The sequence below is a fragment of the Thalassophryne amazonica genome, chromosome 7 (assembly GCF_902500255.1).
Source record: "Thalassophryne amazonica chromosome 7, fThaAma1.1, whole genome shotgun sequence".
Classification (NCBI taxonomy): domain Eukaryota; kingdom Metazoa; phylum Chordata; class Actinopteri; order Batrachoidiformes; family Batrachoididae; genus Thalassophryne; species Thalassophryne amazonica.
Window position 1 is genome coordinate 55,483,312 of NC_047109.1, and position 63,851 is coordinate 55,547,162.

General features: G+C 40.5%; 2 protein-coding genes across 2 annotated transcripts; both read right to left on the bottom strand.

Annotated features, from left to right (window-relative positions):
- Positions 1–981: 981 nt before the first annotated feature.
- Positions 982–15,232, bottom strand: rpz4 (rapunzel 4). The gene is made up of 3 exons (XM_034174232.1): positions 15,095–15,232; positions 5,060–5,123; positions 982–4,915 (listed from the first exon to the last, which is right to left on the bottom strand). Exon 3 carries the CDS (start codon positions 4,885–4,887, stop codon positions 3,712–3,714), a length of 1,176 nt encoding a protein of 391 aa, XP_034030123.1. The 5' UTR covers positions 4,888–4,915; positions 5,060–5,123; positions 15,095–15,232; the 3' UTR covers positions 982–3,711.
- A 907-nt stretch (positions 15,233–16,139) lies between these two features.
- rpz5 (rapunzel 5) lies at positions 16,140–21,117 on the bottom strand. The gene is made up of 2 exons (XM_034174233.1): positions 20,805–21,117; positions 16,140–19,227 (listed from the first exon to the last, which is right to left on the bottom strand). Exon 2 carries the CDS (start codon positions 19,158–19,160, stop codon positions 17,976–17,978), a length of 1,185 nt encoding a protein of 394 aa, XP_034030124.1. The 5' UTR covers positions 19,161–19,227; positions 20,805–21,117; the 3' UTR covers positions 16,140–17,975.
- Between the last annotated feature and the right edge of the window lie 42,734 nt (positions 21,118–63,851).

Below are 63,851 nucleotides of genomic sequence, written 5' to 3' on the forward strand. Positions count from 1 at the left end.
GGCAAAGTCCTTAATCTCCAGTTTGCTCCTGGTGTGTAGTGAGCACCTTACACAGGAGCACCCTGACATCAGTGTGCAGGTGTGTATGGGTGAATTTGAGGCATCAGTCAAAAGTGCTTTGCTATGAAAGTGTTATATAAATGTAGTCCATTTACCATTAACCCACTTTACCAAACAGAATATTGATTATTGCAATTTATTATCCCCAAATGGTAAATAAATGGTAAATGGACTGCATTTATATGGCGCTTTTGCATCTGCATCAGACGTTCAAAGCGCTTTACATTTATGCCTCACATTCACCTCGATGTCAGGGTGCTGCCATACAAGGCCCTCGCTACACATCGGGAGCAATAGGGGATTAAAGGCCTTACCCAAGGGCCCTTAGTGATTTTCAAGTCAGGCAGGGATTTGAACCCATGATCTTCTGGACTCAAGCCCACCTTAACCACTAGACCATCACCTCCCCTTCTTAGGGGAGGTGATGGTCTAGTGGTTAAGGAGCAGCTTTTGTGTGTGTGTTTGGGGGGGGGGGGGAATCATTTTGGAATCATGATGTTCTTACAAATAATGTGTTATGGTTTCCAATATGATTGGAGCATTTTTAAATGTTGAGCCCTGTGTAATTCTTCAGTTGACCCCTACCTGGCAGCCTATTGAAAATTTAAGTGCGCAGTCCGTTTTGTCAAAAGAGTAATGTCTAAGGAGTATTTTGGCTGAATTTGGTGCTTGAATCAGCATGAGAATGGTTCCTCTGTAAATATTCTGTTATCTGCTGCACTCAGGATCATTTTTTCCATTTATCTTGCACTTAGGCTTCCCCAGTTTACTTTCACTCGTTATGTAACCCACTACAATCCAAAGCAAAAAGACTGAATTTTTCCATTACTATTAATATCAGTCAGATTGGAACAGTCAGCATGTACAAACTAAGATACAAATCATAGAATACGGGTATCACTTAAACAGAGGCATTACAACAATAAAAGTATATAGTAGTTTATTTGAAAGATTTATTACATTCATAACTTTGGTGTACCATCACACAAAAGGAAGCTGAAGAGGCAAATAAATCTACTGTATTTGTGTTCATGTCACTGTAATAAAGGCAAGCGGCTTGAAAAAAAAGAGCAAATGAAAGAAATACACAAATACACATAAAACACAATCATTAAATATCTGGAGGGGGGGGGGGGGGTGGCTCATTTTCATTGAACAATTAAATATGGTTGAACATTCATGTTAAAACATCATCAAAATCACACAATTCTGTCTGTGGCTGTGTATCAGTTCAGAGGCCGCATCTTTCAATAGTTGTATTCATTGATTGCATAGGTGATAGTAGCACAGTTAGGCTATCTCATTTTGAATGTGGACAATGAACACAGCCTTCTTCTTCTCCCTCCCCAAGTGGTTGGTAAATTTAAAATAAAGAGCAACTTTTGGCTTATGAATAGGTAATGTTTTTAAGTATAAATAAGATTTGAAAAATGATTACAAAACTATGGGGTTAGGCCCACTATGCTAGCTTGGTCACATGCGGTAGGACCGGGATAAGCTAATGATGTGATTGCAAAATACTCGATGGACTTGACTGTGTCAAGCCCACACTGATAAAGTGATAGATGATCCTCTCTCTGATAGGACAGGGATGAGGACCAGCAGCTCCTTTTCAGTTAAAGCAACAGACACAGAAACATGACATTTCTCAGAGATTCGTGAACTGCTTTCCTTTTTGTGATGTGTCACTTCAGCCTTGGTGGTGTAATTTTGTCTGCAACCTTAAAAAAAATCTTCCTTTTTTTGTCCAGACACCTGCTAACCAAGTCGAACCTTGACAATAACATAAAAATATAATTGCTAAAAAACAGAGTGCCAAAGGCCATGTGGATTACCGGCTCAATTAAACCCCAAGGTAAATGGCCATTTTTGGCATAAAAACAAATTTATCGAATGAATCTACACAAATAACACTATGTAACAAATTTTTATTTTTGTTTTGTTCTTGGGTACACAGTGAGTTTTCCTAACTTGTTATGCCTTAAATAAATAGAAAATAGCTGTTATTCCACAGAAACTTTGCTTCTGTCATTTTTCCATAGACTTTAGACATAAGCAGTTGAAATATAACACTTAGAAGCCAGGAACAAAAATTGTGTTACATAATGTAATTTTGGGATGGGAACAATGCCAATGACCATTATTGTGTCCTTGTGAAATTTAAAGAAACGTTAGACAGTTTTTGAGAAAATTGGGTCCAAATACCCAAATTGGTGATTTTTGGCATAAAAATGTACACCATTTCCAAACGAACAAATCTAAGCAAATAATTTTGGGACGGGAAGAATGTCAATTACCAATATTGTGCCCTTGCTGAATTGAAAGAAAGGTTAGACAGTTTTTGAGTAATTGGATCCAAATACCCAAATAGGCTGTTTTCAGCATAAAATGGCTGCCATTTCCAAACGAACAAATCCATGACTATAGTTTTTGAAGTGAAATATGCCAATGACCCATATTACTTACTCCCTTGACAAATTAGAAAAAAGTTACAGTTTTTACGAAAACTGTCTTTAAGTGCTCAAAATGGCTATTTTCAGCATAAAAATGGCCATTTCCAAACAAACGAATCTACAAATATGATTTTTAGACGAGAACGATGTCAAAGACCCATATTATGCCCTTGCCAAATTAGAAAAAAGTTCTCATACAGTTTTTGAGATATCACAATATAAGGCCGCCGCAATGACTACAAAGAACGCTGCGCCGCGACATGGCTGGTAACCTAAAAATTAGAAACAGAGTAAGAACAAGTCAGTGGTGTAAGGCAATACTGAATATTACTGCTGTGTTTAAGTAATGTATTTGCAATTTAAATGTAGTGTCGCACCCACAACCTGTAGCAAGTTAAAGTCAGGATATACTAATTTTGATCGCAGTCTCAAAAATAAGATTACAAACACTAAAACCAATATATGCAATGCTCAAAATACAAATTGAAAGGGCATATGCATTGTTTTTATATACCCTCATACAAACTAAATAAAGTTGTGGCTTTGAGCAAATATAAGATTGGCGCTTTAATGCAGCCAAGTATCTCACAAAACAACAACAAAAGATATTTGCATGGCAGCCGCAGGTAAACAAGTGAGCCTCGGCACACAAACTGTATGTCAGCAGATTTATACATTTCAGTTACATTTACATTTCATTTGTCTAATACCATTTTAAATTCTTTCCCCAAGATAACCTTGAGATTACAGGAATGTCTTTCACACAGATGCTGAAAATGTTTAGTAATTTTAAAAAGCCAGTTAAGCAAAACACTGATTTAGAGAAATAAATACAAGAATTTAAAGATAAACTAATGACTGGGACTTTCCTCACAGCCTCCACAAAGTCTATGCTGACGATGTTATTGTGTCAAACATGGTGATGTCATCACCACATTCTCACCTTGCTGGAACATATAGCTTCTACGCATCACTTTTTTTTCTTGAAGTACAATTTTCAAATTGGACAGTGTGGATAAACCTCATAAGAAAGTATCAGCAAGGATTCTTTGAGGAAAAAAGTGGACAGGATGTGTACAACTTTAAGGCACATATCGTGAGTAATTTCCAAAGAGGAATAGAGGTGAAGTCCGTGATTATCCTAAAGTAGCATATAAAGTTGGAATTCTGTAACTACTTTTATAGTGCAGCTAAAAGATCAAGCAGAGTGAACGCAGACGTAGAAGTTCTTGTGCTCTTCCCAGTAAAGAAGCTCTTCTGTGAAGGTCCTGGAGGAACCCAGGTCTTTGCTGATTTTGACGGTGTGGACCACGCAGTCACCAGGCAGCTGCTCAAAGAGCGCCTCTGCTACAGCCACCACAGTCAGTTTCTTCTGACTCTGGATCAACTGCTGAATGTGATCTTTGTCTACAGGCTCAGGCAAGCAGCTGTAGGACACCACAACATTCCGTTTCTCATCCGATGAAAGCAGATGGAAGCGACTCTTCCCGGTTGCACAGTGGACATCCTTTTTGCTTGCAAACAGGCCAGAAGGGGATCTGAATACGCGCACGGACCACCTCACCCAGTTGTACTTTGACTTTAGCTTCTCAATGATGGCATCAGCTAGTTCTTGGTTGCTTAAATCAGAGTGGTCTCTCAGCAGTCGGTGGCAGTCCACCTCAGCCTGTTTGGCGAAGCTTTGGATGCAGTCTTCGATAACAGCATCCATTTTACTCTGGACAACCTTCATCTTCTCACCCCAGTCCTTAAGAATTTCCTCCTCATCATCATATCCCTTCAGAGCCGCATGGCCCACCAGCGCGATGAGACCAATGCAGAAGAGGTTCTTCATTCTTGCACAGAAGTCCTCTACTGCTCGCCGACTTTTCTCTTCATAGTTCAGCGTGATCTCAAGCACAGATTCCCCTGCGAAGTTATCTCCCGTCACAGCATTGTAGAGAATGTGAAGGTTTTTGTCACCGCCGGTTTTGTCAAAATGATCCAGGAAAAGCTTCTTCTTGACCTCACGGAACTGGGGTTTGGCATTGAGGATGTCCATGTACTTCCTAAACTGGTTAGTGATGTTCTCTTCCACTGAGAAATATGCAGCATCCACTCCGCTTTTCTTGATCTCATCATTGATGCACTTAAGCTCCTCTGAGACAACTTCCAGACGTTCGCGGACCTTCTGGAATTGCTCCTTCATGAACACAGCTTCTTTGCTTTCCACATTGTCCAATGCTAGCTTCACGAGCGGAGCCGCGATGGAGAATATGGGGAAGAAATCACCGGTGATACTGGCCACCACTTCAGCCCCTTGTTCAAAAACCTCCATCACCGTCTCCACCATGTCCTCCTTTTCTGCCACGAGCTTCTGTAGCTGGGTTGCCATCTTTGCTGATGTAGCTTACTGAATATTTCTGGAGAATGTGGTAAAACAAAAATGTTGACATCGGGAAGACAACATCAAAGTAGGTTTTGCTGTGACTATTTTTCTTTGAAGGCCAACCAATGAATAATAAGGAATAATAATGAGAAAAAAAAGAACATACAAGGTCACTTACAGGTTTGGTGAAGCACTGTTGGACTGAGGTCTGCTCTGTTTCTCTTCTTAAAACTCAGCAGAAACTGATAAGGAAGAAAAGAAACAGCAACGTGAGCTTCAGTAGGTTTCGATTTGTTCACACCCCGTGAGCAATGAGTCAACAATGCAAGGAGAAGTCAGCAAGGACAGAAAGCTTTTTATGAGCTGACCTGTGAGTAGGCCTGAAAACACATTTTTATGAGTGAGCTAATGCTCAGTCAAGCAGCAGCTACAATCAAACCATAATTTAAAAAATAAATCTCCTCTCATGTCTGGTCTATCAACACTATGGAATCAACTAAATGATAGACTACAGAACCTACAAGTGCTGTCATTTCACTTAGAAGGTTGATAATTCATCTAAATGTTACTAACAGAGGAATGCAAAAACGTAAAAGCAAGACCTCTGTAAAAACTAACAAGGTATTTCGTGTTTTACACTTTTGCTGAAAAAACATTATGTTTATGACTGAGTTGAGTTGGTTATAAATCTCATTTCATATTTAAATATGATGAAATATGACATGCTTGTATGAATCTGTAGTTCTGAGGTGTTTGCAGTTATTATAGTGGATCACACGACTGCACAGGAAAGGTTTGTTCAGGATCCAAAGTTCAACTAAAGCTGAATGAAGCTGATTCATGCTGTTACAATGAACCAACAAGATCCCGTAGATACCGTGAGCAGATGCAAATTTAAATGGACCATACTGTACAAAACTGGGTTTTATGAACTTTTCACGATTAAATGTATTTGAGATTTCATGCTAAATATCCTCAATATACTAGAATTTTGTGTGTGCATGTGCTGTAAACAAACCTATAGACCTGAAATGTCCCATTTTAGACTTCTGTGACGTATGTAACAGAGGCCCATATCTGAATTCCTGTTTGTTGTAAAACATGCTCCTGTTGGACAGAGACAGATATCAACCCCTCTCAAAAGGGAGAAGGGGTGTGGCCATTAACAGTTCCTTTCAATTTAAAGCAACAGGCACAGCAGCCCAATCTCATGTTTTTTTTTCATGCTCCCGAAATGATTAAAATTTTCATGACAGGGTTTTTTTTTTTAAACTCACTATTACTAACCCTACCCCTACCCCCAACCCTAACCATAACCTAACCCTACTCCTTCCCCTAACTCCCCCCGCCCATCACTTATAATTTCATGCAGCCGTCACGGAATGAATTAGAATAAATTTGTGCTCCCATTATGAACATTTTGCAATTTTCGTGTCAATATTATGAACCAATAGATTAATGTGTCTTTCGCGCTGCTGAATCATGACATGCCGTGATACTGGGTTGAGCACAGCCTTGAAAGTCTCTGATTTTAGGATATCATGCCAGTGTTTCTGGCATACCTTTTGGATACAAACTTTAAGATAATTTTTTTAAGAAAGCCATTGATGTTAGTTTGCCAAAAAGGTGTGTAATATGACCCCCCCCAGTTTTGGTGGTGGGGGGGTGGGTGGCGGCCATATAGTGTGAAATAGAGATTTATTGCCACAGTGAATTGAATCTCAACAGAGTTACAGTGAAATCCAATTAAGTTGTAAGCACTTGCATTGATCCAGCACACCTGCTTGCAGAGAAAATGTAGTTGCGCATTCACATGAACAAAGCATGTTGAAAGCGGTGTCTGTTGCTTTGCACCTGACCCGAGGCAGCCTTGTTCAGCTTGAAGCACATCAGAATCCAATCACAGAAAGAATCACTACAAAATATGAAGAATAGAGGGTGGAGTGTGTGCCACACTTCCCCTTTTTTGATTGCAGGTGAGGTTGAAGTAGCTGAGAGTCCTCTAAGCTTTGGAAAAAATATGATTCTTTTCCAAGGGTTGTGCCACTTGGAAAGCAAAGTTATATTTGTCCCCTCTCCTCTTTGAGAACCACAATTAGTGGTGCGGCACATCAAAATAAATGTGCATTCTGTGAAAAAAGTATAAAATGTGGCACACTTATTCTAAAGTAACTAATGTTTATTTTCAGATGTCGAGCCATCCTGGAGCTGACCAGTAATGACCTACAAGGGCAATGAAGAACAAGAGCAATCTGAGATTTCTGACATCCGTCAATCCGGATCCAAATCACCTACAAAATTGAGTGGAGTCATGCCCTAATATCTATCTGTGGTGCAAATTTTGTGAGAAACCGTGAAGTAATTTTGACATAACCCTTGAAAGACTTTAAAATGAAATCCTGAGTCAGAATCCGGATCACCTCTAAAATTCAGTGCAGTCTTCCATGCCCTACTATCTATCTATCTGTGGTGCAAATTGTGACATAATCCTTAAAACCCTAGAGAAACTTGATCCTGAATGCAGACCTGTATCACCTGCAAAATTTAATGGTGGCTTTCATGGTCAAATATCTATCTGTGCTGCAAATTTGGTGAGAATCCGTGAATTAGTTTTGATGTAATCCTTCAAAGCCTATAAAAAGAAACTTGATTCAGAATCCAGATCCGGATCACCTCCATAATTCAGTGGAGTCTACCATGCCCTAATATCTATCTGTGGTGCAAATCTGGTGAGAATATGTGAAGTAGTTTTGACGCAATCCTTAAAAAAAACTATAAAGAGAAACTTGACCCAGAATCCAGATCACTTCCAAAATTCAGCGGAGTCTTCCATGGCTTAATATCCATCTGTGGTGAAAATTTGGTGAGAATCTGTGAAGTAGTTTTGATGTAATCCTTCAAGGCCTATATAAAGTGAAATGATCCAGAATCCAGATCCAGATCGCCTCTAAAATTTAATGGAGTCTTCCATGGCCTAATATGTATCTGTGATAATAATTTGTTGAAAATCTGTGCAGTAGTTTTGATGTAATCCTAAAGTGAAACTTGATCCAGAATCTGGATCACCTCCAAAACTTAATGGAATCTTCCTTTGTCTAATATCTGTGTGGTGAAAATTTCATCAAAATCTGTGCAGTAGTTTTGACGTAATCTTTCTAACAGACAGACAGACAGACAAATAAATAAATAAATAAACATAGATGATTTTATTACATCCTTGGCAAATGTAATTACACAGGGGTTAAAATTTAAAAATGTTTCAATCATATTGAAATGTATACCATATTATTTGTGTGATCATACAGATTTCAAAAAGGTATAGTTGAGACCATCTATGACTGAATGTCATGGAGTAAAAACAGCAAAAATGGTGACAATGGTCAATTTCAGTTTTTACAGGGATCAAAAGTTAAAGTTGCTCCAGTTTTAGTAAAAAGTGATGCAAATTATTGGTTGAGCCAATATGATTAATAAATGGAATATTTTTTATTGTGTTGAATGCTTGGTCTCCAAAGTAAAGATCAAACAAGGTCAACATCCATTGGATTCTATGGCACATGTTGCCCAGTAACGTGATAACTAAGCATGACAGATGGTGCCAACTATTTCTTTTTAAAACCCCATTAACCCAACCAATAATCTGCATCACTTTTTACCAAAATTGGAACAACTTCAACTTTTCTGGAATCTTTATGAGCAGACAAATAATGTGGTATATTTTTCCAATATGACAGGAACATTTTTCAATTTTCATTACAACAAATGGCTGCCATGGGTGAAATATTGAAAATTCATGATGGCTCAATATCCTATTTTATTTGGAATACCTTTGGCTACATGTGTACCAAATTCTATGCTTTGGAAATTTTAGCTAAGCTGCACCACTAAATGTAAATAAGTCTTTTTACTTTCTTATTTTATCCACAGCATTTGTCCCATGTGCTAGTATGTTATTGTTTTTTCAATAACTGATCTTATGAATTTCTATTTTAAATGCCAAATAAATAAATCAAACAACCAATCCCATTTTATGATCCAAAAAAAAAAAAAAAAAAAAAAGATCAAACTTGTGACAAAAATGGTGATCCAATCTGAACTGTAAGGTTTGTGATCCATTGCCCAACTAATATACACATATATCACTTGATGCTTTATCACTCAGTGGTCTCCAGCGTCATCTTCTAAGCTGTAGTGTGTTGGGGCAGCAGGCTGAAGGAAGGTGACACGAACAGACTCAACAAGCTCATCACGAAAGCTGACTCTGTCCTGGGGATTGAGCTGGAGTCGGTGGTGGAGGTGTCAGAGGAGGATGTTGAGGAAACTGCGCAGCATCCGGGACAACACCTCCTACCTCCTGCATGCCACACTGACTACATTTACATGCAGCCAATAACCCTTTCATAACCCTTTCATAACTGGAATATTAGCAATAACCCGGTTGCGCACGGCCATGTAAACATCCACAAAAACCTGAATATGCTCATATTCTGGTTTTTAAAAACCCGAATAAGACCCCTGGGTTACTCCTTTGCTAACCCGAATATCAGGTCATATAAACGCGCATCGGGATATCCCCATAGAAAGGAACATTATTTTGTGTTCTGCACATGTCCTATCCGCAAGGAATCTTGGTCTTTTGAGTACGGCAACTACTTGTATGCGGCACGCGCAACCCACCGGACACCACAGAAGCAGATGTAAACAGCGCCTTGTGTTCTGCGTCCTTATCAGGTGGGCCGGTCGCTGCACCGGTCGGCATATCACCGCGATTGCTCTCACTGCCTCCGATGCGCTTACCATGTCTGCGGGCTCGGTAAACGCTGCAGCCGCCCACTCACACCGCCCCCTCTCTGCTGTGCAGAGCTGCGCCAAATCTGGCAACAGGTCTAGAGACTGCGCTCGCTGTTTTGATGCGGAGGCAGCCCGCAGGTGAGAAAAGTAAGAAAAATGTTGATGTTGATGTTTGAGAAAAGTATGTAGTGAAGGGGTTTTACATGAATCAGGATTACACAAAGCAGGATTACACGAAGCAGGATTTGCATGAACGCCAGACCAAATCAAGCACCGGTGGAAGACGCGCGTCACTGTCTAGATGGGGATATTCCAAATGATACCAATGACCATGTATACAGGAATAACTCTGTCTGCTTAAGCATGTAAACGGGTTATTCCTAATGATTCAGAAACCGGAATATTGACCTTAACCCAAATATTAACGGCATGTAAACATAGTCACTGATGACATCTTGTTAAAATGTCTTCAGTCACATAAATCTGTTGTACATATTGTAAAAAAAAAAAAAAAAAGTTCAACGTTTACTGTTCGGCACTCTGGCAAAATAATTTTCTTTGGGATAAAAAAAGTTAATCTTATATACCAACCTAAGGGCCCCTTCACACATAGTGCGAATTTGGCCGATTTGTGCATAAACTGCGCATGAAGCAGGAATCGTGTGCAAACCGTAGCTGCCTCGTACACCTGTATAGTACACTATTTGAACACACCAGCGACTGGAAGACAGAGTGTGCGCTGTGTGAACCCATCGATCCCTCTCGCGGCAGGTGTCGGCCAAATTCCAGGTGACACATGAACATCTAACACCGCTCATTTGGCACTTAGAAAATGTGTGGCCATTTGTACTATTAACACAACAACAGCCAGCAGACAATCACTGTTGAGCTGGCAGTAAAATTTGTCTAAGTGCCCCATGACTGTGAAGTTGCACATGTGGCGTGCCAGAGTGTCGGCTCCCCCCACAACACGTGTGAGTGTGTTTCACGCGCTCTCCGTGCTACCCCCACCCCCAACACATGTGTACTTGTGGTTTGCACGCCCCCTGCTGCAGGCGAGGCATCTCTCATCTGATCATAAAGTGACATCTTGGTCTGTGTGGTGACAGGACAGGGGGCGTGGCTGCCCACAGCCGTTGAGACATCTCCGGTCGTGGACATCTCAGCTGCAGCACACGTTCTGTGTTTTGACAGACACGTGTGTGTGTGTGTGTGTGTGCACTTGTGTGGAAATACATAAAAACGGACTGTCAGTTCATTTGGACACGCAGCAGGCGAACACGATCTGAATGTCACGCCTGACAGGACACGGTGTCGGGCCATGAGGGCTGTGAGTGGTGCACCACAGGACCAGGACAACCCAACAGTATGACAAATACGCCACTTTCAGTCACGTATCAGCAGTAATACGCCATACCAAATGCAGATTGGTCAGTTAACACAGCATTTTTTTTAGAAAATACCTTTATCAGCTTGTTGATTTTAGCCATTTCAGGCTCCTGTTACAAGACAGTGATTGTAGCGCAGTGGTAAAGTTTCCATCTGGTAATCAGAGCGTGTGGGTTCATATCCCATGAGTGGCATTCTTTTGTTTTTATTTAACTGCGGGGTTCTGTATTGCGTCCCCTTTTATGTATTATTTATATCAACCTACTGACATTCACTAATTATACAGCTGTTTTTTTCCCTCCACATCAGCTGCGCAATATGGTGCACCGCTTCACATGTAACACAGTGTGAGCTGCTGCAGCAGCTCACACTGTGTTCCTACTCGAAGGACACCATCGCGTGCACGAACCTTCGCACCAGCAACGTGCACGCCTGCCCGTCGATGCGATGTTTCGTGGTGCGCTCATACGAGCTCTACACTGTGAGTCACCCTGAGTTGTACGTAGTTGCACTCATACTGACATTAATCATGTCAGTATGATGCCATGCATTTATTCTATCAAATCGTAGCTTTCTACACAACACAGTCATTCAGGTTTCAATTTCACAGTTGTTGTCTGTGAACAGCTCTGGGCAACAGACGTGTCATCACAGGTTTTGCAGGTTGTTTGTTTTTGTCCCAAACAGATTAACTGCATTGTGCGACGTTCTCCTTTAAACTCAGGAGCTGCTTCTCCCTCAGACAGCTAAGTCGATATGAGAACAGCAGGCATGGGAAGTGATTAACTGGAAGAGGTTAAACTTGCTTGGCAAGGGTGCCTTTCCCATTGAAACTCAGCAAGTAACCAAGGCAACAAGAGAATGGAAAATATTCTGTCACCTCGTCCGTCTTTATGCTAAGGTCTGTCCTAAGGGAGTTTTGTCTCCACTGAAGGTGATTCCAGTGAGATAGCACCATTCCTCTCCAGATGACACGTCCTAAAGTCCTACACACCAAATTATTCCGCAATTTAAATTAATCCCAAACATCATTTCAAAGTTAACCACAAAGACAAAACTGCTGCCAGTACCATATAAAAATAAAATTACTTGCAAAGTTTTACTTTGCAAGCAACTTTGCAAGACGATAAACCCCTAAAATGTTTAATCTTGTGGCATATTATCTTTTCAAAAAACAAACAAAAAAATCCTCAACCTGGAGCCACAGAAGGATTTTTTCTTGATAAATTACTTATTATCAAAACAGATGTAATTATCTTTATGTTAGTGAAGTGAAAAATTGTTTTCTACTACTGTGCAAAAGTAAAACTAAAACTTTTAAAATGAATGAAAAGCTGCTCAACATCTAATATTTACAAATATAAAAGATAAGCAAAATGCAGAAACTAGTCACGGGACACTTGATACAGCGACATCAAAGCATTTTTTTTTATTCTCAAAAAGCATATTAAACACACACACTCACACTCATCTTCAACCGCTTAGTCCAATGAAGGGTCGCGGGGGCTGGAGCCTATCCCAGCAGTCATAGAGCGTGAGGCGGGGTACACCCAGGACAGGACGCCAGTCTGTCACAGGGCCACAAACAGATGCACATTCACACCCACTTGCGGACAATTTAAAGATTCCAATCACCTAACCCGCATGTCTTTGAATGTGGGAGGAAACCCACGCAAACACAGGGAGAACATGCAAACTCCACACAGAAAGGCCACAGGCAGGAATTGAACCCATGACCTTCTCGCTGTGAGGCATCAGTGCTAACCACTAAGCCACTGTGCTGCCCCATGTGTTACACATGTCATTTCAAACCAGTATCATTTTTGCAAGTGAGACAGGCTTCAACACCACAGTATCAAATGCCCCAATTGCCAGTTTTTATTTTGTTCTGTAGAGTGTTTGAACCAGGACAATATCATGTATGCTTTTTTCACTCACAAACCAGACTGCCATTTCTCGAAAGGCTCTGCATGCTTCTCGTGTCAACTGCCTAGCAGCCTTGCTAATTACTTTACCTTAAAAGGTTTAGGGTTAAGAAAAGTGTTTTCTTTTTCTGAAATGTATAATAAGTTTGGAAATTTGAACAATACTTCTGCTTCCAAGCTATAGCTTTGCACACTTTTGGAAGTCTTGCACTGTAGCAGAATTCCAATAGACAGTTTCCTATGATGTCATGCTCTACCCACAATGCAGTAGTTGCCCATCTTGACAGGTTGGCCAAAGTGCGGACACCTCTGTCACATAGGCCGAAATGCTCATATCTACATGTTTCATTATGGCGAATATTTTTACAGTGTGGGTTTGTACAAACCGATGGAATGTCTGCGATGTGAGCCGATGGCACAAGGTTATACTGAAAGTCATCATTCATCTGGGAAAGAAGACTAAAAAATTGTCAAGCAAATGAAAAAGAGTGTGGCTAGCCAGAATAAACAGTCAGGATTTCGAGCCATGACCCGACCAGTGTCACTACAAAGTCTGTTGGGACCACTTTGTGACTGGTATGTGCATTTTAAAGTCATACTCAAGGATGGTTGTCAATTTATTATTCAATTTGTACATAGTGGTCTTTTATATCAACCTATATATTATATTGTGTAATCATAAGTAGTATGAGTGAGTCAAAGGAAGACGTGAGAAAAAAAACAAGTAGCAGCAATTGCTCCGCTAGATCTGCAGAAGGAAAGACGGGTAGTGCTGAACTGGATCTGACGACTGATAGTACTGATGCTAGCATTGATGACTTGTTGTCTACACCAGAAACCGCCAGCGACTGCACACAGTGACCCGGAGGTTGAAGAGAGAATGCAAGTAGAGCTTCAACAAATCACAGAACATATGGCGTTGAAAGAAAACTTGTCAAGAGAACAAGCTGTGGCAATCCCATCTAGAGATTCTTGATAATCTGTTTTGAGGTTTTTCCCACCACGTCGCTCTTCGAGTTCATGATGAATTTTCACTTTGTCTCTCGCATCGCTGTCTAATAACAATGAAGGCTTGACTATCAAGATGGCCGACCGCAGAGGTTTGTGGGTAATTCATGACCTGAGGGAAAGAGGACTATAAGGTCCAAGACCAATTCTGGAATAGTTCCAAAGTTCTAATTTCATGCAACAGTTTCATTATTGAGTGATCATGAGAAACTATCTTTATATTGTATTGTAATGTTTCAGACAAACCACCTTAAAAACACACATACACACAACAACAACAAGAAATTTACATTTGTAATTTTATAACTGATTAGTTTCCTTAACCAGTTAGGGCAGAAATTGGCTTCACTTAGAATAAATTTGATTGTTGACACACTGCTGAAGAAGAAAAAACAAGCAAAAAAAAAAAACAAAAAAAAAAACAAAACACAAAAGCTATATATATTTTTTAACCATAAAACACTGCTTCTGTACTGCTTCTACAGTGTACTGCTATAAAAAAAAGAACAAGCTGAAACGTCATGTGTACGGTATCCTGCACAAAAGATAAATGTCTAAACATCAGACGCCCAGATTCCTCTGACCAAAAACGATCTCTGACAGCCGCTGAGGTTCTGTTAATGCGTCTCTTAATGGAAAACATATTGATCAGTCTGTGTACTGGGGCTCTAATTGTATCATTTTACATCCTCAGGACAGAAAGCCAAACACCACAGTTTAACACCACAGATTAAGTCCGTGTTGGTGAAAAACAAGTGGATTACGCCTTTAAAAAATTGGACACTTCCTGGAAAAAAAATGGGGGAGCAGAACTGGCAACCGACGCCCATCACAGACGAGGCATTTTTTTAAATCTACTTTCTACTTTCCACTGAAGACAGCAAATAATTTTACGAAAGTTGGCTGCTTTGGCACCGTGTGACTCAGCGTTTGACATTTTGGAACTTATTGAACAGCCAACGAGGTGCTCGAGGTTACATAAGAAACCGGAATTAGAAGTCAAATCGATTATTTTCCGTCATCGTCAGACCCAATCATTCGCGCGGACTGACAGATATCTGGCAACTATAAATCGTTTATTGGATCAGAAGTGGACTCACCTTTAAGTTTGCGGAAGAAATCGAACTTTCGGGCCGTTTGTCTTCCTGTTGGTCATGTGACTTGTTTTATTGCAGACACACCCATCAGACAGAAAAAGAAAAAAAAAGGGTGGTGGATAAACGTTGGTGAACACAACAGAGTTGTTCTGATTAAAACCTCCGCCCGTGTGAGTATCAGTCACACAGCAACTGTGTTCAAATTCACTCTTTTAGTGAACAAACACTTCTTCACTAAAATAAGAGCAATAAAACATTTTTACCGTCAAATTGCGTCATAAGTAGTAGGTGTAGCCAACAGCACACACGCGAAAACATTGCATTGTGGGATATAAAGTTTTTTGACGTGGTTTTTGAAGGTATAGTACTCGTACAGCCAGTGGTAGGCAATTTGGGGCCCAGGGGCCACACATGGCCCGCCAGGAAAATGAACAAACTGTGCAAATTACTATTGTCCAACGGTATTTTGGTCCACATAGAATTTTTTTTTAGACTTTGAGAATAAAGTCGTAATATTATAAGAATAAAGTCATAATTTTAAGACTTCGAGAATAAAGTCGTAATATTACGAGAATAAAGTCATAATATTACGAGAATAAAGTCATAACATAATATTTTGACTTTTTTCTTGTAATATGACTTTTTTCTCGTAAAATGACGACTTTATTCTCGTAATATTATGACTTTATTCTCGAAGTCCAAAAAAAAAAAAAAAAAAAAGAAATTCAATGTGACCCTAAAACTCTGTCGTACTATTGAGCAGATTAGACAACAGCATTTTTATTGTTTTGAAACTTTATGAAAGATTTATAATTAATTTTCTATAATTTAAAATACATTTAATTGTAATGCTGTGTGTATGGAATTCACATAACATCAATGTCGGCCTTCATCTAGATTAATTTATGATCTTTTAAATGAAATAATTTGGGCAACTATGCATAAATATGAATTTGGACACTGAAATAAAATGTCAGACCACAATACAGAGGGATTTAGACATAGCAGTCTTTAGACATACTCTTTGAATAACAGTGATGACCAATAATGACAGAAGTGTTCATATTTTATTACAAATTAAAATACACATTAAAAAAATGTTGCAAAACATTGTGGATTTAAGATGATTGACATTTACCCAGCAGCAATCTGATAGATAGTTTTCACTTGACATCACAGTTTTTATGATTCCATTTTAGAGACCCAACTGGGTGACAGATGATCTGGAAAATGAGACTTTGAATGCTGATAAGTTGAAATAAGTCAACCACATGATATTTCACAACACAGATTGTAAATCTCATATCAAATCCATGTGTTTGGAATGGACCTGGTTTTGGTATTGAAATTGTCCGCTATACAAAAAAAAAAAAAGAGGCACAATAACTTTAGCTGTTTCCTGTCACTTGGAAAAAAGACTAAAACAGTCAAGCCCTGCCTTGGATCATTTCCATTACAAGGGACTTCACAAAACAAGGAGATGCCACTCCTTAACATCAAAAAGGAGGCACATCCAACCGAGAGGAGATACAGTAGTGGGGGAGACCCATAATACACTGGAAGGATTGTATCTCCCATCTGCCCTGGGAATGCCTTGGGGGTCCTCAAGGAGGAGATAGTTAGAGGTGATTTTACTGATGAACTGCCCTCAATTTAAAGTCCAGTTCACCTGCTGAAGTGATCAGTACCCAAGAATTTGTGCACCGTTTCTGCCCTGTGTGCCCACCATGGCTCTGGAGAGACTTGGTACTAAAGATATCCAGTTAGCATTTTAGGTGACTGGCTGGAGTCCAAGTCACACAACCACACAGCAAGAATAAGAACCGAGTAAGAATATTTACATAAGGCAGTTTAAACATTTCACTCTTGTTTTAATCCTCCACCAACTGTGGTTACATGATAGTGGCCTGTTACTCTCAAAACATTGTTAGGATCACAGTTTTAGCAATTCTAACCTCACCCTTAAACGGAGTGGAAAATTCAAAGTCACTTGGAAGGAATATATGTTTGTGTTAATCAGCTGTTTGTATAGACAATATGGAGAGGCTGCTTAAAGCTAATAAGCTAATATTAAAAACATGCTATAGTATGCTAGCATTGAACACTGTATCCACCTAAAATGGTTAGCTTTGATGGCAGGATCATGTTAACTCACTCACTCATCTTCAACTGCTGGACCCTATCCCAGCAGTGGCAGGAACATGTTGAACTATTTAATATTGTGTCACAGCTATTGAGCACTGCACAACAATAAAAAAAAAAGTTTTTCCTGTTTGACTAGGTGCTTTCTGGCTGAACTGTTGCTGCTTAGCATGCTAATATTAGCTTACTTGATGATTAACAACTGTGCTGTACCAAACACAATCGTGTTTGTTATCAAGCTAGCCATAAATGTGAGAGAAGCTACCACTCAAGACAAATAGACAATGGCGGTGTTATTATTATTGATCAAATCTGCCACATTACTCATATGGGCTTTCCACTATCTCACTGGACTGCTGTCACAGTGCTTTGGAGTGATGACAGTGAAAACTATCTATTCCACCAAAAGTAGCACATATATAATTGATTTTTTTATGCACTGTAATATCCACAGTGGACAGAAACATTATATTTTTCATAACTTTACAGTGAAGTTGGCACAGACATACATAACATGGCTGACTGTATTATCCATGATGCAGAGCAATATGCAAAAGAAAAATTTCAATACAATGATTTACACACCAGACCCCTGATAGATGAGCATATTTATAGTTGTTTATCAGTAATTTATATATATATTTAATTGAAGATATCTTCAGATATTCAGGTAAATACATTCATGAACTTATTGGTAGTATTTTTTTCCTGTAAGATTCTCTTTATTATTTTAGACATGAACCTACTCAGGATGAATGCACACGTAGGCTCGTTTGTGTTTTGCATAGTAATAAGAATCCTCAGGGAAGTTGTTGGCCTCCACCACCTCTTTAAAAGTGCTGATGGCATGAACGAGACAGTTGGAGATACTCTTGCTCAAAGAAAAGGCCACTTCGATCATATTCCCCTTCAGCTTGTGCTGCTCAATCAGCTCCTGGATCTGACTCTTGTTAATGGTTGTTGGATTAACACAGAAAGAGATGACCACTTGAATATTGTACTCGGTCAAAATTTCAAAGTGGTTTGCTCCTCCTCCTTTTCCATGGTATTTCTTTCCTGCCAACCAGTTGAAGAAGAATATGCGTTCTTTATTGTAGAAGGCTCTCACAGACCATTTTACCCAGTCGTACTTCTTAACAAGTGCATCCAGAAGGGATTTGGTGAAGTCAACATCAACAGTGGTGTGTTTCTCATGGAGCAAGTGTTCGAGGTCCGATTTAGCCTGATCAGCAAAGTTCTCCGTACAGTCATCGACCGCAGCTTTCATTCGTTTCTCCACATCAGCCATCTGGTCCTGCCACTTCTTCACTATCTCCTCTCCCACCACCCCTTCCTTGAGGGCAGCATGACCCATGACAGCGATAATTCCCACCACGAAGAGCTTCTTCAGTCGAGCACAGAAATCCTCAACTGCCCTTCTGCTTCTCTGTTCTATGGCGACAACTGTTTCCAGCATTGGGTCTCCTGAGGTATTCTTCCCAGTGACAGCATTGTAAAGGGCGTCCAGGTTCAAGTCTCCATCAGTGTTTTCGTAATGGCTGAGGAACTTCTCCATTTTCTTCTCCTTGAACTTTGGCTTTGCATTGACAAAGTCTTGGAACTTTTCATACTGGCTGATCATCTGAGCCTCACGGTCAAAGTTCTGCTTGTTCAAGGAAGTCTTCTGGAGTTCCAGGGCAATTTGATCAATTTCATCTTGGATTCCTTCAAGTTTCTGGTTGACGATGCCAAATTGCTCTGTAAGGTAACGAGCCTCTTTGCCATCTGGATTGCTGAGTAGCTCGGCTGAAGCCACAAACACCGCCTCTAAGACTGGATGAAGCTGGCCAACAGTGGCTGCCAGCACCTCCGAGGCCTGCCCCATGATCTCCACACCCTTCTCGATCTTGTCCCTGTTCTGCACGACCCAATCTGCCACACTGTTCATCTTTATGTCACGTATTGTACACTAGCTAACTTAATGTGTTTTCCACAGCCAAAGACTTTGCTGGTGCCTGAAAGAAGAAGAAACACAAAACCCTTGTAAAGTTCATTATACTTGGGCAATTGAAAAATATATTTAAGGTTACAATTTGTAAATGTTCATGTCACTTAGCATTAAGTCAGTTTTTTTTTCCTCACAGGACATTTTCCTGACAAACAAAACTCAACAATATCTCAAACGGTAGAACATGTTGGCACTTGTAGGTATCCAGTTTCATGCCGCAGTGTCAGTTAATGACAGAGACTCATTTAGAACCTTGGTGGCTTTGAGAAATATCAAAAAGTGCATGAAAGTACACAAAAGGAACCCACTGTAAACATATAAGGCAGTTTAGAGCAAATATCAAACATGGGCAGTTTACTCATGAATTATGACTTGACATATTGTGCAACACTGCAGTACTGGGCCTTTGGGAAGTCTTTTTGTTTTTAACTGCCCAACAATACCCAAACCGTGGTGCAAACACAGATGTTCACAACATGGGAAAAAAGGGGGAATTACTTTGGTAACTATATCATGGTTTTCGGTGTAAAAGAGAGATGATCTAACTCATTTAATTCTCTGGAGCCCATATCCAGTTTAGAAAAAGGCACACCCAGGTCTGAGAGAGAGAGAGAGAGAGAGAGAGAGAGAGAGAGAGAGAGAGAGAGAGAGAGAGAGAGAGAGAGAGAGAGAGAGAGAGAGAAAATCCCCACCACTACACTTGTTCTGTAATAGAACCACACTTCCCTCCTCATTACAGCCTATAATTTAACTGTAATATGTAAAGTGTCAAAAAATGGACAACACCGGGTTGATTTATATGAGAATACAACACAAGCTTGCCAATAATTGCTGTTATAATGATCTAAGGTGTTTCTCTAAACAGCCTCTCCACTGCAATAATAAGATTTACTTAAATTAGTTACATGCCAGCAGTGGGAAAAATATTCTTATGTTATTATGTGAAAACAACAAACCCTATAACAGTTCAACATTAGAATTTTGGAATTATACAACAGAATTTAATGCTCTTTCAGTTCTAATGCAGGAAAAATGCTTAAACAAGATACTACCTGATTGCTTTGATTTTTGTTTGGAAATAAAAAAAACCCTTATTAAAAAACAAAGATTTATTTAAATGAAAGCAGAGGTGAGGTGTATTTTTGAGAAAATGGAAAAAAGGCAAGTCCCTCACAGTGGTTGGTCAGACAGCCAGTGAGACAAACACCACTTTACAGTGAGATTCAACAGACCACATCCACAAGTCTGTAATGCATCAACAAAACCACATCCGTTTGTACCATCACCACTCCCAACAGGACATTTTTAGACAGTTTTCATCTGAAAATGATTTTTCTCCATACTTTCAAGCACATACAAAATCTAACTTTAAAATTTCTGGTAAAATCACATTTGATAACAGTGAGGAAATCTAAACAAATAAACAAAAAAGCCCAGTTGTTTTAAATTTGTATGTTTATTTATTTATTTGTTTGTTTGTTTCTTTCCTTGATCCTTTCTTTGTGGAAAAATAAAATGAGAATGAAGTGGTGAAAGTTGAGAAATGGATGGAGATGTAGAATGAAAAGCAGAATAACAACTCACCTTATGAGTTAAATATCCAGTGGGCTGAAGTCCAGTAATCCAGAAGTCCAGCTGTGCCTTTGCGCACCAGCCTCTTTGGGATGTATATATAGACTCTCTCTCTCTCTCTTTCTCTCTCTCTCTCTCTCTCTCTCTCTCTCTCTCTCTCTCTCTCTGTCTCTCTTGTTGTCACTCCCCCTTTGGAACTCCTCCATCCACTTTCAGCATTCCACAGAAACCCACTCGGAGGGATGAGGGGCCGATACAGATAACATCCTGTAAACACTGATCGTGCAGGGACACCGTGCACCCTGGGAGAATAAAAACTCAGACTAGTTTTTGTGTGTGTGAGAGAGAGAGAGAGAGAAAGTGAGGTCACCAGAGAGAGAGAGAGAGAGAGAGAGAGAATAAAAAGGAGAGCAGTCACAGTCGGGCAGCAAGGGGCCCATCAGTACAAACCCCTTCTTGTTGTGGCCCGTTCAACGTTGCCATGGTCACTGCGCTGGTTCTTCTGACTCCCATGAGGCCGTGCATGCACAAATACCTCTGTTACATTGTTGCTCAGTCATGCTGACAGTGATAATGTTTCCAAAAAAGTTTTATTTTTGTTTCTTAAAAATAACAGTAAGGCTTGGGAGATGATTCGGGGAATGATAATACGAGACAGAAGCCCACTGGCCACTGGATATAAGCATTAAAAAGTCTGATGATGTTTTCAGAATCGGTCCGTCACAGCTCCCGCCAATGAAAGACGGTCTGTATGTCTGAGAACAAGCCATGACAGTCGGAGCTCACTCGTGCTTTTGTGTTCCGTAAAACAGGCTGTGACCCACACGTAGCCCAGTGTCACTGCCAACTGGACTGCTTAATGGATCCTGAAGAAGCAGAGAGAAGAAGAGGAGGGAGGGATGTTTGCAGCACACTGATGATGGTGAGATGATCCAGGGCTCAGAGAACATGCCTGCTTGTTTTCTGGTGTCCCCGTCTATCGCCCTGCTGTCACATCTCGCACTTGCGTAGCATCAGAAAGTGGAGACTCGGTTTCGCGACGTGATAGTTGGTGCTGAGGTCTGAGCGTCTTGTCAATGTGCCAGAAGGCCTCGCTCGCAGTGACGTCTCGCCTGATGCAACACGAATGCAACACAAATGCTCTTTTTGGATTTGATCTTGAGTTATTAACATAAATGATCAACAATGGTTCATTATCCACCATGAGGTAATGCTTTCAGTAATATTTGTCCTTTTGTTTGTTTGGCTCTTAGGAGGATTATGCAAACTGATTTTTGTGAAATGGGACATTGCACAATAGGATATTTTTCAAGGTCCACAAAACCTGGATTGTTATTTGGATCTTCCCTAATCTCACCTGTTCTTAAATGTTTGTACTCTACATGCCTATTTTTCCACAAAGGATCAGTGTATTATTATTATTATTATTATTATTATTATTATTATTATTATTATTATTATTATTATTATTATTATTATTATTATTATTATTATTAAATGTTCATAAATGCCCCTCTTGTAATCTTAAAACTTGTTTTAAAAAAATGACTAATACTTGCAGAGATATATAACAATGCATTTTGAATTGGATTCAAATAGAGGAGTGGATCCAAAATGTTTTTATTTATTTATTTTTCAAGAGAATGGTACCTGTTAGAGCACTTCAAGTTGGCAGAGGTATGCGCGCTTCGAGTACTGTTCCAGTTTTACACTGTTTCAGCAATCTGTACTTTAAGATTAACATCGGATTGGAATCATAACTGTTTGGCTAGGTTCACATTACCATTTGAAGTGACTTAAATCTGAGGTTTCTGGAGGTTCATTTATTCTTTACACCTGTCACACAACAAATGCAAAGCAACACAGCCCGAGGTGTGTTGGTCTTAAATTGAAGTGTGGTTGGGCGCAGTCCACAGTAGAAAGCGGCTGCACCATAGATCATCATGAAGCTGGTCTAAAGTTCAGCGCAGAGTTTTTTCTTGCATCCACCAAGGAGGTAATGTTTCCACTGGAGTTTGTCTGACTGTTCATTACTCAAAAAGTAATGAAGAGTTTTCAATGAGATTTGGTGAGCAGACAGGTAATTTTTCTTGGAAATAAGTGATTCAATTTTGGAGGTGAACTGGAATACATTCGGAAACTAAGATAAGAATGTTTGGCACACAGCACAATTTAGCTAAGAATGTTGTGAGAGGATGTTGTGGAATTTGGTGGGCTGTTGTATAATGTCCTAAATAATGAGGAACTTTAATTTGAATTTCATCTGGAGCATATCTTATACAACATATATGGCTGGAGATATGCCCTCTCTGAGTACTTTCCAGTTTATAGTAGTAGGCAGTTTCATGACATGTGAACAGTCTGTTTGTACAGACGTTAGTGCATTTCAAACTACAATGAAACAAATAATAATAATAATAATAATAATAATAAAAACTAGAAAGAATATGAAAAAACACTCAAAAATTAATAATTCTGGGCCATATGTGCCATATTTTTACTGTGCTTTTCCCCTCTCTCCTCCCCTGGTTTGGTTTGTGGAAATGTTCAGGTACAGCAGGGGATCTGTTTCTGTTGTCCTCAGAGAAGGAGGAAAATGTGTTGCATAAATGAGGCACTCAATTGCTTCACCTCAGGGAGGTTTGGTGGTTGCATTTGTGCACTTCTAAATAGCAATATGCCAGTTTCAAGCACACACTGCTATTAAAGAGAATGACTGATGTTGATTGTTTTTAGTTCACACTACTATGTCCAAAATGCACTCATTAATATTTAAGAGATTTTAAGAGTTCACCTGATTGCTGTGCACAAGCATTTGGACGGCAGTCTCAAGCGAGAGGGTTGCTGGCCATGAAACAAACCTGCACACAAACCAGTAAAGTACACGAGCAGTTACAGAAGCAGCAGTTATTCCACTGCAGCAGCATCTTGAGGCAATGCAGCTGAGTGTTACTGCAACACGTTTTCTTCATCCAACTGCTCAATCAGCTTCACATCACAAGGACAATGCGGTGGCCATTCCCTGTCAATGGATGCAGAGAGGAAGGAAACCAGGATAAAATATGGTACAAAACAAAGTTATTAAAGTTTTGTATCTGTCCATTACTAATTTTTATGTTCAATTCAGCTTGGTTGAATTACGGTGCATCCAGAAAGTATTCACAGTGCTTCACTTTTTCCACATTTTGTTATGTTGCAGCCTTATTCCAAAATGGATGAAATTAATTTTCTCAAACTTTTGCACACAATACCCCATAATGACAATGTGAAAAAGTTTTTCCTAAAGATTTTTGCAAATGTATAAAACAAACAAACAAACAAACAAACAAAAAACTAAGAAATCACACGTACATAAGTATTCACAGCCTTTGCCATGAAGCCCCAAATTGAACTCAGGTGCATCATTTTTCCACTGATCATCCTTGAGATGTTTCTACAGCTTAATTGGAGTCCATGTGGGGTAAATTCAGTTGATTGGACATGATTTGGAAAGACACACACCTGCTTACATATAAGGTCCCACAGTTGACAGTGCATGTCAGAGCACAAACCAAGTATGAAGTCAAAGGAATTGTCTGTAGACCTCTGAGACAGGATTGTGTTGAGGCACAAATCTGGAGAAGGGTACAGAAACATTTCTGCTGCCTTGAAGGTCCCAATGAACACAGTGGCCTCCATCATCCATAAATAGAAGAAGTTTGGATCCACCAGGACTCTTCCTAGAGCTGAGCGCCCATCTACAGTGACCAAGAACCCGATGATCACTCTGTCAGAGCTCCAGCATTCTTCTGTGGAGAGAGGAGAACCTTACAGAAGGACAACCATCTCTGCAGCAATCCACCAATCAGGCCTGTATGGTAGGGTGGCCAGACTGAAGCCACTCCTCAGTAAAAAGCACATGGCAGCTCACATGTAGTTTGCCAAAAGGCATCAGAAGGACTCTCAGACCATTCATTCATTCATTCATTCATTCATTCATTCATTCATTCATTCATTCATTCATCTTCTACCGCTTAGACCATGTGAAACAAAATTCTCTGGTCTGATGAGACAAAGATTGAACACTTTGGTGTGAATGCCAGGTGTCATGTTTGAAGTAAACCATGCACCATCCCTACAGTGAAGCATGGTGGTGGCAGCATCATGCTGTGGGGATATTTTTCAGTGGCAGGAACTGGGAGACTAGTCAGGATTGAGGGAAAGATGCATGTGGCAATGTACAGAGACATCCTGGATGAAAACCTGCTCCAGAGCGCTCTTGACCTCTGGGGCGACGGTTCATCTTTCAGCAGGAAAATCACCCTAAGCAAACAGCCAAGATATCAAAGGAGTGGCTTCAGGACAACTCTGTGAATGTCCTTGAGTGACCAGCCAGAGCCCAGACCTGAATCTAGTTGAACATCACTGGAGAGATCTGAAAATGGCTGTGCACCAACGCTCCCCATCCAACCTGATGGAGCTTGAGAGGTGCTGCAAAGAGGAATGGACAAAACTGCCCAAAGATAGGTGCACCAAGCTTACTTGAGGCTATAATTGCTGTCAAATGTGCATCAATAAAGCATTAAGCAAAGGGTGTGAATACTTATGTACGCACGACCTCTTAGTTTTTTAGTTTTAAGAAATTTGCAAAAATTTCAAAAAACATTTTTCCTGCTATCATAATGTGGTGTTGTGAGTGAACGTTTGAGGGAAAAAATGAATTTACTCCATTTTGGAATAAGGCTGTAACATACCAAAATGTGGACAAAGTACTGAATACTTTCCAGATGCACTGTAAGATGTTGGTTTAAATGGGAAACATAAGATGCAATTAACTGTAAGAAATTGTTACAATTTGCTTTAACCATTCAAACAAGAAACTAGTGGGATTTGTAGACATAAGCTGATGAAGTAAAAACGGCATTTAATTTCTTATATTGTGCAGTCATGAATACAGCAATTTAATTCCTTAGAATGTGCAGTCATGGATGTAAACCGTTTTGATAAGAAAAACAAAAAGGTTCATGTAACATCGGGTGGTCACGTCAATGTTTCACAAGTTTTGTAAAAAACAGTATTTGAGTAATAAATAAATAAATATGCTCTATAGAAAAGATTTGCATCACATGTTTTGACTTTTCAAGCTTGAAAGTGAGCAAAGAGCAGTTACTAAATGTGTCTGGCTGCAACATCAAGGGGAAATGTTGATTTTGTACAAAAGTACAGTCTTTGTTCTTTGTGGTTTGGGGCACACCAGGTGGAAATGTGGATGAAATGTTTGTGATAATGAAAACCATCTGAGAAACTGCATCAGAGGGATTTGTGTGCATGTAGCTTTTTCTGTGACTTTATGTGACATGCTGAATTATTTCATGCAACAATTGACTTATAGTGTAATTTGCTGGATAGAAGGTATAGTAAAAATATATGCATCGATTCAGATGCTCTAGGATTAATATCTGATTCCTGCTGCTCATTGTTTTTTTTGAAAACAAACATGCAAAATAACCCCATCTGTAAAGTTAAGTTACTGACTGTGCAGCACAGTTGTCACATAAACTTGCATTCTGTTGCAAGTGATGAAAAGAGCTTATTGCATTATTATTCATACCTGGTGCTCATTGCAGTAAATCTAATACTAAGGCTGCAAAGGTTGTCCTGTCCTCTGTCCTTGTTGTTTGTGTCTGGAAGTTGAAATAATGAATGACTTCCTTGTCCAGCAACAACAGTGACCGGCTTTTATCATTTTGACCTTGGCCAATGTTTACGCCTTACCACAAGATGTCTCTTCAGCTCACAGGAAAATAAGCCCCCAGCGGAGGAAGATGTCCATCGTTTTCTGGCCAGGGTTACTGTCTGAGAATATCAGTAGCTCAAGCTGGGAGGAGATTATTGTGGTTGTGCAGCATTTATAAGTAGAGTACAGTGCAAAACATTCAGCCACCTTAGAATTTTGATTAAAATCTTATGTTTGGTATGTTTTTCCATCATCACTGTGTAATTAGAAAATGCAATTATGTAATCTGAGATATTTATGTTTTGTTTTGTATTATTATTATTATTATTATTAGATTAGATTAGATTAAATTGATATAATTTTATTAATCCCTTGGGAAGACTTCCTCAGGGAAACTGAGGTTCCAGCAGCATTGTATAGCAGCACACAAGGTAAGAAGCACACAGAGCATCAGAAGTAGAAATAAAAGACAATTTGCAAAATGTAAATACAACTATAAATACCAGAAATACTGTCTTACTGGCTACAGCTGCTCCTCTCCTTCATGTCCTCTGTCTTCCTGTTACTCCTCCTCCCCCTGAGTGAAGAGTTGTACAGTCTGATGGCCTGAGGGACAAAGGAGTTTTTCGGTCTGTTGGTCCTGCACTTGGGAAGGAGCAGTCTGTGGCTGAAGAGGCTCCTCTGGTTGTTGATGATGGTGTCCAGAGGGTGACTGGCATCGTTCATAATGTCCAGCAGTTTGTTCTGTGTTCTCTTCTCTACCACATCACCATTTCATTTATTTGTTCATTTAAAGTATGTCCATTAATTGACGCAGTGACAGTCAGATTCTAGGGTTGTATTATTTGAATAAGCATTTTTGTCTTTAATTTCCATATAATTGCATAAATTTTATAAATACATTGAATCAATTCTCGCAATACATATCCAGTGTTTCCCCTTCCATAGGTTTGGCAGGGCGGTCAACAATGCTACAAGCTATTGCTGATAACTTGAATTCTCTTGCATTTATTTCACAATGAAAGTATTCTCACAGAAAACCACCAACAGGTGCACTTAATGCAGCAAAGCGCTTTATTACAAAAGGATAACACCCATGCTCGGGCTAACATTAGCTAACTACTAAATGAGATTTGATTAAATGAAATGCACTTGCTTCACTTTTAATGTTTTCTGATTTATTTGCAAACAAATCCAGTGACTGGAAATATCACCAGCAACTTTGCCTTGTTGTTTCTTCTTTCATTAAAAGGAAAAGTAATGAATTATTATTAAAAATCTGATTTACAAAAGATACAAAAATAAAACAGTTTGTTGAAATCTGATTCAATACAACTTCACTTTCTTGTCATTTGCAGAATTTTTTTTCACTTAAATGCATTGTTAAAGGTATAACATGGTCCAATATTTGACATATATTTATATTTATTGATATAAATATCGCTGGCTCCCTGTCTCTGTGAGAGCAGATTTTAAGGTTTTGTTATTGACTTATGAGGTTATTCAGGGACTATAGCGCCGTCTTATCTGGCCGATCTGGTGAAACTCTATGTGCTGGCCCAGACTTTGCAGTCACAGGATGCGGGACTATTTTGTGTTCCCAGGGTGAAGAAGAAGTCAGCGGGTCAAAGAGCTTTTTCATATCGTGCACCTGGAACGGTGTTCTTGTGACCGTGAGGCAGTCGGAGTCCGTGGACATTTTTAAGTCAAGACTTAAAACCTATTTTTATTCTCTTTCTTATGAATACTTTTTAATTTTTTTTATCTGTTTTATTCTTTTACTTCTGTTTTTAATTATGTATTTGAATTTATTTATTTTAAATTTTATATTGAACTGTTTTGTGTGAGGCACCTTGAGACGGCTTTTGTTGTGATTTGGCTCTTTATAAGTTGATTAAATTGAATTGAATTGATAAATAATAATTATTTATCATCTCTTGGTTATTTTTTAAAAGTTTGAGAATGTGCTTAAAAACTGCAATGTAAACAGGAAACAAAATCACAGTGTAATTTATGCATTTTGGTTTTGAACGCCTTACTGTCCAGTTGTTAAACAAGATGTAAAATAAATGTCATAGAAATGAAAGGGAAACCACATGTTCACATCTAACCTGTGAGATACGTCAATTTACAGAAGGATTGCTTCACAAACAAGTTGTTTCTGGTAAGAACAGGATTTATTAACCGTCCACTGGGATTTGACTCATTCCTGTGGGAAAATACATGTGGGCAGGACTTACAAGTTATTGGAATTGAGCTGTAAAAATGAAAGCATTTTCCTGCTTTAAGTGCCAGAGGCCTCAAACAACAGCCTGAAAGTTGGGTCATACCGGGCCCATGGTTTGGATGGCATGCACATAAAGCTGACACCCTGATGAAAACCTGCTGAGGTGTGATCTGTGTTTAGTAAACTTTCTGATAAGATCAGCACATCTAAACACTAAAGCTAAGCAGCTGCAAATAAAAGTACACTTTCCCTGAAACTGGTAGTGATTTTACATAAGGTAGAAGACTCCATTGGTAAATATTCAAACTTTGTTTGAGCTCATGAAACAGCTCAAAAGAGTGATTTTTTTATACACCATAAACACAAAGATGATTTCATATGATTCAAAACAGTATTGCATGAAAAATATGATAAATTGTCAGTGCATTTTGGACACCACACGGAGGTGAAAATTTAAGATTCGCATATGTCAAATTGTTCTTGAGGGTTTTTTATGTGATGCTGAAACAGATTTTGATGTGTGTGTGTAGATTTAGAATGAAGGTGGTTGTTTTCATTGCAAGTCACTGTCATCTCTCCAGATGTTTCCAGGTCAGAGAAAGCAGGGCATGCGCTGACAGAATGCGCAAAACATCGCTAAAAAAGTGTCATGGACAAAACAACAGACAGAAAGAAGGTACATCCTCAGTTCACTTGGTGGGTATCTCCATGGACAATAATGTGAAAGAACTGTTCTGAGTTGCCAGTGGCTCAGGATGTACAAAACAATATATTTTATGGATTTACATTTATATTAAATGCCATAAGTCTGACAATTTTTATATTATTATGCAAAGCAGACCTTTGTCTATACATTTGAAGCCTCCTGACTCCAGTGCTGGCATCAGTGTATGTTCTGCGCATGCCAAGTAGCATCTCTTGACAGTTTAAAAAAACTCTAGAAATCAGCTGGCAACACGTAGTAACTCGTCATCCATATGTTTGAAGCCATATGCCAAGCCATGTTTTTGACACCTCAAAAATGTACATTTGAAGCCTCTTGGCTTCGCTACTGACATCTGTGTACATTCTGTACACACTAAGTAACTTTTTTGACAGTTCAAAAAGTCTTTAAAAAATCAGCTGGTAATCTTTAGCATTCTACCATGTGTATGTTTGAGACCACATGCCATGTAATGTCCTTTGGGAGTTCAAAAAAGTCCCTGGAAAATCAATATGTTTAATTCCTCCTGACTGTATGACCAGTGAATGCAACATCCATTTACTTTCATATCATTTTATTGTTAGCCCAGCTTAGGGCCCTGTCCCACTGGGGAGAGGATTAATTGTACATGAATTGAGTACACAAATTACGGGCGTTCGTTGTTGTCTGCAACAAAAATGGCTAAAAATTACAAATGTCCCAGTGTGAATTATGGATATATTAATAATATATAGTGAAAATATGATGAACAATCCAGGTTGTATAACTCATGTAGTGAGGAAATGGATCCGACGCATTGTGATTATCACAGCAGTATTACAGGTGTATTATGATGCATCGCACACGTGTTTGCATGTGCACGGCATCTGCATTGCGGTCATAAAAGAAGCGCACTCGGGCCTTTCGGCATCACTATTCACACCAACAATACAGCCTCTGGAGCATTTGCCGGACTTGGACAAGTTGATTAGAGTAAAGTAAAGTAAAGTGAACAGGGCGAGTGGTGACGTCAGTGGATCGCATCAGAGTGCAGCTCGTCTGAACGATTATAACAAGAACTTAAATCTATTATAAACAGGAATAAATACTGTAACAGCTGCAGACAAGAAGGAAAAAACATGCAACTGTTTTATCAAGCCTTGACAATGTAAACAAGTCAAATAATTACCTTTTTAGGTGGCTCAAAATGCTTTCTGTAGCTCGTTAGCCGTTCATGCGCACACGTGCGCGAACGGCCCAGCTGCAGCTTCCTGTGATTCAGGAGGTGATTAGAGCCATTTTCAACAGCCAATTTGCACAATAAAATGATTAATCCGCCACAAAATAATTATTTTATATAGGCAGCATCCAGCGCAGAGCGCGTGGCAGCTGGTAGAACAAAGAACGGTGTCCAGCTGTGACCACAGCGCATCTGATTTGCATCCGCCGCAAATCAGATGCAAAGCAGATGTAATAAAAATGATTTATTCGTGGCCAATCTGTATGCAGTTGCTACACCTTATTTTAGTTCGTGATGTGGACATGATGGGCACGCAAAATATCCATTTTACACACTGTCCCAGTCTGCTGCCAAGCTGCAAATCCCTGTCAGTTGCGGATATCAGCAGATGACGGCGAATATACAGCGCATAGATTATGTATTGAGTATGTATGGAGTATGTAAGGCGGCTGTCATCTGCAGCCAAAATTTTGTGCAGCTCAAAAATCCTGGCAACGGAAAACCATGCCTCTGCAGATAATTGCGGATGTGTGCGGGTGTCAGCCGACTCCTACAAGCATGTTTCACGCATACTGCGGATGTTAAGTGAATATGAGCCAATTTTGTGTGCAATCCATACGCAAATCCTCCTAAACGCCAGTGGGACAGGGCCCTTAGTAGCAGTTGGACCTGCCAAACTCTATATGTTAAACACTCACCGGCCATTTTATTAGACCCACTTGTTCAGTTGCTTGTTAACACAAATATTTAATCAGCCAATCACATGGCAGCAATTCAATGCATTTAGGCATCTAGACGTGGTGAAGACCACTTGCTGAAGTTCAAACACGGCATCAGAATGGGGGAAGAAAGGGGATTTAAGTGACTTTGAATGTGGCATGGTCATTGGTGCCAGATGGGCTGGTTTATTTCAGAAACTGCTGATCTACTCGGATTTTCAAGAACAACAATCTCTAGGGTTTACTACAGAGAATGGTCCTAAAAAGAGAAGATTTTCAGTGAGCGGCAGTTGTGTGGATGAAAATGCCTTTTTGATGTCATTGTTGGGAAAGTGTAGTGACACGGACCCACAACAGGGGGCGCAAATGAACGGTCAATAGATGAGCCAAAATATAACAATTTAATGTTGTGAATGTCCACAACGAACATACAGACAACCTCAGAATATCACAACAGTCAATACACAAAGGTGACGTGTGGGCAGGCTCGAGGATAGAAGACGTCTGTCCTGAGGAGAGCCGGAACCACACGATTTCCGCCACCACCGAACCTGGTGAATACTGGAGCCGCCAAGTCCCGAATTCCCAGGTGATCACCGTCCCCGACTGTCGGATCTGGTACTGCTGGCGAAGAACAAAGACAGTCAAGTGTGGGTGTGTGTACACCCAGTAACAATAACGGTGGGAATGCCACCTCCACCTCACACTCAGCGCGTTGCAGCGGTCTCAGCTGAAAAGGAGCGCCGTCTTGCACAGCCTCCTCAAAAACGACCGGTTCTCCTGCAAACACTCACAATAAACAGATTTACAAAAGGCTGAGGATATTACCTCCAATGAAGTATGATATCTCGGCAACGAGGTGGAGATGACGTCTGGTCTTTATGGAGTGAGATGATGTTGAGTAGATGGGTGACAGCTGTCAAGAGGTAATGAGCGACAGCTGTCACCCCCGGCTGTGTCCATGGCGGCAGCGCCCTCTAGTGCCTGAAGCCCGCACTTCAGGCAGAGCGCCCACTGGTGGTGGGCCAGCAGTACCTCCTCTTCTGGCGGCCCACACACAACTGTCATAAGAGAATGGGCAGACTGCATAATGCTATCATGTCAATATGGAGCAACATCTCTGAGGAATATTTAAAGCACATTGTTGAATCTATGCCATGGAGAATTGAGGCACTTCTCAAAGGTAACGGGGGTGCAACCTGGTACTATCAAGGTGTACCTAATAAAGAGACTGGTGAGTGTACACCTATCATGCACATTGTATAAGCCAGAGAAAAGCCAGACAAACTGTATATTTTATTAACTCTTAATTAGTCATCTTACAATAGCTCCACCAGGAAGCTGTATTTTATATTTTTAATTAAATTTATACCAAGTTGTAGAAATTTGCTGTCAGTTTGAGTTTAAGGAAAATTATTATTATTATTATTTTTTTTTTTTTTTTTTGGTAAGTGAAATGGCATCAACACATTAAAATATCTGAAATACCAAGTGTTCCAATACTTTAACTGAGATATGCTCAGGCAGCATCTTACATGTCAAATAAGCAAACAGTGCATGAATCAGTTGCTGCCTCCTCGTTTTATTAATCTAAAATCACCAGAGAAACACTTATATATAAGGCAACCTGAATTAAAGGAGAAATGCAACTTTTAACAACCTGGATCTCATTTCTTGTATAAAATACGGCCGTTTACTCAACAATATAACTTTGGTGTCATTAGGAGTCAGTGGTTCAGATGATGTGTTCAGGTTCAAATCTGGCTCAAAGATTTTTCTTCTTCTACTAAGGTGGATTAGAAGTTTTTTGTGGAACACAGCGCCAGCTACTGTACAGGAGAGATCTTGCAGTCAATATGTGTCACCGATTTCAAAATGGGTCTTTTCAACCAGATGTGCGGTGCTGTGACTTGTCAATCATTGGTGTGGCACCTGGGGTGTCCAATCAGATTTTAGGGGCGTTCAGTGCAACCCAGCTCCACCTATGCCAGGAAGTGTTCAACATTTGACATTTCCTGTTTCACCGTGGACTAAAAATTTAGCACTTCCTGTTTCAGTCTCAATTTGCCACTGAATTCCTGCGAGATCCGTTGAGATCTCCTGTTTTGTCAATCCAGGAAGTGTTCAACATTTGACATTTCCTGTTTCACTGTGGGCTCAAAATTTGGTACTTCCTGTTTCAGTGTGAACTTGCCACTGGATTCCCACTAGATTCCACGAGATCTCGTCTACTGTCAATGCAGGAAGTGTTGATGTAGGAAGTGTTCAACATTTGACATTTCCTGTTTCACTGTGGGCTCAAAATTTGGTACTTCCTGTTTCAGTGTGAACTTGCCACTGAATTCCCACTAGATTCCACGAGATCTCGTCTACTGTCAATGCAGGAAGTGTTGATGTAGGAAGTGTTCAACATTTGACATTTCCTGCTTCACTGTGGATTCAAAATTTGACCTTCCTGTTTGGGACTCAGTGTACTATGACCAAGCTTTGCTCCACTGCATGGCGCTTCGCTCATATCAGAACTACTGTAAACCAAAATGAGACATCTTTCATTTTTATCTTTGTCCATGTCCCCTATGCATACATGGTGTTAATTCTCAGGTCACCCGGTAGTGAACAAGGGCCCATGGAGACAGTTTTGTTTCACTTTAGCTTCTCTGCTCAGTTGTCCATGTTATACAGTTTGTGGTGCAAACTGTTGAGGCTGAAGGATTTTCAGGCTTTTCTGTGGAAGAAGAAAGAGTCAGGACATTGACTGTTTGTCAAATAACAGGCTTTAATACAAAGCTTTGGACGCTATTCCAACCAGAGAGTGTGGTCTGATTGGAACAGTGTAAAGTGTGGCTTTCTGAGCACAGTTTTTATCCACATCAGAGCAGGAAGAAAGTATGCATACAGTGTTAAGACAATACATCTCTTCACACATAAACACAGGGTTAGAGGGAAAGGAAGTAGTGGTTGTTCTCCTATCTATGAGTGCGACAGGGCTGTGATGATGAAAGGGTCCTTTTTATTTAAGCCCCTTTCACATTGGCGTATTCGTAGAGCTGCTCATTGTGGCGTATTGTCTACGCTGAGTTGAGCAGCTCTACGCCCACTTTTAGCAGCTCTACGTAGAGATTTTTTCTCCCTACAGCAGTATGTTGAGGGCTATGCGCGTAGGACGGAAGAAATTCAACATGTTTAATTTTCTTCGGCGTTGAGTGCTGGATACAGTTTTAAGCAGGTCTGCGCAGCACAGCATTATTGCATGCAAGTCTGTGCAACACTGCGCTCCTGTACACAACCAAAAATTGAGTATGTGAATCCAGAGGAATCAGCTGAGAACATGAGAACACAGCCCACAGCACCTGTGTGCTCAGAACAGGGAATCGAACCTCAACTCAGAAATCCAGAAACACAACAGAAACAGCAGGTCGGTCGTTCGCTCTCTCTCGCGTGCACGCGCTCTCCCTCACTCTCACTCACTCACTCTCTCTCTCTCTCTCTCTCTCTCTCTCTCTCTCTCTCTCTCTCTCTCTGTGTGTCTGATCAAACCTGTGACTTTAAAATAAAAGCGCACCCGCTGCATGTCGGTGCGCTCATCAAACGCCCTGATCGATCAGGTCTGATCAAACCTGTGACTTTAAAATAAAAGCGCACTCGCTGCATGCCGGTGCGCTCATCAAACGCCCTGATCGATCAGGTCTGATCAAACCTGTGACTTTAAAATAAAAGCGCACTCGCTGCATGTTGGTGCGCTCATCAAACGCCCTGATTGATCAGGTCTGATCAAATCAGCGGACCTGATCGGAGCAACCGGAGGTTTAAAAGTTTAACGAGTCACAGCGTTTCATTCACGGCAGCCTTTACCACAGCCAGACTCAGCAGCATCTGGACACAATGAAAATGATCCACCAAGACAAATAAATAAATAAATAACAATAATAATGTTAAATGACTCTCTTTTTGAGCCGCACCAAACCTGCAGTAGAGAACAGAGCGCACTTCCACAGAGGCAGAAAATAGCACTGAACTGGTTTAATAGTGGCATGGTGCACGTGAACACATGCAGCTGCAAGTATGAAACAAACATGGAAAAAGGCTGAGTACGAGCGTATTTCGGGCGTATTTAAATGAAACACAACGCTGCAATATGCAGCTCTACGAATGCGCCAATGTGAAAGGGGCTTTATAAGTCCTTGGGGATCTCGGAGCCACGTCCCACTGTGAGACTGTCTACGTGGATCAGGAATTCTTGGGGGTCCCGAAGCCATGTCCCACTGTGAGACTGTCTACAGTGCTTCTTCTCGCATTGTGATTGATCAGGAGCAGGGTGACACAGAGCCATTTGTGTGAGGAGGCAGGCTCAGGAATGGTTTTTATCAGATGTGTCACAAAAGACTGTTGATCAGTATCTTTCACACCAAGCAAGTCTTTATTAGCATTTACACCAAGAAAGTCTTTAGCATTTAAGTAACAGAAAGGTTACAGTCGGTCAAACAAACAGAACTTTAAACATTTGGTCAAACATTTAATAGATGAAGGAACATTTACTTTAATAGAAAAGCAATATTTATAATTTTAGTTTCCACAAAACACTTTGCCATTTATTGCTTGCAACAATTCTTTTATGGAGTTACTGCGTACAATGCATCCTTTATCCCTGACACTGCTGACCTTCGTCAGTGTGAGGCACGTAGCACCTATCTGTATGCACCACAGGCTCCAGCAGTGAAGGACGAGTCTGCTAGAAGCTCATCTGTCATTTAGGCAGATCAATGCAAATTCGGATTAGATCTACGGAAACAGATAAATGTTCCGAGCTGGGAGAGAGACCATTATTGATTACAGGCAAACTCACCCAAGTCCGTCTTTGCCCTTACACAACACAGTCAAACCATCTTCAAATTCATCAGAATTGAAAATTCAGTTATCTCTGCTTGCAGGCATTTTGTTTAATGATGTTGGTTTATTCTTGATTACTGAAAGCCTTAAAAAGCAGCCTGTATATACCAAATATGTTCAACTGCACATGCAACTGCATAGCAATAGTCATAAATAAATGGAGTGCATGTATATAGCACTTTTACATCTGCATCAGATGATCAAAGCGCTTTACACATCAATGCCTCACATTCACCCCGATGTGAGGCTGCTGCCATGCAAGGCGCCCACTACACACCGCGAGGAACTAGGGGATTAAGGACCTTGCCCAAGAGCCCTTAGTGATTTTCCGGTCAGGCTGGGATTTGAACCTCTGGTCTCAAGCCCAACGCTTTAACCACTAGACCATCACCTCCCCAAAACCAATTATTAAAACCAATTATACCATAGAGTAAAATCTAATTTTACCATAAACTCTTGTCTGTTGGTTAAGATTTTGAGCAGAAAATTTGCAGCTGCTGCACAGATGTTCGGCTTTATGAAGAAATTATGCTGTTGGTTGTATTTTGTTATAGTAAAACCAAACAGGTACAGTCATATATATATGAGACCTACAGCAACAGCATTATCAGAAATGTTGGCAGTTTCCTCGCTTGCAAGGATAGCGGGAAGGCCTTTTATTTTTATTTATTTATTTTTTTTAAGTTTATTTTCTACAAGCCCTCTGGTGGCTGAAAAGTCCGATGCGGGATGCGCAAGACCTGTTACACTTGGGGCAAATGAACACTTGAGTAGGCTGGGCTTGTGCTGCTGCCCGCTCTTTCTGTCTTTGACGCTTCTGGCGTGAGGCCTCACTTCTTTCTGCCTCAAACTTCAGGCTGGCGGATTTGATGCTGGAACACCAGCTGAGTCTATCTGTAGCTAGATGCTGCCATGACTGATGCTGAATGCCTGCAAGAGAGAGCTGTTTCTTCAGCTGTTATTATCTATAACTGCATGCTATTATCAGAAATAGCATGCAGTTATACCACAAACATAAAGTCTATATGGTTGCATCTACTGTATCATAGTTTCACGTGTAAGTAGTGATGGAGTGGAACTAAGGGGAAGGATACACATGAAAGAGCATGTTTTATAGAGCAGAACAATACAGCAATGACATCTAAATGTAATATCCTAATGATTTTGTGGGGGACACATATCTTAGGAACCATTTGTGGCCTTTCTGTGGGAAAGCTCCAAAAATATCACTAAATACTGTGTCCAAAATTAAACCACTGCTGTATAGGAAACCTCACTCACTATGCCATTGTTTATCTGTTCATCCATGCACTCAAGATGATAGAATTCTAGAAACTAGGTGATTGTCCGCATGTGCAAGAAGACAGTAGGGTTTATGACAGTCTGAAATTTGACGTCAGTGACATTGACGTACATCCAAATCATTGACCTCTGGCTGACCTTGCCAGGGCAAATCTGGAATCTACCCAAGTGTGTGTTGCATTTGGTCCAAATCGGGTTGAAAATCAAATTCCTTGACTTTGACTTACTAAATTAATTATTTAAGGGTGGTTTCAGGGTCAACATTTATTGGAATACCAACTTTGGTAGAAATCATCAGAAGGACCTGGGAGGAGGAGGTAAACTAACAGACACATGACCTTGACTACAGTGATTGCCCTTTGACAAATGTGGCCTTGCTGAGCAGTTGTGTAAGTGAAATATATGTTCCAGGATCAGTGATACAACCCCATAGAGAGTCAATTGAGAGTCTATTACGACCAATCGGATCAGGTTGGGAGTGTGTTTGGACCTGTGAGAGTTAATGAGACAGATTATGAGACACATGTATCTTTTAACTGGTTGCACAACTGCTGTAAGAGTTTTAAACAGTTCAATACACTCGCGCACCTGTTGGAGACCAGAGTGATGGCGACCAGGAGGGATCTCTGCACCCTGCTCAGAGTGCCGCTCTCATTGGACTGACATCTCTGCTATTTTGGGATTGTGGGATAGCTCGCACCCACAGACTGAGCTCACTGTACTACTTTCACAAAACTGCTCAGCTCATTCTGAGCGACAACACACAGAATGTGTCGCTTTGTCCCAGATAGATCTCTTATAGTGCAGCTTTTTGTTCTGACTTTAACACAAAGTTAACACCGAAGTCTTTCATCGCCAACTGTAAAAGGTAATCAAACCGTTCCAATCATGTCTTTCTGAACTTTTCCGCATCAAACTCCATCGTGTGAATGTTTACAATGTGGTGAAGTTGCTCATAAACTTTGCATTTCTTAAATATTTATTACGGCCACTCTTAAAACTTCAGTTATCTTCATAATTTTATTACTGGTAATTTTTAGAATTGATTTAGATGAGCTATACTCATTATCTCACAGGAATATATCACAATTATCTGGGAACTACTTTTTGCACAGGAATTCATCAAGCACGCCGCAGGCGCATACTAACGCAGAATCCCCAGAAACTGGGCAGTTGTTCGGCCATATGTGGTGTGGTGCTCATGAGAGTGTGGGATCTTTGTTCTGACCAGTGGTGGGCACAGTTCCGCTAAACCGCTAATTATCAAAGCTAATGTTTTCATTATTGGATTAGCTTTTCAGATAATTTTGAAAACCACTAGCAGACTAATTATCTTCTGATAAATTTTGATCCAACAATTTTTAGACCACTAACATTTATTAAGTCTGACATCAAAGATTTGAGTGTAGTAGGCAGACAATTCTAACCTCTACAAACAGAGAGAAGCTAGTTCCAGGAGAAACTACTCTATCCTCTGCAAACAAAGGAAAACTGCTCATAGAATAGAAAGAAAAAAACCCCCAAAAAACTAATTTCTTTCAACCCTATACTAGTTTGCTGGCAATATCACCCAAGTCATCCAGAGGCATACAGTGTTAACTTATGGTTAAAATTTTAACCAAACTAATTTCAGACAAGTTATTTAAATTAACATCACTTCTGAAGTTTTAGAAAGTGAAAATATCAGATATGTTTTAGTTTTAAAGTAATGCACTAATTTTGAAGGTTTTAGTGTGGACATGCTGTGTCTGTGTTATGACAGGAGAAATGTATTTGCGACGCTCTGATCAGGCTCCACACGGACAACAGCATTAAACCCTTTGTATATTGTGCCTAAAACTCTTGTGATTATATTCTCTGGGTTTATAGACGCTGTTATTGTGTTTGTTTTATGTAAAAATGGCAGAAGAAGCTCAGGTTGCTTCTCTGTTATTTTCAATTGGAATCGTTGTGAGCTGCAATCACTTCCTGTTTGCTCTTTAATATCTTGCTTATGTCAAACACTGTCTGTCCTATTTGTTCCAGAGTAATATATATAAGATGTCTGAAATTCGGTTTGTGTTTATTAAATTCTATGCATCTTAAATGTAGCAGACAGAGATGGATTATTTATTTGGAATATTTGTTTTAGCAAGTTTGTCTCTACTGCCATCTCCTGGCCAGTAGTGTTCATGGCAGTATTCGCCCTAAGTACTGAGCATCTGGGCACCAGTAGATGGCAGTGTTCTATTTATTTTGACCCTGGTTATGTCAGACGGTTGTCTAATCACAACTTCACTTTTGGCTTTTGCAAATGCCTTTTTTTTTTTTTTTACAAATAAAAAATGTCTTATTTTACAAAATCACATTTATATGTAAACACCAACACACACCTCCCATTAACATGTTGGTTTTTACATAGAATGAATGAGTCAACCAATCAGTGTTAGCAGATGCACATTTTACCCATAATCCCTTTGGCATCTGTCTGTGTTTGTTACAAAACTTCAGAATTAGTGCATTATTTAAAATTAAAAGATATATGTCATATTTTAGTTACCCCATCCCCGTAGAGACGGTGCCTGCTCCCAGACTACCAATAACCAGCAAAAATCTATTTAAGCATAAAAATTCAAAAAGAAAAAATAATATAGCACCTTCAACTGCACCACAGACTAAAACAGTTAAATGTGGTCTATTAAACATTAGGTCTCTCTCTTCTAAGTCCCTGTTGGTAAATGATATAATAATTGATCAACATATTGATTTATTCTGCCTAACAGAAACCTGGTTACAGCAGGATGAATATGTTAGTTTAAATGAGTCAACACCCCCGAGTCACACTAACTGTCAGAATGCTCGTAGCACGGGCCGGGGCGGAGGATTAGCAGCAATCTTCCATTCCAGCTTATTAATTAATCAAAAACCCAGACAGAGCTTTAATTCATTTGAAAGCTTGTCTCTTAGTCCTTGTCCATCCAAATTGGAAGTCCCAAAAACCAGTTTTATTTGTTATTATCTATCGTCCACCTGGTCGTTACTGTGAGTTTCTCTGTGAATTTTCAGACCTTTTGTCTGACTTAGTGCTTAGCTCAGATAAGATAATTATAGTGGGCGATTTTAACATCCACACAGATGCTGAGAATGACAGCCTCAACACTGCATTTAATCTATTATTAGACTCTATTGGCTTTGCTCAAAAAGTAAATGAGTCCACCCACCACTTTAATCATATCTTAGATCTTGTTCTGACTTATGGTATGGAAACAGAACACTTAACAGTATTCCCTGAAAACTCCCTTCTGTCTGATCATTTCTTAATAACATTTACATTTACTCTGATGGACTACCCAGCAGTAGGGAATAAGTTTCATTACACTAGAAGTCTTTCAGAAAGCGCTGTAACTAGGTTTAAGGATATGATTCCTTCTTTATGTTCTCTAATGCCATATAACAACACAGTGCAGAGTAGCTACCTAAACTCTGTAAGGGAGATAGAGTATCTCGTCAATAGTTTTACATCCTCATTGAAGACAACTTTGGATGCTGTAGCTCCTCTGAAAAAGAGCTTTAAATCAGAAGTGTCTGACTCCGTGGTATAACTCACAAACTCGTAGCTTAAAGCAGATAACCCGTAAGTTGGAGAGGAAATGGCGTCTCACTAATTTAGAAGATCTTCACTTAGCCTGGAAAAAGAGTCTGTTGCTCTATAAAAAAAGCCCTCCGTAAAGCTAGGACATCTTTCTACTCATCACTAATTGAAGAAAATAAGAACAACCCCAGGTTTCTTTTCAGCACTGTAGCCAGGCTGACAAAGAGTCAGAGCTCTATTGAGCTGAGTATTCCATTAACTTTAACTAGTAATGACTTCATGACTTTCTTTGCTAACAAAATTTTAACTATTAGAGAAAAAAATTACTCATAACCATCCCAAAGACGTATCGTTATCTTTGGCTGCTTTCAGTGATGCCGGTATTTGGTTAGACTCTTTCTCTCCGATTGTTCTGTCTGAGTTATTTTCATTAGTTACTTCATCAAACCATCAACATGTTTATTAGACCCCATTCCTACCAGGCTGCTCAAGGAAGCCCTACCATTATTTAATGCTTCGATCTTAAATATGATCAATCTTTGTTAGTTGGCTATGTACCACAGGCTTTTAAGGTGGCAGTAATTAAACCATTACTTAAAAAGCCATCACTTGACCCAGCTATCTTAGCTAATTATAGGCCAATCTCCAACCTTCCTTTTCTCTCAAAATTCTTGAAAGGGTAGTTGTAAAACAGCTAACTGATCATCTGCAGAGGAATGGTCTATTTGAAGAGTTTCAGTCAGGTTTTAGAATTCATCATAGTACAGAAACAGCATTAGTGAAGGTTACAAATGATCTTCTTATGGCCTCGGACAGTGGACTCATCTCTGTGCTTGTTCTGTTAGACCTCAGTGCTGCTTTTGATACTGTTGACCATAAAATTTTATTACAGAGATTAGAGCATGCCATAGGTATTAAAGGCACTGCGCTGCGGTGGTTTGAATCATATTTGTCTAATAGATTACAATTTGTTCATGTAAATGGGGAATCTTCTTCACAGACTAAAGTTAATTATGGAGTTCCACAAGGTTCTGTGCTAGGACCAATTTTATTCACTTTATATATGCTTCCCTTAGGCAGTATTATTAGACGGTATTGCTTAAATTTCATTGTTACGCAGATGATACCCAGCTTTATCTATCCATGAAGCCAGAGGACACACACCAATTAGCTAAACTGCAGGATTGTCTTACAGACATAAAGACATGGATGACCTCTAATTTCCTGCTTTTAAACTCAGAAAAAACTGAAGTTATTGTACTTGGCCCCACAAATCTTAGAAACATGGTGTCTAACCAGATCCTTACTCTGGATGGCATTACCCTGACCTCTAGTAATACTGTGAGAAATCTTGGAGTCATTTTTGATCAGGATATGTCATTCAAAGCGCATATTAAACAAATATGTAGGACTGCTTTTTTGCATTTACGCAATATCTCTAAAATCAGAAAGGTCTTGTCTCAGAGTGATGCTGAAAAACTAATTCATGGCATTTATTTCCTCTAGGCTGGACTATTGTAATTCATTATTATCAGGTTGTCCTAAAAGTTCCCTAAAAAGCCTTCAGTTAATTCAAAATGCTGCAGCTAGAGTACTGACGGGGACTAGAAGGAGAGAGCATATCTCACCCATATTGGCCTCTCTTCATTGGCTTCCTGTTAATTCTAGAATAGAATTTAAAATTCTTCTTCTTACTTATAAGGTTTGAATAATCAGGTCCCATCTTATCTTAGGGACCTCGTAGTACCATATCACCCCAATAGAGCGCTTCGCTCTCAGACTGCAGGCTTACTTGTAGCTCCTAGGGTTTGTAAGAGTAGAATGGGAGGCAGAGCCTTCAGCTTTCAGGCTCCTCTCCTGTGGAACCAGCTCCCAATTCAGATCAGGGAGACAGACACCCTCTCTACTTTTAAGATTAGGCTTAAAACTTTCCTTTTTGCTAAAGCTTATAGTTAGGGCTGGATCAGGTGACCCTGAACCATCCCTTAGTTATGCTGCTATAGACGTAGACTGCTGGGGGGGTTCCCATGATGCACTGTTTCTTTCTCTTTTTGCTCTGTATGCACCACTCTGCATTTAATCATTAGTGATCGATCTCTGCTCCCCTCCACAGCATGTCTTTTTCCTGGTTCTCTCCCTCAGCCCCAACCAGTCCCAGCAGAAGACTGCCCCTCCCTGAGCCTGGTTCTGCTGGAGGTTTCTCTTCCTGTTAAAAGGGAGTTTTTCCTTCCCACTGTAGCCAAGTGCTTGCTCACAGGGGGTCGTTTTGACCGTTGGGGTTTTACATAATTATTGTATGGCCTTGCCTTACAATATAAAGCGCCTTGGGGCAACTGTTTGTTGTGATTTGGCGCTATATAAAAAAAAATTTGATTGATTGATTGATATTTTAACTTTGTACAAATGACACAACTGACATTAATGGAGTTGTTCTATCCATATTAATTGGATTTATAAATCAAAACCATAAGTCAAAACTGCTTTATTTTCCAAGACCTCTGCCTCATGGCAACCCTGTATTCTGTTAAGGAATAATTATGCATTTTGTGTGTGTGCAGGCGTGCGTAGAGGTGAGCTTTGCTGCTCCTCTCAGCTGCTTCACTGCTGCAAGCTATGTAGTAAACAGGAGCTTCCAGTAGTGGGCAGGGTGCTCAAAGACAGAAATGCTGACTCATTGTTTGAGTTTGTGGTCACCTTTGATGCTACCAGAAGCGATCATGGTGTTAAAACTCAAAAGCAGCTTTTTAGTAGTTACAAGTGTACCGGAGACAATACTGAAAGTTATTGGTTAGCTGTAGCTTCTGATAATTTTTTGGGTGGGTTATCAGTTTAGCTTCATAAAAGATAACTTTTTAATTTGCTGATTAGCTGTTATCAAAGGTAACTTTTTGGTTAGCTGTGCCCACCACTGGTTCTGACCATGGAGACCCCACTGTGACCCCGTAAGCAGAGGCCATTTTTTGATCACACATCGGTCGTGGACTCGTTGTAAATGGGGTGTTAAACCCCACCCCTGCCACATTTCTCCATGTAAAGTGGAGTTGCCTCAGGAAGGACATCCTGTGTAAAACTTGTGCCAAATCAACATGAAGATCCATCTTGGATCTGCTGTGGCAACTCCAAGTGAAAACAAGGGAGCAGCAGAAGAGACTTAAATTTCAACACTTAAACAACACATGGTGTATTTTCCATAAGACTGGCCTTTAATATCATTCTACACAAGTATAGGTTGTGACCATGACAAATTTCAAAAACATGTTCAGAAATTGTCTTGAAAGTGAATATGCAGAGTAAGGAAGAATCAACTTTGATTTTCTACTCGATGTGCATAATTTACCTGTTGGTCATGTTAGATGGAGCTTTTGATTTGAATAATGGCATAGGAGCAGAAAACGTATCTGTTGCATGTTCAGTTTTGATAACATGGAGCAAATGCTTGCAGCTTGGACACACCCACTGAGTCCACCTGCCACCCTGGCAGACATGCCCACTTCCCCTCTGTGACATACACTCACCTGGCCTACTTGCTTAGTTGAGACACACCCTTACAATCTGGTTGGACTGTTCAGCAGCTACAACGTTTCTGTTGTCCCTCCTTTCAGACAGGGGGTGTGGCAAACAGCAGCTGCTTTCCATTTAACGGCCAGAAAAACAGGTAATTTCTTTTGGGAACAGCAGTACGTGCCAGTAAGAAGCTCAGATTGGAAACAGTTGCCAGCCTGTTAGGTCTAATAAAATATAGGATGTTAATCCTTCAAGTGAGGATAATACTGTATATCCGTGTGTTGACAGTAGTCTTCCATTCCTTAACAGCTAATATAAACATTAAGGTCCTCCTTCTGCTTCATTATTTTGTTGTCATTTAAGCCACACACCTGACCACAAGATTCACTCACCCTGAGTATGTTAGGCCACAGGAGTCAGACCCAGCAGACTGATGACAAACATAGTGTTTGGTTGTGCCCACCAGCACGAGCTGCAGTCTACTAATTATAGTGATTTAGTTACATTATGTTCTCCAGAAGCCAGGTGTTTCAGTTCTCCTAGAGCTACAAAGCATTGAGGAAGTCACAAAACTCATAGCAAAACTCTCCATGGGTAAAGTTCCTGGAGCTGATGGTATATCACCTGAATGATTTTGTTTTGGAGAAGAGAATGTGAAACATCATGTCATGGCTTTGTTGGACACATGGCAGAATCCACAAGATTTCAAAGACGCAATAATTATTCCACTCTAGTGATGTGTGACAACTATCAGGAAAACACACTTCTGTTGTATGCAGGTAAAATTCTCTTGAGAATTCTCACAGATCATCTCATCTGCCACATTGCTCATAGCATTTTGTCAGAGAGCCAAAGTGGCTGGCAAGCAGGCTGAGGTACCACCGATATGATCTTTGCAGCTTTCCAGCTTCCAGAATCTTTGCTTGGTCTTTTCTGACCTGAAATAAGCTTTTATTCTGTCAGCTGTAATGGCCTGCGGAAGGTCCTGTACAGAGTTGGATGCCCAGTGAAGACAGTCCAGATGATTGTCATATATCAGAACCATTTAATGTTCAGAAATGGTACTAGGCAGCACGGTGACATAGTGGTTAGCACTGTTGCCTCATACTAAGAAGGTCCTGGAATCACTTCCTGCCCGGTCCTTTCTGTGTGGAATTAGCATGTTCTCCCCGTGTCTGCATGGGTTTCCTACAGGCACTCCAGTTTCCTCCCACAATTAAAAATAAAATTTAAAAAAAGCTTTAAAGAGGTACTAAATAAAGATGTGTTATGGCCCGCTATTATTACATCCAACAAGGTCGTAATAAAATCATCAGCGTTTATTTATTTGCCTGTCTGTCTGCCTGTCTGTTAGCAGGATTACATCAAAACTACTGTGCAGATTTTGATGAAATTTTCACCACAGATACATATTAGGCCATGGAAGAATCCATTCATTTTTGGAGGTCTCCTGGAGCCAGATCCAGATTCTGAATCAAGATTCACATTATATAGGCTTTGAAGGATTATGTCAAAACTACTTCATGGATTCTCACCAAATTTGAACCACAGAGAGCTATTAGGGCATGAAAGACTCCACTGAATTTGGGAGGTGATCCGGATCCATATCCGGATTGTGGCTCAAGATTTCCCTTTATATAAGCTTTGAAATATTTCTTCAAAACTCACGGATTCTGACTAAATTTGCACCACAGATAGATATTAGGGCATGGAAGAATCTACTTAATTTTGGAGGTGATCCGGATCCCTATCGGTGGATGTCAGAAATCTCTGATTGCTCTGATTGTCACTGTGTTCCCTCCGATGGCGCAAGATGCATTTCAAGACTTCCCTAAAAGTTTCACAATCCAATTACCTTGGCAGCGGCAGATCCAGTTCATGGAACAAAAAATAAAAATCCCTGCCGAATGCTGCTACTGAACCCTCTACTCAGCAACAAGTGACTTAGCTAGATACTGAATCATGGTCTGGTATAAATGTTAGGTGTGTCAGATACATCACTGGTGGTTGGCTCTCACTGCGGTATTGTATCACTTCCTGTTCCGGAGCACAGCGGTGTTTTTCTGTATCTGTTAGCTGTTTAATCTGCGCAGTTAGATTGATCTAGTTATCTAGATTACGATTTGTTTCCCAGTGTAATCTTTACGTGCCTTAACTAAAGCACTCCTTCTGCTGAATCACCTCTAAATTATTTACACATTATTCACTTTGCGTGTTTTTAGGAAACCCGCTAGCTTAGCGTAGCTACTAGCTCTTAGCCGATTTAGCATGGCGGCTTCTCCTGTCTCTCCCGCACTTTTCTGCTCTGGGTGTGAAATGTTTAGTTATTCCTCGGCCTCCTTTAGCAGTAATGGTACTTGTAATAAGTGTAGCTTATTCGTAGCTTTGGAGGCCAGGCTGGGCGAATTGGAGACTCGGCTCCGCACCGTGGAAAATTCTACAGCTAGCAAGGCCCCTGTAGTCGGTGCGGACCAAGGTAGCTTAGCCGCCGTTAGTTACCCCCTGGCAGATCCCGAGCAGCCGGGAAAGCAGGCCGACTGGGTGACTGTGAGGAGGAAGCGTAGCCCTAAACAGAAGCCCCGTGTACACCGCCAACCCGTTCACATCTCTAACCGTTTTTTCCCACTCGACGACACACCCGCCGAGGATCAAACTCTGGTTATTGGCGACTCTGTTTTGAGAAATGTGAAGTTAGCGACACCAGCAACCATAGTCAATTGTCTTCCTGGGGCCAGAGCAGGCGACATTGAAGGAAATTTGAAACTGCTGGCTAAGGCTAAGCGTAAATTTGGTAAGATTGTAATTCACGTCGGCAGTAATGACACCCGGTTACGCCAATCGGAGGTCACTAAAATTAACATTAAATCGGTGTGTAACTTTGCAAAAACAATGTCGGACTCTGTAGTTTTCTCTGGGCCCCTCCCCAATCGGACCGGGAGTGACATGTTTAGCCGCATGTTCTCCTTGAATTGCTGGCTGTCTGAGTGGTGTCCAAAAAATGAGGTGGGCTTCATAGATAATTGGCAAAGCTTCTGGGGAAAACCTGGTCTTGTTAGGAGAGACGGCAGCCATCCCACTTTGGATGGAGCAGCTCTCATTTCTAGAAATCTGGCCAATTTTCTTAAATCCTCCAAACCGTGACTATCCAGGGTTGGGACCAGGAAGCAGAGTTGTAGTCTTACACACCTCTCTGCAGCTTCTCTCCCCCTGCCATCCCCTCATTACCCCATCCCCGTAGAGACGGTGCCTGCTCCCAGACTACCAATAACCAGCAAAAATCTATTTAAGCATAAAAAATTCAAAAAGAAAAAATAATATAGCACCTTCAACTGCACCACAGACTAAAACAGTTAAATGTGGTCTATTAAACATTAGGTCTCTCTCTTCTAAGTCCCTGTTGGTAAATGATATAATAATTGATCAACATATTGATTTATTCTGCCTAACAGAAACCTGGTTACAGCAGGATGAATATGTTAGTTTAAATGAGTCAACACCCCCGAGTCACACTAACTGTCAGAATGCTCGTAGCACGGGCCGGGGTGGAGGATTAGCAGCAATCTTCCATTCCAGCTTATTAATTAATCAAAAACCCAGACAGAGCTTTAATTCATTTGAAAGCTTGTCTCTTAGTCTTGTCCATCCAAATTGGAAGTCCCAAAAACCAGTTTTATTTGTTATTATCTATCGTCCACCTGGTCGTTACTGTGAGTTTCTCTGTGAATTTTCAGACCTTTTGTCTGACTTAGTGCTTAGCTCAGATAATTATAGTGGGCGATTTTAACATCCACACAGATGCTGAGAATGACAGCCTCAACACTGCATTTAATCTATTATTAGACTCTATTGGCTTTGCTCAAAAAGTAAATGAGTCCACCCACCACTTTAATCATATCTTAGATCTTGTTCTGACTTATGGTATGGAAATAGAAGACTTAACAGTATTCCCTGAAAACTCCCTTCTGTCTGATCATTTCTTAATAACATTTACATTTACTCTGATGGACTACCCAGCAGTGGGGAATAAGTTTCATTACACTAGAAGTCTTTCAGAAAGCGCTGTAACTAGGTTTAAGGATATGATTCCTTCTTTATGTTCTCTAATGCCATATACCAACACAGTGCAGAGTAGCTACCTAAACTCTGTAAGGGAGATAGAGTATCTCGTCAATAGTTTTACATCCTCATTGAAGACAACTTTGGATGCTGTAGCTCCTCTGAAAAAGAGAGCTTTAAATCAGAAGTGTCTGACTCCGTGGTATAACTCACAAACTCGTAGCTTAAAGCAGATAACCCGTAAGTTGGAGAGGAAATGGCGTCTCACTAATTTAGAAGATCTTCACTTAGCCTGGAAAAAGAGTCTGTTGCTCTATAAAAAAGCCCTCCGTAAAGCTAGGACATCTTTCTACTCATCACTAATTGAAGAAAATAAGAACAACCCCAGGTTTCTTTTCAGCACTGTAGCCAGGCTGACAAAGAGTCAGAGCTCTATTGAGCTGAGTATTCCATTAACTTTAACTAGTAATGACTTCATGACTTTCTTTGCTAACAAAATTTTAACTATTAGAGAAAAAATTACTCATAACCATCCCAAAGACGTATCGTTATCTTTGGCTGCTTTCAGTGATGCCGGTATTTGGTTAGACTCTTTCTCTCCGATTGTTCTGTCTGAGTTATTCTCATTAGTTACTTCATCCAAACCATCAACATGTTTATTAGACCCCATTCCTACCAGGCTGCTCAAGGAAGCCCTACCATTATTTAATGCTTCGATCTTAAATATGATCAATCTATCTTTGTTAGTTGGCTATGTACCACAGGCTTTTAAGGTGGCAGTAATTAAACCATTACTTAAAAAGCCATCACTTGACCCAGCTATCTTAGCTAATTATAGGCCAATCTCCAACCTTCCTTTTCTCTCAAAAATTCTTGAAAGGGTAGTTGTAAAACAGCTAACCGATCATCTGCAGAGGAATGGTCTATTTGAAGAGTTTCAGTCAGGTTTTAGAATTCATCATAGTACAGAAACAGCATTAGTGAAGGTTACAAATGATCTTCTTATGGCCTCGGACAGTGGACTCATCTCTGTGCTTGTTCTGTTAGACCTCAGTGCTGCTTTTGATACTGTTGACCATAAAATTTTATTACAGAGATTAGAGCATGCCATAGGTATTAAAGGCACTGCGCTGCGGTGGTTTGAATCATATTTGTCTAATAGATTACAATTTGTTCATGTAAATGGGGAATCTTCTTCACAGACTAAAGTTAATTATGGAGTTCCACAAGGTTCTGTGCTAGGACCAATTTTATTTACTTTATACATGCTTCCCTTAGGCAGTATTATTAGACGGTATTGCTTAAATTTTCATTGTTACGCAGATGATACCCAGCTTTATCTATCCATGAAGCCAGAGGACACACACCAATTAGCTAAACTGCAGGATTGTCTTACAGACATAAAGACATGGATGACCTCTAATTTCCTGCTTTTAAACTCAGATAAAACTGAAGTTATTGTACTTGGCCCCACAAATCTTAGAAACATGGTGTCTAACCAGATCCTTACTCTGGATGGCATTACCCTGACCTCTAGTAATACTGTGAGAAATCTTGGAGTCATTTTTGATCAGGATATGTCATTCAAAGCGCATATTAAACAAATATGTAGGACTGCTTTTTTGCATTTACGCAATATCTCTAAAATCAGAAAGGTCTTGTCTCAGAGTGATGCTGAAAAACTAATTCATGCATTTATTTCCTCTAGGCTGGACTATTGTAATTCATTATTATCAGGTTGTCCTAAAAGTTCCCTAAAAAGCCTTCAGTTAATTCAAAATGCTGCAGCTAGAGTACTGACGGGGACTAGAAGGAGAGAGCATATCTCACCCATATTGGCCTCTCTTCATTGGCTTCCTGTTAATTCTAGAATAGAATTTAAAATTCTTCTTCTTACTTATAAGGTTTTGAATAATCAGGTCCCATCTTATCTTAGGGACCTCGTAGTACCATATCACCCCAATAGAGCGATTCGCTCTCAGACTGCAGGCTTACTTGTAGTTCCTAGGGTTTGTAAGAGTAGAATGGGAGGCAGAGCCTTCAGCTTTCAGGCTCCTCTCCTGTGGAACCAGCTCCCAATTCAGATCAGGGAGACAGACACCCTCTCTACTTTTAAGATTAGGCTTAAAACTTTCCTTTTTGCTAAAGCTTATAGTTAGGGCTGGATCAGGTGACCCTGAACCATCCCTTAGTTATGCTGCTATAGACGTAGACTGCTGGGGGGTTCCCATGATGCACTGTTTCTTTCTCTTTTTGCTCTGTATGCACCACTCTGCATTTAATCATTAGTGATCGATCTCTGCTCCCCTCCACAGCATGTCTTTTTCTTGGTTCTCTCCCTCAGCCCCAACCAGTCCCAGCAGAAGACTGCCCCTCCCTGAGCCTGGTTCTGCTGGAGGTTTCTTCCTGTTAAAAGGGAGTTTTTCCTTCCCACTGTAGCCAAGTGCTTGCTCACAGGGGGTCGTTTTGACCGTTGGGGTTTTACATAATTATTGTATGGCCTTGCCTTACAATATAAAGCGCCTTGGGGCAACTGTTTGTTGTGATTTGGCGCTATATAAAAAAATTGATTGATTGATTGATTGATCCATGATGTGCTTTTTGCTAATGACTGTGCTCTGTCTGTTCACAGTCATGATGACATCCAGTTCTTTGTGAACAGATTTGCTCACTCCTGTACTCGCTTTGGTCTCACCGTTAGTATTAATAGAACAAAAGTGATGCTACAGCCAAATCCAGGCTCTCATCCGGCCCCGCCTGAGGTGCTGATTGATGCCACACTCCTGAAGGCTGTGGAGATGATTTGCTACATTGGCAGTGTTTTATCAGAATGCTGTGACTGACAATGAGGTGCAGGTCCATATGGGAAAGACCAGTACAGCATTTGGAAGACCAAACCACAGCCTCTGGAATGTTACAAGGATCAAGCTCCAGTCAAAAGTTCGGTGTACAAAGCTGCTGTCCTCAATGTCTTATTATAAGGCACTGAGACATGGACCATCTATCACTGACACATACAGCAACTGATAATCACATCTCAAGACAGGATCCCTGACAGAGTTCCTTGAGAGGTGCACCATTCAGGGGACAGAATTGTACCTGATTCAGTCCATGCTGCGCTGATCAGATCAACAAGTTAGAATGACCGATGACCACATTCCCAAGACCGCATTTCGTCACAAACTTAAACATTTACTGTATGAATTGAAAAATGCTTGAATATTTATCTTTCCTGTGAATCACTGAAGTAATATTTAGTTGTATAATCACTATTTCTGAGAACTGCTTTTTTCACATCGGTGTTGCATGGAGTCGACCAACTTCAGGCACCTGTGAACACGTATTCCAGCCCAGGATGATTGGCCCACATTCCACAATTCCTCTGCATTTCTTAGTTTTTCCTCAGAAACAGTCATCGCACAAGTTTTCTGCTGGATGAAGATCCCAGGATTGGGCTGGACACTCCATAACTTTTATATTGTTGATCTGGAACCAACTCCCTTGCTGGTGTGTTTGGGGTCTTTGTCTTGTTGAAACACTCATTTCAAGGGGATTTCCTCCTCAGCAAAAGGCAACATAGCCTCTTCAAGTATTTTGATGTATTCAAACTGATCCATGATCCCTGGTATGGGATAAATAGGCCAACATGGTTAATCCAGAAAGTATTCACAGCACTTCACTTTTTCCACATTTTATGTTACAGCCTTATTTAGTGATCTGTAGTGAGAGTAGAGAGCAAGTTGAGTCTAGTCTGGAGAAGTGGAGATATGCTTTGGAGAGAAGGGGAATGAAAGTCAGTAGAAGCAAGACTGAGTACATGTGTGTGAATGAGAGGGAGCCCAGTGGAATAGTGCAGTTACAAGGAGTAGAAGTGGTGAAAGGAGATGAGTTTAAATATTTGGGGTCAACTGTTCAAAGTAATGGAGAGTGTGGTAGAGAGGTGAAGAAGAGAGTGCAGGCAGGGTGGAGTGGGTGGAGAAAGGTGGCAGGAGTGATTTGTGACCGAAGGATATCAGCAAGAGTGAAGGGGAAAGTTTACAAAACAGTAGTGAGACCAGCTATGTTGTATGGTTTAGAGACAGTGGCACTAACAAAAAGACAGGAGGCAGAGCTGGAGGTGGCAGAGCTGAAGATGTTGAGATTCTCTTTGGGAGTGACAAGAATGGACAAGATTAGGAATGAACATATCAGAGGGACAGCTCAGGTGGGACGGTTTGGAGACAAAGTCAGAGAGGCGAGATTGAGATGGTTTGGACATGTGCAGAGGAGGGACCCAGGGTATATAGGGAGAAGGATGCTGAGGATGGAGCCACCAGGCAGGAGGAGAAGAGGGAGGCCACATAGGAGGTTTATGGATGTGCTGAGAGAGGACATGCAGGTGGTTGGTGTGACAGAGGAAGATACAGAGGACAGGGTGAGATGGAAACGATTGATCTGCTGTGGCGACCCCTAACGGGAACAGCCGAAAGACAAAGAAGAAGAAGAATGTTACAGCCTTATTCCAAAATTGATGAAATTCATTTTTTCCCTTAAAATTCTGCACACAATACCCCATAATATGAAATGTGAAAAAGGTTTTTTGAGATTTTCGCAAATTTATTAAAAATGAAAAGAAAAAAAAAACAACTAAGAAATGACATGTACACAAGTATTCACAGCCTTTGCCATTAGGCTCAGGTGCATCCAGTTTCCACTGATCATCTTGAGATGTTTCTACAGCCTAATTGGAGTCCACCTGGTGTAAATTCATTTGATTGGACAGAATTTGGAAAGGCACACACCTGTTTACATATAAGGTCCCACAGTTGACTGTGCATGTTAGAGCACAAACCAAGCATGAAGTTAAAGGAATTGTCTGTACACCTCCGAGACAAGATTGTCCCAAAGCACAAATCTGGGGAAGAGTACAAAATCATTTCTACTGCTTTGAAGGTCCCAATGAGCACAATGGCCTCCATCATCCGTAACTGGAAGAAGTTCAGATCCACCAGGACTCTTCCTAGAGCTGGCTGCCCTTCTAAAGTGAGGGATCGAGGGAGAAAGGCCTTAGTCAGGGAGGTGACCAAGAACCCATCGGTCACTGTCAGAGCTCCAGCATTCCTCTGTAGAGAGAGGAGAACATTCCAGAAGGACAACCATCTCTGCAGCAGTCCACCAATCAGGCCTGTATGGTAGAGTGGCCAGACAGAAGCCACTCCTTATTAAAAGGCACAGGGCATCCCATCTGGAATTTGCTAAAAGGCACCTGAAGGACTCTCAGACCATGAGAAACAAAATTCTCTGGTCTGATGAGAAAAGTTGAACTCTTTGGTGTGAATGCCAGGCGTCATGTTTGGAGGAAACCAGGCACCATCCCTACAGTGCAGCATGGTGGTGGCAGCATCATGCTGTGGAGATGTTTTTCAGTGGCAAGAACTGGGAGACTAGTCAGGACTGAGAGAAAGATGAATGCAGCAATGTACAATAACATCCTGGATGAAAACCTGCTCTACAGCACTCTTGAGCTCAGACTGTGATGAGGGTTCCTCTTTCAGCAGGACAATCACCCTAATTAGCACACAGCCAAGAATATCAAAGGAGTGGCTTCAGGACAACTCTGTGAATGTCCTTGAGTGGCCCAGCCAGAGACCAGTCCTGAATCCGATTGAACATCTCTGGAGAGATCTGTAAATGGCTGTGCACTGACGCTCCCCATCCAACCTGATGGAGCTTGAGAGGGGCTGCAAAGAGGAATGGGGAAAAACTGTCCAAAGATAGGTGCACCAAGCTTGTGGCATCATATCGAAGAAGACTGTAATTGCTGCCAAAGCTGCATCAACAAATTATGTACACATGATTTGTAGTCTTTTTATTTTCAGTAAATTTGCAAAAAAAAAAAAAAAGAAGTTTTCATGTTATCATTATGGGGTGTTATGAGTACAATTTTGAGGAAAAAAATTATTTACTCCACTTTGGAATAAGGCTGTAACATAAAATGTGGATAAAGTGAAGTGTTGTGAATACGTTTTGGATGCACTGTGTAATGATGTTTGCTCCACCATGATTCACTGTCTTCACAGTATGCTGGGCCTTGAATTCCATTTTTGGGGGTCACCTGACAAACTGTCTGTGGCACCGAGACTCAATGGCAATGGCAAATTGAATCCTCTTCAGCACACATCAGCAACAATGGGACTTTGTGGGGGTTTCTTGTCCATAGTTTGGCTTCACATAGGTGTCTGTTACTGTACTCACAGGTAACTTTGACCTTCTTTGATCATTGGCTGAGTCTTTGTCATTCTGGCTATTCTTCGATCCAGTTGAATGGTGGTTTTCTGTTTTCATCCACGTCTTTCTGGTTTTGTTGCCATTTTAAAGCATTCAAGATCATTTTAGCTGAGCAGCCTATTATTTTCTGCACTTATTCATCTGTTTTCCCCTGTCCAATCAACTTCTTAACTTCACTTACGTACATGTTTCTGTAGGACTCTTTCTGAAAAAGGCACACATGAACAGCTGCTGGACAGTCATCATGGTTCTATGAAATCAAGTTCTGCTCAGCAAACATTTGCTCAGTGTGTCGCTGACGACAACATCTTGAACATACTCAGAAAAAAGGAAAGGAGAGTAAATTTGATTAAAGATATTCTCAGCCAGCGATCACCTTGAATAATAACAATAACAACAAGAACAACAATATTATTATTATTTATACATCACTTTCAAATCAAAGTATTTTACAAAATAAAATACAATAAAACAGAAAAGTAATATTATACATACATACATATATATATATATATATATATATATATATATATATATATATATATATATATATATATATATACACACACACACACACACAGTGGTATGTAAAAGTTTGGGCACCCCTGATGATTTCCATGATTTTCCTTTATAAATCATTGATTGTTTGGATCAGCAATTTCAGTTAAATATATCATATAGCAGACAAACTGTGATATTTGAGAAGTGACATGAAGTTTATAGGATTTACAGAAAGTGCGCAATAATTCTTTAAACAAAATTAGGCAGGTGAAAAAATTTGGGCACCCCATCAGAAAAAAATACATCAATATTTAGTAAATCATCCTTTTGCAGAAATAACAGCCTCGAAATGCTTCCTATGGCTTCCAATGAGAGTCTGGATTCTGGTTGAAGGTATTTTGGACCATTCATCTTGACAAAACATCTGAGGTTTGTTGGTTTCTGAGCATGGACAGCCCGCTTAAAATCACACCACAGATTTTCAATAATATTCAGGTCTGGGGACTGAGATGGCCATTCCAGAACATTGTACTTGTTCCTCTGCATGAATGCTTTAGTAGATTTTGAGCAGTATTTAGGGTCATTGTCTTGTTGAAAGATCCAGCCCCATCACAACATCAACTTTGTCACTGATTCTTGAACATTGTTCTCAAGAATCTGCTGTTATTGACTGGAATCCATGTGACCTTCAACTTTAACAAGATTCCCAGTACCTGCACTGGCCACACAGCCACACAGTGTGATGGAACCAACTCCAAATGTTACTGTGGGTAGCAAGCATTTTTCTTGGAATGCTGTGTTCTTTTTCAGCCATGCATACTGCCCCTTGTTAAGACAACAACTCAATTTTAGTTTCATCAGTCCACAGCACCTTATTCCAAAATGAAGCTGGCTTGTCCAAATGTGCTTTAGCATACCTCAAGCAACTCTGTTTGTGGTGTGTACACAGAAAAGGCTTCCTTTGCATTACTCTCTCGTCCAGCAGCTCCTTGTGCAAAGTGCATTGCATAGTTGAACGATGCACAGAGACACTCTCTGCTGCAAGACGATGTTGTAGGTCTTTGAAGCAGGTCTGTGGGTTGACTATGACTGTTCTCACCATCCTTTGCTTCAGCTTATCTGAAAATTTTCTTGGAGTGCCACTTCCGGCCTTAACTAGTACTGTGGCTGCGGGCTTCCATTTCCTCACTATGATCCTCACAATACAACCATATATATATATATGTAACCGCAGGACCTTTGTGGCTGGGACGGCTGTGGGATCGAACCCATGCGGCTCGCACTAAAGACCATTTCTCTACCAGGTCAGCCAAAGGGGAATCCCCGTTAGCCAAGCTAGCGGGAACGTCTTTTCAATCAGGACCCGGGACCTTCATCCCGCTACATATCTCCCCACCATTTTTGACTTCGTCCCGAAGTCACAGGTGCATTTAAGCATGTTCTGTGACTACCAACATCCTGTTCGTGACGCCAGATTGTAACCGCAGGACCTTTGTGGCCGGGATGGTGGTGGGATCGAACCCATGCAGCTCGCACTAAAGACCATTCCTCTACCAGGTCAGCCAAAGGGGAAATCCCCGTTAGCCAAGCTAGCGGGAACGTCTTTTCAATCAGGACCCGGGACCTTCATCCCGCTATATATATATATATATATATATATGAAGTTGTTATAACATTAAGATCTCTTAAAACTGCAGGGCATTACTAAGAGTAGAAAGGGACCAAGTGTACTTTTACAAAGCTCAGTTGAACTTGACTGACTTAATTTGGTAAACTATTCCACAATGTCTGTGCACAAACTGAAAATGCTTTCGCACCAGCAGCAGCCTTTGTCCAGCTTTCTTTTTTTTCTTTTCATTTTTGAATAAATACTTTGCTGGCAGTTTTAGCCCCAAACCTTATATCTGCTGCTCTGTTTTTGTTAATGATTCCATGAGGGTTTGATTTAGTTCGAGTTCACTGAAGGCAATAACTGTGTGACATGGCATTTTCTAGTTTCCCTGTCTGTCACTTCCTGTTTCTTGCAGTTTTCTCACATCACTCCCATTCCCATGGGGTCATTATCAACGACTCCACCTTCAACATTGTTGTTGCACATCCAGTTACACCATTACATCATCTATTAACTGTCACTTAATTAAAAAAAGTTTCTATCAACAAAGCATAAAAGCATTCCTGCATTCAAACAAACCAAAGCACTCCGGGCTGCAGACAATGAAACAGAGTGTTGGGGGTAATTACAGGTCACAGCAAACAAGCAAAACACACAGATTACTGCTTCTTCAATTGTAACAGGGCCGAGGAATCTGGCAGAGAGGGATTAAAGTCCACAAACAGTGTGGGGGGTCAGCGCAGGCTGAGACGGGGGAATGCAGACTGATGGCTGGAGAGGGAAAAGGAAGTGCTGGAAAACATGAGGTGCCGGCCAAAGCACGTTTTGCACCATGTGAACTGTTACTAATACATTATGTTGTGCAGACACAACGCACAAGTTCAGAGTCAAATTCAAACAGTGTACAAATGGTATACATACAAACGGTATTCTCTATTTTTAAGACAATGGACTGCAAAAAGTATTCCATGGAAATTAATGTAAAAGTCATTGTGAGGTCATGGAAAAATATTGTGAGAAGTTATTTTAAAGGGGTCATCTGCAAGTTAATATAGGTCAAAGAGTATTTTAAAAGAGGTAATCACGTTTATGACCAAAATCTTAAATATACCCATTTTCAGCTGTCTAAAGCCAAGTTTTTAGTTACTGTGCATCTGGAAAATATTCACAGCGCTACACTCTTTCCATACTTTATGTTACAGCCTTATTCCAAAATTGAGTAAATAATTTTTTCCCCTCAACATTCTACTCACAACATCCCATAATGACAATATGATGAAGTTTTTTTTAATTTGTGTAAATTTATTAAAAATAATAATTAAAAAACTAAGAAATCACATGTACATAAGTATTCACACCCTTTGCTCAGCACTTTGTTGATGCAACTTTGGCAGCAATTACAGCCTCTTCTTGAATATGATGCCACAACCTTGGTGCACCTATCCTTGAGCACTTTGCCCATTCCTCTTTGCAGCACCTCTCAAGCTCCATCAGGTTGGATGGGAAGTGTCGGTACACAGCCATTTTCAGATCTCTCTAAAGATGTTCAGTCGGATTTAGGTCTGGGTCACTCAAGGACATTCACAGAGTTGTCCTGAAGCCAATCCTTTGATATCTTGGCTGTGTGCTTAGGGTCATTGTCCTGCTGAAAGATGAACCAACACCCCAGTGTCAGGTTTTCATCCAGGATGTCTTTGTACATTGCTGCATTCATCTTTCCCTCAATCCTGACTAGTCTCCCAGTTCCTGCCACTGAAAAACATCCCCACAGCATGATGCTGCCACCACCATGCTTCATGGTGCCTGGTTTTCTCCAAAAATGATGCCTGGCATTCACACCAAAGAGTTCAAGCTTTGTCTCATGATCAGACCAGAGAATTTCGTTTCTCATGGTCTGAGTCCTTCATGTGCCTTTTAACTAAGGAGTGGCTTCCGTCTGGCCACTCTAACATACAGGCCTGATTGGTGGAGTCCTGGTGGATCTGAAATTCTTCCATTTACGGATGATGGGGGCCACTGGTCCCCTTCCCCAGATTTGTGACTCGACACAATCCTATCTCAGAGGTCTACAGACAATTCTGAGCAATTCCTTTGACTTCATGCTTGGTTTGTGTAACAAGGTGAAGTCCAGATTGAAAAAAAAACAAAAACTTTTGTTCACATATTCATTATGGGGTATTTTGTGTAGAATTTTAAGGGAAAAATGAGTTTCATTCATTTTGGAATAAGGCTGTAACATAAAATGTAGAAAAAATGAAGTGCTGTGAATCATTTCTGGATGCACAGTATGTGCTGCTGCATGCCTGTGTTGACTAGAGGCAGTGCAGAGGAGAATATTCTGAGTAATCAAACACCACAGAGAATTTTTGACAGGCTGACATGCATCCCCACTTCCACCATTAAGAATGAAGAGACGAGAGACAGTTTGGTTTAATCCATCATGAAATTGTATGGAATGTTAAACCAGTCCTTGGGGAAGGTCCCAGTCACAACAATGAAGGTGTATGTTGATTCTGAATCCTGCCATCGGAAGCCAGTAGAGATGGAGCCTATACCCAGTATCAGGGGGACCAACTGGTAGTGGGGTGGATGAGGCTGTGTTTCAGGTCTGCTACTGTTCGTAGCAGAAAGGTGAGTTTTGAGCTGACATTTTAAAATAATGTGTACATTTCCTATTGGCTGGGAATTGATGACTAAAAGTGTAGCGGCTGCTTCCTATTAGAGATACGGCTGTTAATGATTAGATGAAATATGAGTCTTCCTGGTTGAAGTTGTGCTATGCTACATTTCTCTATAGAACATCGTTGATTATTGAATACTTATCAACTGAAGCTGATTGGTTCAATTTGCCACAGTGCCCCCACCCTGGCTCCGCCCTCTCATGCAAACATTTCAAACATGTTTATTAACTGTGAGAACGTGATACAATAACGGATTTCTACACCTAATTTGTGCTTTCAGGAGATCATTTTCTCCATGGACATAAAACCTCAAAAATATTTTAACTGTACAACATAACTTGCACAATCTGGCATAATATCGCCCCTTTAAAAAAGTCTTTTAATTCATTTTAGAGAGGTTAAATGGAACATGATGTAACTGCACAAAGGGAATGCATGAGGTAAAAATAAATGGTGTTTCCAGATGAACAGTCCCAGCATGGCCTGTAGGGGGCTCTGTAGCTGACTCCTCACAGGTATACCTATTACTGATAACAACTACACAATATTTACCAGACAATATGTGTCAGTAAAAGTGCCACCACTAAGGAACATTGTACAAATGCTAATGAGTCAGTGTAATTACAAATGGGCAATTGTCTAGAGAAATGTTTTGATTTTTTTGAAGCGTTAATTATGAAGCTTGACATTCCAACAACACATTCTCCAGAAGTTGTGAAGAGATTTGAAAATGCCTTTAAAATTCTTTATTGTAATATTTGTAGCACAATAGTATTTTCAGCTTGTCTCAGTTTGCTTTGCCCATGATAGACTGGAGGCATTCTGTTGTGAAAGTGTAGGAACACGGACCCACAACAGGGGGCTCTAAATGAACGGACAATGGATAAGCCAAACAGTAACAATTTAATGTTATGAAATGCACAACGGAATACAGACAAACACAGTTTTGGTACCACAGACAATTAAATGTTGAGTGACGTGTGGGTAGGATTGAGGATAGGAGACCTCCGTCTAGAACCGAGCCGGATCCCACACGGCCTTCACCGCCAACAGATCTGAAGAACACCGGAGCCGCCAAGTCCTGGAGCCCCAGGTGGCCACCGTCTCCAGCTGTCAGACCTGGTACTGCTGGCAGAGAACAGAAACAGTATAGATGAGTGTGAGTTCGCACACTCAGTAATTCCACCGTCTGTGTTCTTTTGGGAGGGAGCACCTCCACCTCCAATCACACACTCGTGCAGCTCCTGTCTAACCACTTATCTGGTTGGAGTGTGAAGCGAAGCCGTCGCTGATCACACCAAACTCCAATTCCACAGATAAGGAAAACACCACAGGAAAACGGCTGCAAAGAAGTTTAGATTATTACTCAATGTTTCAAGTCAGCAGAGAAAATTACCTCCAAGGTAGCTGATTTCTCGGTGGGGAGGTGGAGTTGCAGTCCGGCCTTTATGGTGGTGGTATGATGTGAAATGAGTGACTGCTGGTGCTGATGACGGGTGACAGCTGTCACTCCCGGTTGCTATGATGCCCTTGTGCTTGAAGCCCGCACTTCAAGCAGGGCGCCATCTGGTGGCGGTGGGCCAGCAGTACCTCCTCTTCAGCGGCCCACACAACACATTCCTTTCAATGGCACAACTCCATGCTGAATCCAGACCTCCTCGCAAATCTATGTTGTTTATCTACGCCTTCATCTTCTTCCCCACTGTCCATGTGCACATTGTATATAATTCCATTGTTAACCCCTTAACGCCCGAATTTATATAGCTGTATATAAAAAAATGTTTGGTGTGTGTTTTTGCCTTTAAGTAGATGGTAAATAATGTTGAGATTATTAATTTCACTTTTGCACAAACACTAGATAGTAATATTGGGTATTTTGGTAATGACTTTATGTTATAATGTAATAATAATGATGGTATGTTGCAAATTTGCGACAACGGGCATACAGGTCAATTTGGTAAGTTGCATATTTGAGTCAGAGATTGTAGCATATATGTGACGATGGGCGTTAAGGAGTTAAGGTAAATAAATGAATTGAGAATTAACTGGTATTTTAATTTATTTCTCCACTAGACACATTATTGGAATGTTAAGTGCTCAAAGTACGCAGCCATGCAGCTCTGTCACAAGATCCTGTCAGATCTAATAAGTAGAGCAGGTCTAGATTAATATCTGGCTGAGAGACAGTTTGGGAGCACCAAGTACTCTACATGTGTTTCTCTATGTTGTACTGCAGTTACAACCAGTGTAATCCCAAAGTGGACATAATACAGACCTGTTATAATGACCCTGGGCAACAGTGGCTCCCAAAAACAAACAAATACTTTTTTCAATTTATTTATATAGCACCAAATCACAACAAGTAAGGTCTAACCTTACCAACCCCTAGAGCAAGCCACAGGCAACAGTGGTAAGAAAATAAATAAAAAAAACCTCCCTCTGATGATGTTCAATCAATCAATCAATCAATTTTTTTTTTATATAGCGCCAAATCACAACAAACAGTTGCCCCAAGGCGCTTTATATTGTAAGGCAAGGCCATACAATAATGATGTAAAACCCCAACGGTCAAAACGACCCCCTGTGAGCAAGCACTTGGCTACAGTGGGAAGGAAAAACTCCCTTTTAACAGGAAGAAACCTCAAGCACACCAGACTCAGAGGAGTAACCCACTTCTTAGGTCACTCTACCAGTTACAAAGTTTTTACAAAGTTTTACAAAGCTGAAGAATCAGAAAACAGGAAATCAAAACATCTGCTGCATCAGCTTCAGGCATGGCATCTCGCGGTTAGTTCAGCATCCCGTTGTCCACAGTTGCCAATCCTGTGCAATGCCCTCCGCACCTCAGACAAAGAGAAAAAGAGCAGAATCAGTCAGCCAGAAAAACCACACCTAAGGTATCATTCATCAGCAGTAAACCAACAGGAAAGCAGAGTAAATACTAAGCTTATTGCCCAACCGCTAGCCCTATGCTTCACTAACAGACCCATAATTTAGATAAAGTTGAGGCCAAGACCTGTTCTGTTACTTATAAAATAAATTTAAAGGATATGAAGCATAGTTCCATACTATGCCAGTATGTTAGCCATATGAGAAGGAGAATAAATACATCTTAAGTCTGGACTTGAAAGTCTCTATAGAATCTGACTGTTTTCTCTCCATAGAGAGATCATTCCACAAAACAGGTGCACAATGAGAGAAGACTCTGTGGCCTGCAGACTTTTTATTCACCTTAGGGACACAAAGCAGTCCTGCACCCTGAGAATGCAGAGCCTAGGTCTGTACGTAGGACATAATTAGGTCAGCTAAATAGGGAGGTGCTAGTCTGTGAATAATTTTATAGGTTAATGGCAGAACCTTTAAATCTGATCTGACAGGGACAGGAAGCCAGTGAAGAGATGCCAAAATGGGTGTAATGTGGTCAAATGTTCTGCTTCTTGTCAAGAATCTGGCAGCAGCATTTTGAACCAATTGGAGAACCCTAACGCTGGACTGCGGTAAACCAAAAAATAGAACATTGCAGTAGTCAAAACACCCAAGTTAAGTGTTTACTGATCAAATCAGAGTTGGAATACTTCTAGTTTTGAACTGCCATTTTCATTCTTGAGGTCACGTAAGTAATCATTGAACCAAGGCAAATACAAAGCATTTGAGAAGCATTAGCTATGCCAAAATAGGACACCATTATGGCACTATATGTATACACTGAAAATAGTTCTTGACTGCTATATGAATATTTGAAATGCCATTTCTGCCTTTAAGGATGCATCACCTCAGTGTCTGTGGAGCATCTGTGTTGATGGCAATCGGACCGGGAGTGACATGTTTAGCCGCATGTTCTCCTTGAATTGCTGGCTGTCTGAGTGGTGTCCAAAAAATGAGGTGGGCTTCATAGATAATTGGCAAAGCTTCTGGGGAAAACCTGGTCTTGTTAGGAGAGACGGCATCCATCCCACTTTGGATGGAGCAGCTCTCATTTCTAGAAATCTGGCCAATTTTCTTAAATCCTCCAAACCGTGACTATCCAGGGTTGGGACCAGGAAGCAGAGTTGTAGTCTTACACACCTCTCTGTAGCTTCTCTCCCCCTGCCATC

Excerpts from the sequence above, each read along its gene's own strand:
- rpz5 (XM_034174233.1), bottom strand. The coding sequence starts at position 19,160 with ATGAACAGTGTGGCAGATTGGGTCGTGCAGAACAGGGACAAGATCGAG.
- rpz4 (XM_034174232.1), bottom strand. The coding sequence starts at position 4,887 with ATGGCAACCCAGCTACAGAAGCTCGTGGCAGAAAAGGAGGACATGGTG.